The following is a 52908-nucleotide window of genomic DNA, read 5'->3' on the forward strand; positions in this document are numbered from 1 at the left end:
TACTTCTACTTTACTCACGTACAAGATCTGATTACTTGTCTACTTTCCTCAAGTACTAGATCTGAGTATTCTACTTTACTCAAGAACAAGATCTGAGTACTTCTAGTTTTACTCAAGGTACAAGATCTGATTACTTTACTCTTACTCAAGTACAAGATCTGAGTACTTCTACTTTACTCAAGTACAAGACCTGAGTACCTTCTACTTTACTCAAGTACAAGACCTGAGTACTTCTACTTTACTCAAGGTACAAGACCTGAGTACTTCTCCTTACTCAAAGTCCGAGACCTGAAGTACTTCTACGCTTTACAATCGGCACGTACAAGACCTGCGTACTTCTACTTTCTCAAGGTACAAAGAATACTGAGTACTTTACTTTACTCAAGAACAAGACCTGAGACTTCTACTTTACTCAAGTACAAGATCTGAGTACTTCTACTTTACTCAAGTACAAGATCTGAGTACTTTTACTTATACTCAAGTTCACCAGATCTGAAGTCCTTCTACTTTACTCAAGAACAAGACCTGAGTACTTCTACTTTACTCAAGTACAAGACCTGAGTACTTCTACTTTACTCAAGTACAAGATCTGAGTACTTCTCCTTTACTCAAGAACAAGACCTGAGTACTTCTACTTTACTCAAGTACAAGACCTGAGTACTTCTACTTTACTCAAGTACAAGATCTGACTACTTCTACCTTACTCAAGTACAAGACTGAGTACTTTCTACTCTACTCAAGTACAAGATCTGCTACTTCTACTTTACTCAAGAACAAGACCTGAGTACTTCTACCTTTACTCAGTACAAGACCTGAGTACTTCTACTTTACTCAAGAACAAGACCTGAGTACTTCTACTTTACTCAAAGTACAAGACCCTAGAGTACTTCTAACTTTACTCAAGTACAAGATCTGAGTACTTCTACTTTACTCAAGAACAAAGACCCTGAGTACTTCTACTTTACTCAAGTACAAGACCTGAGTACTTCTACTTTACTCAAGAACAAGACCTGAGTACTTCTACTTTACTCAAGTACAAGACCTGAGTACTTCTACTTTACTCAAGTACAAGACCTGAGTACTTCTACTTTACTCAAGTACAAGACCTGAGTACTTCTACTTTACCTCAAGTACAAGATCTGAGTACTTCTACTTTACTCAAGTACAAGACCTGAGTACTTCTACTTTACTCAAGTACAAGACCTGAGTACTTCTACTTTACTCAAGTACAAGATCTGAGTACTTCTACTTTACTCAAGTACAAGATCTGAGTACTTTTACTTTTACTCAAGTACAAGATCTGAGTACTTCTACTTTACTCAAGAACAAGACCTGAGTACTTCTACTTTACTCAAGTACAAGACCTGAGTACTTCTACTTTACTCAAGTACAAGATCTGAGTACTTCTACTTTACTCAAGAACAAGACCTGAGTACTTCTACTTTACTCAAGTACAAGACCTGAGTACTTCTACTTTACTCAAGTACAAGATCTGAGTACTTCTACTTTACTCAAGAACAAGATCTGAGTACTTCTACTTTACTCAAGTACAAGACCTGAGTACTTCTACTTTACTCAAGTACAAGACCTGAGTACTTCTACTTTACTCAAGTACAAGATCTGAGTACTTCTACTTTACTCAAGTACAAGACCTGAGTACTTCTACTTTACTCAAGTACAAGATCTGAGTACTTCTACTTTACTCAAGTACAAGATCTGAGTACTTTTACTTTTACTCAAGTACAAGATCTGAGTACTTCTACTTTACTCAAGAACAAGACCTGAGTACTTCTACTTTACTCAAGTACAAGACCTGAGTACTTCTACTTTACTCAAGTACAAGATCTGAGTACTTCTACTTTACTCAAGAACAAGACCTGAGTACTTCTACTTTACTCAAGTACAAGACCTGAGTACTTCTACTTTACTCAAGTACAAGATCTGACTACTTCTACTTTACTCAAGTACAAGACCTGAGTACTTCTACTTTACTCAAGTACAAGATCTGACTACTTCTACTTTACTCAAGAACAAGACCTGAGTACTTCTACTTTACTCAAGTACAAGACCTGAGTACTTCTACTTTACTCAAGAACAAGACCTGAGTACTTCTACTTTACTCAAGTACAAGACCTGAGTACTTCTACTTTACTCAAGTACAAGATCTGAGTACTTCTACTTTACTCAAGAACAAGACCTGAGTACTTCTACTTTACTCAAGTACAAGACCTGAGTACTTCTACTTTACTCAAGAACAAGACCTGAGTACTTCTACTTTACTCAAGTACAAGACCTGAGTACTTCTACTTTACTCAAGTACAAGACCTGAGTACTTCTACTTTACTCAAGTACAAGACCTGAGTACTTCTACTTTACTCAAGTACAAGATCTGAGTACTTCTACTTTACTCAAGTACAAGACCTGAGTACTTCTACTTTACTCAAGTACAAGACCTGAGTACTTCTACTTTACTCAAGTACAAGATCTGAGTACTTCTACTTTACTCAAGTACAAGATCTGAGTACTTTTACTTTTACTCAAGTACAAGATCTGAGTACTTCTACTTTACTCAAGAACAAGACCTGAGTACTTCTACTTTACTCAAGTACAAGACCTGAGTACTTCTACTTTACTCAAGTACAAGATCTGAGTACTTCTACTTTACTCAAGTACAAGACCTGAGTACTTCTACTTTACTCAAGTACAAGACCTGAGTACTTCTACTTTACTCAAGTACAAGACCTGAGTACTTCTGCTTTACTCAAGTACAAGACCTGAGTACTTCTACTTTACTCAAGTACAAGACCTGAGTACTTCTACTTTACTCAAGTACAAGATCTGAGTACTTCTACTTTACTCAAGTACAAGACCTGAGTACTTCTACTTTACTCAAGTACAAGACCTGAGTACTTCTACTTTACTCAAGTACAAGACCTGAGTACTTCTACTTTTACTCAAGTACAAGACCTGAGTACTTCTACTTTACTCAAGTACAAGACCTGAGTACTTCTACTTTACTCAAAATAAATGTGTTTATTCTTCCCTTTTTTCCTCGGGCCAGATCTTTGCAGCAGAACTTTATTCCCCTCGCTGCGACTGGACAAATCAAAGCTGCCTAATAAATAAGGACGTAATTATGAGCAGATTAGCGTGTGATTTTGTTTTGATATTAACTCTGATTTAAAAGCAGCGCCGCTCCCTGATAATTAAATCAAATCCTCTTCAAACATCTCAACCCTCGGCGTCGGATTGGGAGAAACTCATCGTGTTTTCAGAGCTTAACTTTCAATTAATTCAGAGAAACTTGAAGGAAAGTGCGTCAGGAAACAAACTGAGCCTCTAATCCGTCCATCACCGAGCAAAATCCCGCTTCTTTTACAGACCCTGAATGCAGCACGGCTCACAGCTTACCGACTCGTTGGCTCTGATTAAAAGTTTAGAAAGATATCTTCAGTTTCTCCTCAGGACCTCAGAGGAAACAGCTGTCCGACCGGGATCAGAGTGTAGAGCTCCGATATCTCTTGTTTAGCTCCTGAAACTCTGGGAGAAATGTTCAATATGTTGGGCTTTCAGTCGCAGAGGTTCAAGGGAAACTGTGAATTGCAAAAAAGCAAAGTACATTGGGACTCATGAGTCGTTTTAAAGCTCTTCTCTGCAGAAAGCAAAGCTGGCAGCAGACGGATCTACTTTCAGGAAATGATCCCAAGAACTATTTTCAGAAGAGTCTTTTCAGTGAGAAGGCTGAGCATATCAATATGTGTATCACATGCCAAGTAAAGCATCACATTCTCCCAATGCAGGAAACTGAGCCACCTTGAGTTTACATCTCCTGTAGTGTGTTCTATAGGTTTTAGTGCATGTAAATGGTCTCTAGAGGCCAGAATCCAGAGGGAGTTTCTCAAAATATCATTTCATGGTACAAGTTCAAATAAATAAGTAAGAACATGACCACACTGTACTACTTCCCAAATCTTTCAAAATGATTTCTTTTTTGAACAATTATTGAAGTGCAAACGTGATGAAACCCCCCACTTCTTCCTGCAGGTCTTTCATTTCAAACCGCTAAAGATTCAAGGCTTTATAATCACAGCAGCTACAGAGGAGTCAGTCCCAGGTTCCTCCAACAATGCAAATATAGAAACTCAAACAAATACAAACAGTGAAAGAAGTAACGGAATAAAAACAAAGAGAGAACTTTGCAAACTGAAAACACAAATAAATGAAAGTAGTGCAGGAAGAGTCTCTGCATAGGAAACATCACAGAGGACAGCAGATGGAGGCCCTTCACAGAGCTCAGGGGTTCAGTGGGAGGAACTGTCTCTGGATGGATGAGACTGAAGAGATGAGAACACTTGTATAAAGCAGCTCTTTATCTCTGATTGAGTGTTTATCTTACATGTGAAGCTGTTTGATTTAACTTCAGAGCGTCAGTCCATCAGCAGCTGGAGTTTACCGTGCAGAATGAAGAGTGGACACTTTTGTCCCCATCACTCTCCTGCTTACAGCCCGATGCATCCCTGCAGCACAGTGAGAGCGGGAGGAAGCAGAATCAAGATGAATGCAGAGCGCCGACGCTTCATCTTAACACGGTGTCTTATGATTTCTTATCATCAGTTTCCCTGACAGTGATGGAGCAGCCCCCCCCACCCCTGTATAAAAGTAACCTTCTTTCCATAATAATGGCCATTCGTCACTTCTTTAACTGTCACAGGAGCACAGAGGGATCCAACACGATCTGCTGACAGTACTGCCGTGATGCGTTCAGGGAGAGAGGGACCGCACGGGCCCTGTGGTGGTTAAATAAGAAGGGGAGGAAGACCTCCATTATCCTGCAGAGACACGACACGGAGGAGGAGAGTCTGCAGGTGCACAACTTTATTCTAAACTCTGGAGCCGTGGTGCGTTCACTGACCCTCTACTTTGACTTTCAGCTCTTTATTGGATGCAATCCTTTATAGTCGCACTTCTTTAAGGTTTTGAAAATAGTGAAAATGTCCAAAGCCTTTACCAGAGTCCAGATATCTTCACATATCTGACTTAATATCACGTGGGACAAAGAAAGCCTTACATGCTCACCGTGTAGAAGCTGAATGAAACATCATTTAAAGAACTAGATTAATGCTGATTATTTTCCTGTCGTTCAACTAATCGATTTGTTGTTAAAGTACATAACAATATATATATTATGTTTAGAAAATCCACTCTTCAAAGTGTTTCCCCTGCAGAATAAAACAAGACATTTAAAGACATTTGTTGGGAAGTTATTCGATAATTTCTGAATGTTTTTACACCGAAAGCTAAAAATGGAAATAATCTGCAGACTAAATTATGATTAGAATACCACATTTACACCGTCACTTATTTTCTTCTCATTAAAAGACATATTTTAAAGACTGAGGTCAACTGTGGGTCAAAGCAAAACACCTTTTAGTGATTATTGAGGTAAATAAAAACATACACAGAGACTCTTTAAAGCTCATAGCACTGTCTGCAGGAATGAGACGGACCAGCTTCATGTTCATTGTGTGTGTGTGTGTGTGTGTGTGTGTGTGTGTGTGTGTGTGTGTGTGTGTGTGTGTGTGTGTGTGTGTGTGTGTGTGTGTGTGTGTGTGTGTGTGTTTAATGAAGGCCTCTGTGTGGCTGACATTTGGTCGATACAGTATTGGCGTTCCAGTTAAGCCGACAAACGAGCAGATTATTGCGTGTCCTCCCGTCCGTGAATGCACCGTTTACAGTCGTCCATCTCTCTCTCACACACACACACACACACACACACACACACACACACACACACACACACACACACACACACACACACACACACACACACACACACACACACACACACACACACACACACACACACACACACACACACACACACACACACACACACACACACAAACCTAGTGGCTGACTGTGGTACTGCAACACAACTCTAACAGAAATAATCAACCCATTCTTCCAGACCCAAGTCCCAGACCTGGACCACCAAAAACACATTTAGAACACCGTTGACCTCCAGAGCAGGAAACAGGATGAGATGCTGAGTTTGGACTTTCCCTTCCATATTGCAATTTTGGGAAATTGTGCAACATTAATTGTGCTCGTTAATGAAAGAAGTGGTCACGGTTCACGGTAACATTTCTGAGACGGATGCGATCCACAAAGCTGTCTGCAGCCTCTCAGTGTCCTCTGTAACGCTGCGTCTCTGTCACCGATCAGACGCTTCCTGTCCCTCGGGTCTCGTGGGTGTTTGTGTCTCAGATAAAGACGGATGTTTCGGGTCGGACGTTGTGTCTGCAGCAGAACACAGTTCAATGAGAGCATCGCTCAGCAGGACGGGCGTGACGGGGGCCGGCCTCACACCTGAGCGCCGCCTCGTTCACCTGAGAGACATTTACACACCGAGAGCAGAGGAACGCTCGGGTTCAGGTTCTCAGAAATCAGGAGGTCGCTACAGACATTTACTCAGAGATCTGTGGAGTGTGAAATGAACTCTGAATGATCATCAGCAAACTGAATGTTGACGGGCCTGAAACATGACATTTAGCTGTGTGTTGTAAACATCCATCCTCTTCCTCAAACCCTGTCTTGACTCAACATTGAAAAAGGACAGCTGTTATGTTTTAGAGTGTGGTGTTAGGTTCTTTTATGTATGTTTTACTACAGTAGTTTTAGTAACACCTTAAAAAACAATACCATTTCAAGTTTCTGCAGAATAAAGAATATTTCCAGTGCTTTACTCTGCTGTCAAACTGCCTTTCTGTAAGGGATGAATAAAGCCTGCTCCCGCTGCGAATACCGGATTACTGTCACTGCTGTACCTTACCGTACTGTCAGATTTTGAGGGACGTAAAGGCTTCAACTTCTGGTTAATAAGCTGCAACATCAGTAACCAGAAGCTATTAGCAGGTCACTTAGTGGTTAGCACTTTGACAAATCACTTAGCAGGTTAGCATATAGCAAGTAGCAGGCAAATGAACGGGAGCTATGAAGGTGGATAAGCAGCATAGTTAACAGTGGGGTTAATTAGCAGTTAGCATGTCAGTTAGCAGCAGGAACGTTACTAAATTGATAGCATCCGTGTGAGCAGTTTGTGTATTGGGGTCATTAGCAGCTCATTTAGGGTCCCAGTTAGCAGGTTAATAAGCAGTTAGCAGGGGGCTCATTGGGTTAGTTAGTTGATTTAGCATCTCAGCAGGCCATTCAGGAACTCTGGTAGCAGGTTATTAAGCAGTTAGCAGGTCAGTTGTTTCCTTTCCTCAGTTGACTTTATTTTGAAGGTGAGTTGATGCTCTTCATCATCACTGCAGTTCTTCATCTTTTCTTCAAACATTTTTCCTTGTTTAAATTGTCGGACATTTTTTCTCCCTGCCTGCGAACTCTTAACGTTCAAAATGTGATTTAATTTGAGCTGAATAATGATTTCAGTGACGGAGGAGATTAATTCCTCCGCTGCTCCTTCATTAGTCTTCAGGACGTTTAACTTGAACTCGGAGGATTAACACTCGCTGTGATGGATGCTCGGGATTATCTTTATGAAGTACTTTGAGAGGAGGTATCTGGTGTCCTGTATGAGAGAGGCTAAATGTTCTGTTCATCCCTTCATCTGGACCCCTCGAAGCTTCACATACTACGAGTCATTCACCCCTCATTCATGCAGAGCAGCACCACTCACTCACACACATACTCACACACCGTTGGCCAACGGGAGCACCTCAGCGTTCAGTATCTGGCCCGAGGACACATCCACAGTCCCTCACAGAGACGACTGACTGCACCAGAGAGCGTAGCTGAAGATAAAGTCAGTATGCGTTAGCTGACCAACACTCAGAGAGGAATACAGAGAGTGCTTTACATCTGGGAGGATGTGTACACCTCTCATCACGTCACTCAAAGAAAAGCTCATGATAGGTTGAATTATGGACTGTATTCAAACACTAAAGGTGGCTCGATGCCCCTTTATGCATTCCTCCTGATTGATATTAAGGGACGAATGAAGGTATTCTGATCCAGATTTCTCAGGAAGGCATTAATCCTTGAATGTAAAAAACGTGACTTTTATTTTCCTACTAAGGATCATCTATACCGTGACTGTGTGTGTGTGTGTGTGTGTGTGTGTGTGTGTGTGTGTGTGTGTGTCTCCCATCCATCATGTTTTTAAGTTTAAACTTCCTCAAGGTCGCAGGATTTAATTACCTCTCAGCTCTTACACATTTAAAAAGCTTGATTGGATAATTCATTTTTTCTGTGACAGTGTCTAATCCTTAACGTCCTCTCAGATCTTTGTGGGGAAAAATAATTAATATCCGGCAAGAAATCTAAACAACAGAACGGCAATATTGACTCGTCATGTCGTCATGATTACGTCTCAGTTTTTCCAGACACAGTAACATGTCTGCTGGATGTTTAACTTCGCATTAGCGGGATAATTAATATACTGTGGTAATTAATTCCCCTGATTACAGCGCAGTGTTTGCAGAGGGAGATCAGAGAGCTGCAGGATTAAAGGACTAATCCACCAGAATCACCCAGAATACACCCCGTCCGTCTGTCTTCTTCTGAGGAAATATTTAAAGTTTGTCCTCGGTAAACACACCAAAGACAACATCAAACCTCACACACACACACACACACACACACACACACACACACACACACACACACACACACACACACACACACACACACACACACACACACACACACACACACACACACACACACACACAGAAATATTCAGAGGTATAAAGCTGCTTCCCTTACGCACAAAAAACCCAAACATCTGGCTTTGTCTGAAAAAAATAAAGGTGTATTTCCAGGAGAAGGTGTTGCATTATATTTGCAGCAGGTCTGTGTTACACAATGACACACACACACACACACACACACACACACACACACACACACACACACACACACACACACACATACACACACTTTGTAAATCTCCAAATTAAATCCACAAACAGATAATTACTCGAGTCAACGAGAACAATTAATAAGGAGCGGCCTCCGAGGACCGATCTGCATATTTAATGAGCTCATTAGCATAACAGAGAGCAGCCTGTATTAGTCAGCTAATACACACACACACACACACACACACACACACACACACACACACACACAATTAATCACACCTGTATATCTTGGCCATTTCTCAAGCACGTTCCCGTGTGTTTGAAGAGTCCTCTCCTGTTGAAACCAGAGCCCAGTCTGCCCTGATGGTTAGCTGTTGTGATTGGTCAACCTGCTCAGAGATGTCCCGCCCCCTTAGCCTATCACGTGCAATGTGTTGGAGCGCTAGCCAATAGAATCGCGAGTGTTTCATAGGCATGTCACAATGTTCCAGAAGTAAACAAAGGAGTCCAATGGAGGCGTTTGGAGACCATTTACCTGCACTACAGAACACACTAGAGGGGAGGAAGCACCCCAAACAGCGGAATAGGGCCCCTTTAAAGATAAAGACCCTCAGCTTTGTCAAATGACCCGGTGAGCTTCCATAAAGGAGGAGGCGGCTTCAGAGTGACAGACGGATGTCTGCTGACGTACCCCACCGGTCAGAGGTCATTACCCCGCTGACTGATGGGAAACAGGACGAAGGTTAAACTGATCTGTGGTCTGATTGTTTGCATGATGGGGAAGAACGACGAGGGGGGTTCAGGTGAAGCTGCGACTCCTCACTGCTCTCTAAATAAAAGCACTCGTGATTTTTTTGTCATCTGAACTTAACTCACACAGCTGAATAACACCAGAGTGAAACTCAGAAGCTGAAGCGATTCACAGAAACACGTGCCAACTATTTTGAGAAGTGTTCAAGTCATTTCTCCCGCAGCAATGACTAACATTATTACTATTAATAATACATTTGATTTGATTTGCACACTTTCAAAACAACGTCTTCTCAAGGTGCTTCACAAGTCAGCTGAAAATGATCTATGAAACACATGAAAAAAGCAGGACAAACAAAACCAGGGAGCTTAGTTTAAAAACAGAGCACACCATGTAGAAAAGGAAACCAGGACAGTGAATGAAACGCGGTGCCGATCAGGAGGGTCTTAAAGCTTTCCTTAAAAACCCAGACCGACGCAGAGCTGATCCCACAGACCCGGGGAGGGGAAAGCACGCTCTCCCAGTCCGGGGAACCGCAAGGAGACTGGACGTATACTTTTCAGACTGAATTTTCTCCACTGGTCACTTCACATGGAAATATTTCAGAGAATTACCAAATACATCTGAACCAGGTTTACAGAGGTCTTCAGACAGGGATGGAAAAAGTACCAGACCATTTGAACTCCAGTAACGGGAAAACTAGGCTACTGGTGTAAAGATGCACGACAGATAAAGTAGTAGGCCTAATGGTAACTGCCTTTGAGCAGGACTCTAAACCTAAGGAGGATATTTGTTTTCAACGCTATATCTTTTTGAATCTACACAGCGCTCCACTTTACATCCCAAAGCTGCACATGTTGAATGTCTAAACTATTTCTGCCATACGTTACTGTACTTTGTGTATTCCTCTATATTCTTCTTTAAATACATACTGGTCCGGTGGTTGTTCCTCTTCTTACAGTTTCATATATCTTACTGTGTTCATCCATAATCCTGTTTCTGAAATAATGAAACTGTTAACATCAAAAAGAGACAAACAAAACAAACAAAGCTCCAAAATAAGTTGAATTAACTTCTCACTGTGAACACAAACAAACCAACAACACACCCACGCTGCAGCGCGGGCACCGAGGCCTCCATCTGACCATCAAACACAACCAGCCTCCTCAGAGCAGATCACCGGTAAAACCCAAAACAGACCATAATACACACAAAACAGACCATAATACACACAATACAGACCATAATACACACGATACAGACCATAATACACACAATACAGACCATAACACACACAATACAGACCATAATACACACAATACAGACCATAATACACACGATACAGACCATAATACACACAATACAGACCATAACACACACAATACAGACCATAACACACACAACACAGACCATAATAAACACAGCAGGTGAAACAAGCATTTTAAAGCAACATAAATTCAATGTATCCACACTTCAATTCATCAGCAGAAAACGATGGACAGAACAGATGAAGAAACACACACACACACACACACACACACACACACACACACACACACACACACACACACACACACACACACACACACACACACACACACACACACACACACACACACTCCACAGTGTTATTGAACAGACCTGTGCGGACGAGCCTCGTGCACTGTGACGTCATCCTTCACGTAACTCCTGCAGCATAATGTCCCGCCCTCTCTGTACGTTCAGGGTGAGTGATCACGGACTGCAGGGAAAGCCAGGTTAGCATTAGCATGTTAGCCACACCCTGCACACACCTGTTGAGGTGGATTCATCAGGGGTGCGTTTGATTTCTCTCAATTTAGATGTTTATTGGAAACCAAGGATTTAGGGCAATATCGCCCCCTACTGGAGAGGAGTGTGAGGCACAGGCCTCGACTGCCATTCAGACTAAGTGACATTAAAATGATTAAAATATATATACATAAAATGTAAAATACAAAATAAACCAAGAATTAAATAATGAAAACAAAAAACTACAACAAATAAATGCATAAATAATTAACAAACAAAAACGTTTCTTATTAATAAACTCAAAGTTTAAATGTTTCCAGGTCAATAGATTCTTAGGATTCAAAACTCCAAGCCCACACTTCAGTATTTATTTAATTTAGATGGACAATGCACATTAGTTACCAAGAGCACTCGATCTTTAGAGGGGTGCGCTTGATTTGGGTAACTTTGCATTTTAGCAGAAGAAAAGGCTGAGGAGGAAGAATGACATTTGAATATTTTGCTACCATCTACTGGACTCACTAAGAAACGTCCCCACTTCATTAATGACATTTAGACCATTATTGTTACCATTACAACTTCAACCAAAACATGGTAGGAAATAACAGAAGGGAGGGCGGGACGAGTACAGGAAATCTGACGTTAATATTTCGCTGTCATCTACCGGTAAATGGAGACTACAGGTGTCACCAGGAAACTCCCCCACTTCATTTTTGACAACACAATTATTTTTACACTGCAAGTTCAGAAAATCTGAGAATGCTGACTTTTCTGAAAATTCACTTTCATTCTTAAAATCTGGATTTTCTTTCGGAAATCTTATAATTCTGACTTTTCCTGAAAATGTAGAATTTTTTTGCTACCTCAATTTTTCCCCCGAAAATCTCCTAATTCAGACTATTTTCTGAAATGTCTTCTTTTTTTCTTTTCTGAAAATCCAAAATTCTAACTTTTTCTGGATTTTTTTGAAAAAAAAAGAAAATCCAGAACATTTCATAATTTGGACTTCTCTGAAAATGTAAGAATTCTGATAACGTGTATTGTCATCTTTACCCCCCCCCCCCAGCAGAGGAACAGACGACAGACCTTTGTGTTTTAAATAAAGTTTTTATTACAGATGATCCAGCTCAGTAATAACAGCCAACTGAAAACAAACTCCTGTCAACTGAAGATAATAAAAAAAATACTGCAGGTACAGTGACTGGTCCACTCTGAGACACACACACACACACACACACACACACACACACACACACACACACACACACACACACACACACACACACACACACACACACTGTGACTGCTGTAATAAATTATATGTACAGTCCAGGTCCGTCTGCGGCTCCATCACACAGAGAGAGCTTCTGCAGAAAAAAGCAAACACAAAATGAAGGTTAACTTCCGGAAGAAACCGGCAGAGATGATGGCCGCGCTGCTATGACCGTACGCATCACAGAGTTACACCACGTTACCACGCCTGAGGCTCTAAAGACAGACTGAGATCTGAGGGGTTTGAGTCACTGACCATTTGTCGCTCTTGTTCTGCGTGGACTCGCTCTTCCCGTCACAGGCCACGATCTTCACCTTGTCCACCTTCACCAGGTCCGTCACCTCCCTGAACTCCACGTCGTTCAGAACAAACGTCCACACGTTGTCGCAGAACCGGTACGTGTTCAGAGAACCCTGAGGAGGAACACATATTTATTGAGTTCATTATAAGTGTGTCCGTATAGACTTCCTGCTGCAGGATCAGATCTGAGAGTCTGAGTGTCAGGGGTCACAGGAGGAGGACTCACCCTGAAGTTGACTCTGTTGCGGACGCGGTTGGCGAGCGCCGTGTTGATCGCTTTATCGAACTGAAGGAGGACCTGGAGAGCGAGCTGAGGGGTGATCTGCTGAGTCTACACACACACACACACACACATTACTGCATATATACACTCAACAACACTCATACATTCCCTCATAAACATATGAAACTAGTGAAGGCATCTGAAAAGGTGGAGACTATATTCTGAGTGCACTAGATTGAGTGTTTTGTTTGCAGGTATGGAAGGACACTGAGGCCCTTTCTCAATATGCGTTCTTGTCTGTACTCGTGTTCTCGTGTTCTTGTGAAGCGTCATCTCTTGCTGCCCAAGTACTGTCCCAAACCCAAGTTCACTTTCACCAAGAACGGATAAAGTTCCCGGATGTATTCCCGGAAATGTTCTCGGCACGTCCATTTTACCAAGGATGCATCGGATGCTAACTTGTGTTAACTCGGCAGCGAATATATCCCAGCATTCATTTCGGCATTCAAGCGAGGAGCGGAAAATTACTCGACGCCATTGAACAACGGTACGTTTTTACTATTTTCGTATGCTATTTCATCACTACAAATTCACTTTGAGGCGAGAAATCAAGGGTTTAGATTTCAAATATGAGCAGTTTTACGAAAATCGATGGCGAATTCAAAATCTGCTTAAATGTTTTCGGAGTTTAGAAGCTCCACAATTGTGTATTGCGCAATACCAGCAAGTACGCATCGTCTGAAACCGCCAACAGCTCTGTGTGCTCTCTTCTTCCAAGAAAACTCGCAACAACGTTCTTCCAAAGTACACAAGTCCGTTCTTTGCATTCTTGGTATTGAGAAACGCCCTGAATATTAAAGGATGACATTAATCAGTTCCTGTAAAGTGAAGCAGGTTAAGGCAGCAGCTGCTAATGAAACAAAGTGAAGCTTCGTTAAAACAAGGAGTTCTGTCTGCGAGACTCTGCTTCCTTATGTTGTGGTCTTCTCCAACTGAAGTTCAGTTAGTAAAAGTTCCTGTAGGGTCCAGACAACATGAAGTAAATATATTTAGTGTCTTTTCAGAAAAAAATCATTTTGTTTGTTGAAAATTTTAACTTTCTTAACTTTTCTGAAAATCTCAAAATGCTGACTTCTCTTGAAATTCCCAAATTCTGACTTTTTTCACAAAATCTCAAAGTTCAGACCTTTTGAAAATGACTCAATTCTGATTTTTTTTCTTGAAATCTGAACTTTTTTCTCGGAAATACAAAATACTGACTATTTTCAGAAAATTTCAGAAAATTCTAACTTTTTTTCTCAAAACCTCATAATCCGTGTCTGTGGCCCCTTTTATAATCTGAAGCAAACATCAGACCCTGAGCCAGTTCTCATACTGGTTTCTGTTTATAATACGTTCAATAACCTGAATCCTCATGACAACACCATCACATCTGCCTGATAGTACAGAGACCATCAGGAGGAGGGTGGTGAAGTGAAGCTGCTGCTGGTCAACTCATTACACAACTACTAAGAGCCTTCCAACTACATATTGGTATTTAACGTTGTTTCTTATTAGCTAAAGTAGAAACAACTGCAGTATTTTAACCACAAAGACTTAACTTGTGCAGGAGCAAATCAGTGCTGAAGCTAGCTATGCTAAGGCTAGCCCTCTACAAGCTTTATGGAACTATTCCAACACATCAGAAAAGGTGACAAGTGTTCACTCGGGAATTCAGGTGTTTAGAAATGTGTAAAATGATTGGGCTTCTTTAACTTTTGCACCTGTTATTTAATAGTTTGTAAAGTTCCTGTTATTGAGAAAAGCTGAACATACTGGGGACATTTTCAGAGAGCGAGCTTTGTGTTTAAATATGTCGCTAAATAATCAAATCATTCAAATTGAAGACCACATTTTACGTTATCATTCTTATGTACAGACCGACATGGTTTGCTCATTGTAGGTTAAACATATACTGGACAACATCCCAAAATATGTGCTAAACTAAGGGCAAGAAAATGGAAGTGTTGTAGTGTTTACACACCGGAGTTACCGGGAGCCTTTAAACTGAACCTGAGCCTCAAGACTTTAAACAGGGTTCTTTATCTTTTGGTGGAGCTGATGAAGAGTGGTGACTGGTTCTTATCTTTATTCTATAATTCATTTGAATATGTGTGGATGATATGTTTTCTTTTTAGCTGCGAAGCAAAGCTGAATGCATTTATCGTGATGCTAACTGAGGCTATCTGTGAGCTAACAGTCGCGCTAATAAATGAGGTTATCTTCACCTGAATGAGCTCGTCCAGACTCTCCTGAAGACTGTTTCCCAGAGTGGTGTTTCTGTACAGCTGGTACGCCATGATGGAGCTGATATATGACAAGAAATAACTTCAGTAAACTATCGCTCAAACACACAGAGCTAACGGAGCTAGCGGCGCTAACAGCTTCCCTCCACAACAAGCGAGCAGGGAGAAGACTTCCGGTTATTTCAAAATAAAAGCGAACCGAGTAATGGATGCTTATTCTGAGTCAGACTTTGTTGCATATAAAACTACTGCTAATAATAATGACGATAAAGATAAGAATACAATATTATTATTCTGTACATTTCAGTAAGTTAAAGCATACCTTTAATACACATTGCCAGGCGGTGGAGAGTAATGTATTCACTAAAATAGTGAACCTTTCAAGTTAAAATTGAAGGTACTTGTACTTAGGTCTAAATATTGTTTTAAATAAGCTTAGATCAAATGTACTGCTCCCAAATTTGGAAACAGTTTGGTTACAGCAGCTTTAAAAGAAATGTATGAAAAAGAAAAACAAGTACCCTAAATAGTGAAATTACAATTAAATAGTAAAAAACCCTCACCCTCTGTCTGAAACCAGAGCCCAGTCTGCTCTGAATGGTTAGCTGGCCGGCTCCGGTGTGATTGGTCAACCTTTGAGAGATGTCCCGCCCCTTAGCCTATCACGTACAATGTGTTGGAGCGCTAGCCAATAGGAGCGTGAGTGTCATTTACATGCACAAAAACCTTTACAACACACCACAGACATCCAGAAAGAGCCTCTTTAAATGTAGCTATTCTTCCTGAAGCTACGACTAGCATCAAATATTAAAGACACAAAGGATCAGCGTTTCACTTTATTATAACATCAGGATTCAACATCATGTATAAAAGAGTGCATCTTTAAAAACATTTGGATAACAACGATCAACCTTTACCGTTTCTGCTGGTAAACAACATGTAGAGAATATAAATAGAGAAGAAGAAGAGTTTAACATCTGGAAGAGTCAGTACTGGAGATATGGGTCTGGTAAAGTGTTCAAATATATATGATTGAGTGTGAAACTGTGTGTATATTTATGTGTAATTAAACATATACTTGTGTTTCAAAGAGACGAGAGGAAATGGCTTCTGTTTCCAAACACAAAAACAGGCCTGATATTTACAGGAACTATGTATAAATGTCTCTGGTATGATGAACAGGATCACTGCAGGAGTCAGAGATGAAGAGCAGGATGCACCGAGACCAAAATAAAGGACGCGTGTTGACAAAGGACGACCGGTCTTGGCGTTGCACTTGAACGCACCACGAGGACAGCAGTCTACAGCAGAGTGTTTCAGTGCCTTAAAGCAGCATAAAGACATTCAATAAATGGTCCATAAAACACTATAATGTAGATGTAAGTAGAGCTGCAACCAGTAGGAAATATACAGTTTAGCATTTTCACATTTGACTCATCGTTTGAAGTCATTTTCAGGAAAAAATGTCAGAAAAAGCTGTTTTTTATTGCTTAAATATTCACTTTAAAGTGATCTCTTTTGACATTTCAAGATGTGTTCAGTAATCTTAGACTCAATGAAGTCATTTAAAACACAATATCCTGATTTTGAGAGCCAAGGATGGACCTTTATCAATATTTTCTGACATTTTTAACGCACTTTTCGGACACATTTCATGATATTTTTCTCCGGTGAGTTGACTCAACGATTTTTCTATTAACCGAAAAATCTTTGGACATTTAAAGACCTGATCTTTTAGACTCTGTGATGCACATTTTTGCACTTGCATATTAATCTGATAAACGATAATCTGTCATTAGCTGCAGCTCCACCTGTTTGCAGATATAAAAACATCTGAAGTAAGGGTATGATTCTTCCAGGGAAGCACAGTCAGAAATACACGGAAATACTACAGTAGAGTATTATTTCATTATTCATTTTGGCAACCACTTGTTAGAAGTCTGTGTTCTATGATACAGGGATAACGTGAAGTACGATTACTCTTCAAACGGAGATTTATAATCCTTGTTGCACCGAAAAACTGAAGCGTTGACTTTAATTAAATGTATTATTTCAACAGCAACTTATTATTGCTTTAAGCTAAACTAATAGAGTAAGTGAAGGTCCCCTACGCAAAACCCTTCATCACCTGGATCTCCCCCTAAAGCATCACTGAGGTTTTTTACAAACCAATCAGCTCTCAGAGGGGCGTGGCCAGCAGCCTCTCATTAGCATTTAAAGCTACAGACACAGAATCAGCGCTTTAGGAACAGGGCTGAAACAGAGGGGGTTATGGGACAATGATCTGTTTGGTGTTTCAGCCAATCAGAGACAGGCTCTGTATTTGAGACCTGGAATATATTGGTGATATAGGAGGATGATAGGGGACCTTTAAAGTCAACGCTTCTGTTGATGTGAATAATCTCGGCTCGTTAACAGAAGTATTTATATGTTTATAACACTCTCCTCGGCTTCAAATATCATATTCAAAGGTCAAAGGTCACATCGTAGCTGCCCCCGAACGTGTGGATCATAAAAACAGGACATCTACAAAATACATTCAGAAGGAAGAAAAAGACACTTCTAGGAAATATATAGAAAGAGTATAAAAAAGAGAACAAGAAGTATTTCTGGATTCAGATACCACAAGAAAACGTCCCTCTGGCTAGGCTTCAGTGTGTCTCCTCTAGGGACTTCCTCCTCCTCCTCTTCCTCCTCCTCCCATCCTCTTCTTCCTCTTCGTCTTCCTCCCCTCCTCCTCTTCCTCTTGGTCTTCAGTCGAGGAAGCGTTGGCAGGCTTTCTTCCAGCGGCAGGCCGTGCACCACTGGTCTCTGTGCTCGATGCCGTACACTTTACGACATTTCTTCGCCTCGCCACGAATCCTCCTGACAGACAGAAACATCCAGGTGAGTAAACATCAGCAGGAGAGGACTCTTTAAAGTAGAGACTCTACATACTGATATACACCTGAATATCAGCAGGAGAGGACTCTTTAAAGTAGAGACTCTACATACTGATATACACCTGAACATCAGCAGGAGAGGACTCTTTAAAGTAGAGACTCTACATACTGATATACACCTGAACATCAGCAGGAGAGGACTCTTTAAAGTAGAGACTCTACATACTGATATACACCTGAACATCAACAGGAGAGGACTCTTTAAAGTAGAGACACTACATACTGATATACACCTGAACATCAGCAGGAGAGGACTCTTTAAAGTAGAGACACTACATACTGATATACACCTGAACATCAGCAGGAGAGGACTCTTTAAAGTAGAGACACTACATACTGATATACACCTGAGCATCAGCAGGAGAGGACTCTTTAAAGTAGAGACTCTACATACTGATATACACCTGAACATCAGCAGGAGAGGACTCTTTAAAGTAGAGACACTACATACTGATATACACCTGAACATCAGCAGGAGAGGACTCTTTAAAGTAGAGACACTACATACTGATATACACCTGAACATCAGCAGGAGAGGACTCTTTAAAGTAGAGACACTACATACTGATATACCCCTGAACATCAGCAGGAGAGGACTCTTTAAAGTAGAGACACTACATACTGATATACACCTGAACATCAGCAGGAGAGGACTCTTTAAAGTAGAGACACTACATACTGATATACACCTGAACATCAGCAGGAGAGGACTCTTTAAAGTAGAGACACTACATACTGATATACACCTGAACATCAGCAGGAGAGGACTCTTTAAAGTAGAGACTCTACATACTGATATACACCTGAACATCAGCAGGAGAGGACTCTTTAAAGTAGAGACTCTACATACTGATATACACCTGAACATCAGCAGGAGAGGACTCTTTAAAGTAGAGACACTACATACTGATATACACCTGAACATCAGCAGGAGAGGACTCTTTAAAGTAGAGACTCTACATACTGATATACACCTGAATATCAGCAGGAGAGGACTCTTTAAAATGGTTACCTGAGGATGTGACAGCTAATATGTAGTGTATAACACTGACCTGCAGGGGGCGCTCTGATGCTGCAGCCACTGCTCTCCAACACTCACCGAGCGCACCCTGAACGTCAAACCCTGAAGAAGAAAAATGTCATAAATCAACATTTAAATCAGTCCTCCTTATTCTGTGTTCTGCTGATTTTTAACATTTGATGTAGTTCCCAGTAACACACACACACACACACACACACACACACACACACACACACACACACACACACACACACACACACACACACACACATTCCTTCCTCTCTGTTAATGTCCTTTGGTGTAAAAACACCCTGCAGTTTCCTCTCTCAGCCTGCAGGGGGCCGCACTAAATTATGGAAAATGTGACCACAAGAGGGGATTTTCCTGCCACACACACACACACACACACACACACACACACACACACACACACACACACACACACACACACACACTTTCTCCACCCCTATCCTGTTTAAAACCAGTTTTAGCAGGCTTCACTGCGCTGCTGCAGGAAATAAACAAAAGGCTTCTGTGTGTGTGTGTGTGTGTGTGTGTGTGTGTGTGTGTGTGTGTGTGTGTGTGTGTGTGTGTGTGTGTGTGTGTGTGTGTGTGTGTGTGTTTAAGTCTTAAATCTAACTTTAAACTCTCAGGGGAAGTCCGAAAGAGTTGGATGTATTTTTGGATAGAGCCAGGTTCAAAATCCTCGGTTCATGTTGATGGAATATAAGAGTGGAAGGATCCTGCAGAAGGATATCTCTTCTCATACATCAGAAAATACTCTCGACTGCACACGAGAAATATAGTTTATTTTAAAATAATTCTGTCTAAATGTCTCTTGAGAGCAGAGAGACAAAAACTCATTTGGAGAACATTGGCGGTAAAGAAGTTGACAGGAAAAGTCTAATATTTACACACCAAAAACATGTCAGTATTTCAAGGAGGAAGGCAACAACATTTTCAAAAAAGTTCTGATATTTGATCAAAAATAGTCATTGAGATTCTGCCAAAATCAAACATTTCTGAGGAAAAATATTGCAATATTTCAGGAAAAAGTTGAAATATTTCAGGACACAAAACAACAGCTTAAACGTTTCGGGGGGGTTTACATTTTTATTTCAATTTAATTTATGTTTTTAATAAATTATAATATTAATATTGTTTTTAACTCTTTAAAGTCTCACCTGTCTGAGGCAGCTGGTGGGCGGGGCCGTCCAGCGACAGGTGGGCGTGGTCGGAGCGGCTGCTGAAGTCACATGACTGACAGGTGGAGCCTGAGAAAACCAATTCAAATATTTGATGAAGTTGCATTTTATTACTAAGTCTCAAAAACACCAAGGGTAAAGCAACAATTTCTATTTCTGTAGATAAACTGAACCGATAGTGACTGACATTAAAGGAGGGAAGAGCTCTATACATTTTAGGGGTTTGCATTATTTACGATGTGGAAATAAAAGTAAATAAAAACACAAAAATATTATTTCATTTCGTCTGGATTATTTCTGAACAATTGTTTTGATATTTTATTCGTTTAAAAACCTGGTAAATATAAAAAAATGTCAACATTTTCTGTGAAAAATACAAATGTTGATTGTTGTATGAAACAAACCATAAAACCGTTTTTATTCATTGGACGTCAATATCACTGTAAATACACAACATGTAAACCACATATTTGACTAAAAACTATAAATAAATAGCAATTAGAATATTATGAATATAGCAGCAAGCAGCGATGAGGGGGCCAAGCAGTCCAAAGGCCAGATAGCCATGGCAACTTGATGTTATCACGTCAAGGGCATGGCCGTAAGCACTCACAGCAAGTTTCACGTCAATTGATCGGAGGTTGGCTGAACATTGATTTGACTTCCTGTCTTGGCGGCTTTGGTGTTGAATTTCATAGGCTGTGACGGTCGAACGCTTACGAAAATATAAAAGCAAATGTGGTGTAAATTGGACAACATTTGTGGCCTGTGGAAAAATGTTAAGCCTTTCAATTAAATCCAATAAGGCGGGCGCATCAATTAGGCTGACATGACAAGTTGCAAAGCGTCGGCCTTAGGACCTCCCACAGTATAAACAGACATGTGATTTTTTGTTTTAAGGCAAACATATTAAGAGTTATCAGGCAGAACCTCTGTGCTTATTGCAGCGCCTCCAAGCGGTCAAATGATGCACACATGTTTGGAGTTACCAAGAACTGGGAGACCAGCTCATGTACCAAGTTTGGTTTTGATACATCAAAGCGCTGCTGAGAGATGAGCACACTTCCTGTTTGATTTTGATTGGCTGTGACGGGCAAACGCTTTCGCAAATCAAAACGCCCTATAGATAGATTTGTGAGGCTTGGTCTGAAGATCATCTGTGCCAATTTTCATGAACATTGCACAACATTTGTGGCCTGTGAAACGTTTTAAAGTTTCTGACAAAATCGCATATAGCGCAAAATCCACTATGGTGGAAAATGACGTCATAGGGTTCGTTGAACTCGTCTGGATCCAATGCATCCAGCCGTACCTCATCTTTGAAAATCAGGCATACGGTTCAAAAGTTACGTACAAAAATGCAACTACAACTTTGCCCCGTTGGTGGCGCTAGAGCGTCACTGACATGAAACCTGGTGAAAAGCATCATGGGACCGTCCCCAATCAGTGTGCCAAATTACATAACGTTTTACCATACGGTTCAAGGGGCTGTCATAGACACCCTAGCCAGAAGAAGAAGAAGAAGAACAAGAAGAAGAAGAACAAGAAGAACAAGAACAAGAACAAGAACAAGAAGAAGAAGAAGAAGAAGAAGAAGAAGAAGAAGAAGAAGAAGAAGAAGAAGAAGAAGAAGAAGAAGAAGAAGAAGAAGAAGAAGAAGAAGAAGAAGAAGAAGAAGAAGAAGAAGAAGAAGAAGAAGAAGAATTAATTGACAATTAAAATCCCGCTATGAGCCCCGCCCCCTACCTGGTAGGAGTGATCTGATTGGACCTGTATGAAGCCGCCGGAGGACGAGGGGGCGGAGCAGCTGAGGCTGCTGCAGGCTGGAGGAGGTGGGGGGGAAGGAGAGGGAGGGGGAGGGCTGGGGGGTGACGGGGGGGAGGAAGAGGTGGGGGAGGAGGGGTGAGGAGGAGACTCCCGCTCGGTCACCTCGGTGTAATAAAAGTCCTCCTCGCTGCGGGAGCATCGCTCGTGATCACTGCCACGGCTGGAGGGGTCAGAGGTCAGAAGTCAAGGGATATATTCAATCAGTTTTAAGAAGCTGTGGAGGAATCTCTTTGAGTAATCATTACGCTGATCAGATTCAATCTGGAAACTTTTCATGCCAGAGAAATAAACTCTTTCCTTATCGAACATTTCGATCGTTCTGTACTATAAACTCCAGGTGAGTCTTACCACAGGTGAGTGGTCCTGATGTGGCGTTTGATTCCCACCACGGACGTCAGCACCTTCCCACAGCTCGGCCACAGACACCGGTACGCCACCTTCACCGAGTTCTGCAGGAACAGAACAAACACACACGTCAACATTTAAAACAAACACACACGTCAACTTTTAAAAAGAGGATCATAAAGTGAGTGATCTCGTTGAACCCGCCCACCCTGCGTTTCCGCGGTGCCGGCTCCTCGAACAGCATCGTCTCCAGCTCCATGTCCAGGCCCTCGTCAGGGGGCGAGGCCTGGCTGGTGTCGGGCTCTGTGATCGGTGGAGAGGGGGTCGGGCTGCTGTTGGTGAGGCCGACGCTCCAGTAGCCGCTGCTGCCGCTGTCTGACAGGTCGCCGCAGTCCATGGCAGGAGCTGAGACACACAGATCACACAGAGGGGGTCCTGAAGAATGCTAATGCTAATGCTAACTAGCTCAACTCCCTGTGTCAATCATAACCACAGTTTAATTTTTCACTTTGCTTCCTAGTTGTTTGTTGTAGCCGCTGGTTATTGTTGTTGTTTTTATTGTGTTGTCGTAGTTCGTTGTTGAAGTTTGCTTGTGTTGTATTTTGAAGTTTCGGGCTGAAGTAGTTTGTGTTTGTTGTTATTCGTTTGCTGTGTGGTTTACTGTGTTGTGGTTTTACAGTTGTGTGTTGCTTTGGTTTGTGGTTTTTTGCTGAGGGTTGTTCTTGTTGTAGTTTTGGTGCATTCCTGTCGTTGGTGTATTTGTTGTTTGTTTGTGTTGTGGTTTTATTTGTTATAAGTTGTTCTTCGTTGTAGTTTGTTTTTGTTCTTGTTTTTGGTTGCAGTTTGTAGCTGTTGCCGTAGTTGTTTGTTGTGATTGTAGTTTGTTTTTTGCTTTAGTTGTTTGTATTTGTATTTGTTGTTGTTGTTGTTGCTGCAGTACCTGCAGGCTCGGGGGGGCTGTGCAGTCGGGGGCTGCAAGACAGGCTGCTGAGCACCATCGCTGCCATCAGCTCGTCCACGTCCACCTCCTTCGGACTCCTCTGACTGCAGACAGTGGGCGTTATTTATCAGTCAACAATAAGCAATAAACAAACAACAAATGCACAGAGGCGGAGGACGTGTCCGACCTTCTGGGCACGTCGATGCAGGAGGAGACGGATCTGCTGCAGGACGGAGGAACTGAGGAGGGACCAGAGGAGACGTCCAGAGGATCCACACCTGAGGACTCCCCTCCCCCACACTGGAAATACACCTGAGAGACAAACAACAACAACAACACGTGACTTCCTGTCCTTAATCTAAATAAACCTGTATCGACTGCTGGACTGGACAGGAAGACGTGTACACTTGTCTGAGTAGTGAAGACCCTGATAACAACGTGCAGGTGAAAAGTCAGGATTTTGACAAACGGTTCAAATTTTGAAGTTTCAGATTTCTGAGAATTCAAAAAAAAGAGTTTTGAGAAAAACATCAAAATTCTGAATGTTTTCAAAAAGTTACAATCCGAAGATCTTAAGAAAGAAAGTCTCATTTTTTATATTTTCAAAAAAGTCCGAATTTTGAGGAAAAAGTTTTTCCAAAAAATGAAAATGTTCTGAATTCTGAGATTTTGAGAAAACGTCAGAATGTGAAATGTTGTTATCTCCTCAAGGCTCTGCTCACACACTCACGGTGAGCAACGAGCGAATCGTGTTCATCACGTGAAAGCAGCTTGGAGGATGTTAGCATAGCCCCCTCCGTCTGACCAATCACAACCAAGAGTTAGAGCCAGCAAACTGAACATATTCTGTAGAGCTCTTACAGTTATGAATGCTTGGCATGAGTTGTTGCCAACATGAGGAAACAGGTTCCAGGTCACGCTTTAGAGACTTTGCAATCTCTGTTTTTCTTTCTAGTCTTGCCCAGAACTTGTGTTGATCGATAAACCCCACCCCAGCCTCTCTTGGTTCTCGGTTCTAGCCCAGGAAATAGTTGGTGCACCAGTTGAACCAGTTTCCCGGACCTAAAGCAAAGCGCTGCTGCAACAAGTGGTGTCTAATCGTGCACCGTCTAGGAACTGGCCGGTGGAAAGGTGATATTTTCAGCGCTTTTTAAAATGGGTCTTGATGTTCCTGAAAAGCTAGTCTCACCTTGAGCCCTGGGTGACCTTTGACCCTTCCGAAGGCCGGTTGCCCCGATGCCACGGTGACGCCGGGCTCACCTGTGGTGCAGGTTGCGTTCAGCAGTGCCCCGAGAGGAGAGCGCTTCCCCAGACGAGTCTTCGGTAACATGTCTGAATCTGAAGCAGAAAGGAGGGTTTAAACGTCATGTAAATAATACCCATAATGCAACAGGACCAGACTAAATGTTGGTATTACATTTAACCATGGCCTTTTTCTTTCATTTCTTCAGATCCATGAAATCAATTAAACTAAAGTTTTATGAATCAGTCCGGATGATAAAACCATTTCAATTCTATTTCATTGTTTTACTTTTTTTTACTTAAAGCTAAATACTTTTAGAGCAGAGGCTGCTGGGAAGAATTCCCTCTGGATTTAAAAGTCCAGTCAGATCAGCTTTAAGTCTGACAGACCAGAGTGAAATCATGTGGGGTGTGTGTGTGTTGTGTGTGTGTGTGTGTGTGTGTGTGTGTGTGTGTGTGTTGATTTATATGCAACAGATGGTTTCACTGTTAACGAATGTCTCTGTTAACGCCTATAATTATACCAACACCTTCGTACTAAACAGTCACACACACACACACACACACACACACACACACACACACACACACACACACACACACATTCATCCCTTCCTGTTAACCAGTGACACAGAGGGACTGAAATCATTGACAGTAAAATAAATGACTCATCCTCAGAGGTTTCATCAGTCCTGTGACCTCGCGGAGAAACGTCTGAGCAGCTGTTCCTCATGTTTATATTTCAGCTCCAGGTCTGATGTAAAACCGACACTTCATACATTCCTTTATTACTTCATTCATTTTCTTTTTTTGGTTGATTATATTATTAATTACATTACCTGTTTTAAAATATTGACATCATTTGATCCTTATTGTCAGCGAAACCGTCTCTCTGTCACGTCGACACGTTCCTTCAAATATTGCTCATCTTTATCTTTGGGTGAATTGAGGCTGCAACTTATCATGACTCCCATTAAATGTTTAAATGTCCAAAGATCTTCACTTCATTCATTTGAAAATAAAAATTACATCAATCCAGGGACCCTTTTGGAGGGCCGCCGCCCTGATGTTGGGAACCCCTGGATTAAAGTGATCACATGATTAAGGCCGAGCGGCGGAATCTCTGCAAGATATACTTTATATTTCCATTTAAATGGAGCTGCATACTATCTTAATCTAATTCACTCATTATTGTAAATCAACATTATTTACTAATGAGTGAAGATCCTGAATGCCTCTCCATATCTGATCCTGTGGATTATCAGCAGCGGTACACTGTCTCCACTTTTACTGTACATGTCTTTAATCAGTTAGACTTTTAGAAAACATTTAAAGACCTCTGAACGGATTAGTTTTGTGTAAGTCTAAATATCTTGAATCGTTTTTAAATGTAAAATGTTGTTTATTCCCAACAGTCATTTACAAACCGAACAGACAGAAGGCTCAGTGTGGACCAACTGCTGCCAGCTCTTCTTCCAACTTCTTAATTGTGAGAATGTTTGCTTCTTTTCATCATTATTATTTAATATGTGTGTTCAACCTTTACTGTCCAGCCCTTAAAACGTATTTGCAGTAATACTTGTTTTGTATTTATTTTAATCAGTTTATTAAATAACTTTCTGCAAAACGTCAGACATCTCAAACCCTCCGCGTTTTTAAACTGTTGTTAATATGTGCATCATCAGCATGTTTTAAACATGTGAATAACATATTTCAATATCACATGCATTTATATTTTTGTACCAAAAACATCACGTTTTTTTTGAAGCTCTACAGCTGACTCTTTGAGTTTGGATGAAGAACCGATGAGAGTTCAGATGATACACAAACCCACATGTTAAACACATGTAAGCATGCATGCACATTTACAGTTCACACACCCCTCTGTGTCTGTGCAGCTCAGCCAATCAGAGGCGCGCTCCACCCTCCACAATAAGAGTCCTCTGAGCAAAACAACTCCACTACCAAAGCACTGCTGAGCCTTTTAAACTCCAAACTGTCAAATCTGGATTATCTTTGTCCTTAAACTCTCTTCACACAGTTTATCCAGAAAACATCACGATATAACTCAGGGCACATGCAGAAAAACATCCTCAGTTTGTACTGCAGAAATGATAGAAATGCTGCTCCGGATTCAGAAACAGAGCAGCTGCAGACCAGAGGAGCGCGAGGACGGGAGGAGGGAAGAGTGCGCGCTCCCTTTGTGAACTTCAGCTCAGTGCTGCCTCTCTCCTTAAAGGCAGGACAACAGGAGGCAGTTTGCAAACAGAGAGGAAGAGAAAAATAATCATGCATCAGCTGTCACCTACCTGCAGAATCACAACAACAACAACAACAGACTTCAGGCAGAGTCCACTGCTTCCATGGGAGTGTGTGAGAGTGTGTGAGCGTGTGTTCATGCTGCTGCAGCCTCAACACCTTCTGAGGAGGGGGGTCAGAAAAACCTGGACTGGATCTCACTGGAGGGGGGGGGGGCAGACCTGAAGATCCCAGGATCAGACATTATAAATGAAATCCTCCCATCCGGAGTGTACCTGTTTGTCATTGGCTGAATCATGACAACAACAACATTATTCATTTTGGACTTTAAATGAATTGGGGAAAATAATTTACAGTTGAATTCCAAATGGATCAAATAAACACATCTTTTGAACATTTCATGTTTGTATTCATATACATATTTGTATTTCTTTAATTGTATTTCTTATGGCTGTTTTTGTACTTTATTATCTTGAATACATATTCTTATTGTGCTTTATGTATTTGTTAGAACAGTGTTGTTGAAACTCCTTTCGTCTTTTTCATTTTAAGGAAATATTTCTATTCGCAATTTAGTTTTATTTCATATTTTTATACTATTTTTATTTTATTGCACATTTATACTTGAATGACTTTGTTCGGATACATAGATTTTAAATATATGTTGTGTTTGATCATATTCTAAAAAAATATCCCCAGAATAATTAAGTTATTTGATTCTCTGACAATCCATTGGTCCGCACACACTGAAACGTCGTTCCCCATAATGCACCGGGAACATATGCAAGCAATATTTATTAACACACACACACACACACACACACACACACACACACACACACACACACACACACACACACACACACACACACACACACACACACACACACACACACACACACAAACACACACAAACACACACCAGTGTCAGCCTGTTCCTCTCTGCATGAATCCGCTCCGGGATTTCCCAGCAGCCCCTGCGGTGGCTCTCAGCTTCGTAGTAAACAAGCGGACCACGTGGGGCGGGGTCTGCACGCTGATTGGCGGAGGGCAGTGGAGCAGGAACACACCCCATTGAAGACTGTTGTTTACTGGCCGTGTGCACACACTGTACACACACTGAGAATAACACAGTATTTACACGTGTATTTATACACGTTCACTTCTGAAGCTGCAGGAGGAGGCACAAAGTACACACAGTTCTACTTAGAGTACTCTCGAGTTTATAAGTAGTACAGTTTGAGCAAATACTTCTGTAGTATTTTGAAGCGTGCATATCCTCACAAAGTATCTGTACGGACATGTTTGGTACACAAACATTATTTTCTATATCATTCTTTGTGATACTTATACACAAATACACACAGAACTACATATATTACCCTCTAGTGTGACAATACTACAGTCTTGTGAGTTCCTTTGTAGTATTTTGAAGCATGCACATTTTCTGCACAGCTCTCAAATCTTTGGTTACACATAAAGACAGATTCTGTAGTATCAAAATATAATATGGTACTTTACAAAATACATGCAGTACAAATAGTAATGACAGTACAGTTTCAGCAGATTACACGCTCCAATAGTACTTGATAGTATTTAAAGCATATCTTTACGCAGTATATGAAGTATTGGACAGTTCTGGTTCATGAGTATCTTTGACCCTGCTCAACTCTAGCCTCTCTTGATGACTGTAGTCACAGATTACTGTAGAGCTGGTAATGACACTTCATTAAACACACAGTACTACATTACATCAGACAGGCATGCCAGTAGTACAGTTTGAGCAAATATTTGGGAGTATTTCAAAGCTTGCACTTCCTCACACAGTATTTGTAGTTTCTGACATGTCTTTGGAAAAGATAGAAGATTATTTAAGAGGTCTTAATTACATATACATACTGATGTTTGATATTTCATAAATACATACGGTCCTGCAGCTGCAATATGTGGTCTTGAAATATATACACATCATATCATAGTTATGATCTTTATCCTGTTTGCAAAAGCATGAGTGTGCAGAACAGAAGCATGCCGCAGAGCTTCATGGATTATACCTTCTTTGACACAGACAGACTCCTGTACTATTCTATGATATGTGTTTATGATACTTCATTGCAGTGCACTTGATTTATTCATCATATTTATTTATGCAATATTATTTAACATTAATGCAGAAGCAGAACTGTGTCAGAAAATAACCCTGGATTATAGCAATACCACAGCATCAGAAGTAGCTGCTGGATGACGCACATGAGTACTTTTCAACAGTTTGCTGTCATGCAGCGAGTATTATCTCCCAGATCCATCAGTACGCTGTGTCTCAGTACTACTGCACGTAGAGTAAGTGTGTGTACTGTGTGTATTTGTACTGTGTAGTGCAGTACAGTGTGCAGTAGCTGTGTGTGATGGTGAAATGAGCAGCTTGCAGGCAGAGATCACTGATTACATAACCAGTCGGAGTCTGGTGTGTGTGTGTGTGTGTGTGTGTGTCTGTGCAGAGCAGCACGTAACACACACACACACACACACACTCCAGATCACACTCGTGAGCTACGTGCTGCAGACGAGCCTCTTTTATTTAAAGGGACATTACGTGTTTTTGTTTTAATACTCTGACCCACTTCCATTCTGAGGATACTGCAAATACACTGTGTACTTATACTCATACTACTTATGAGTTTAGTTAATAAAATATAATAATACACATTTTAGTCTATTTCCCGTCTGTGAGATATACACACATATACATACATACGGGCCATTCTACCGAATTGGTTCAAAGTCAGGTTGGGAAAATGTTTGAAATGTATGTTTTATTCCCAAAACTTTGACGATATATATATTATACCATATCTAAAGTACACATATTTAGTAAAACAACAGTCCATTTTTATATTGTACTTTCAGACTGTATTGGAATATCTTTCCTCTCCCAAAAATGGTCACTACCGAAACAAAGTGACACACTATAGTAAAACATCTGTTATTGATCCGTTAAGATTGTGTTTACTTCCCTCCTCTAAAGAGTATGTTAACAAATATTTCTTGAAGGTTTTCACAATTAAATTAATGAAAATGAATTTTTTACCAAATTTCAAAGTTCAATTTATACAAGTCATCCAAATCTAAAAGCAGTATTTCTTTGTAACATGCGTAATACTGATCATTTTGATTCCAGAGTTGATGAAACACTCTTGGGCAGATCTGGACATGCCTCTGTGTGACGTTTTCTGGTGGAGGGATTAAGGTGACGACCTTGTCCACTGTGTACCAGATCTTGTCCTCTAGTCGCGGCCAAAAAAAGCGTTTTTTTCGCCCAATGTTGTGCATGACTTTGACCTCACGGGCACCTGCACACAGATAACAGGTGAAATAAAAGGACATTGGGTGAGACATGATAAGTATTGCTTGTATTGCAATCTTATGAGACTATGAGATAAAGTTTGATTCAAAGGGAATGGGAATGTAAGAACGGAAAATGACCAAGAGAGAATAAACGGAAAGAGAGAAATATCATGCAATGTAATTTGGAAATGAAAAGATGTACAAATCCCCTTCTTCTATGTCTTCAATGATTCCAGGATATGGGTCATCGTCATATGTAATAACACACCATTTTCCAACTAGGTGTTCAGTGACGTCATCAACTGGACAGAGAGTCCCTTCACACTCAGATCTTGAGGTGGAACGGCTTCCATCTTCTGAGGCTGTTGTTTCAGATGTTCTTACATCTCTTCCAGGCTGTAAATGTGGTGCAATGTTGGAGGACGATGGGTGGAAACAGGGACAGAGGTTCTCTCTGTTGCAGAAGCAGCTGAGCACTCTATAATGGATCGTGCCAGGCGTAGTGCAGATTACTTGATGAATACTCAGTGTACCTTTGATGGTGGTCAGCTCATTTGGCAGGAGAGTGTTTACTCTGTTTATCTGGTCTTCCTCCACGTAGAGGAGCTTGACTTTGGTGAGAGGAAGGAGTGTATCATAGAGGACTTTGGCCGAGGGTATGTCAGTACCCCTGGCTACCTGTGAATCAGCGGTTCTCTTCATGGTGGCTCCAACGCCATCAGCAGGCCCTTTCCCGTGACCAGCTTCCAGGAAACTCCAGTTTACAGCGGTAAATCCCATCTGGAAAGGAATGGTGCTCAAGAGATAGAAGTTCTTCTTTCCTCTATATTGCATGGTCGGCCCATCACTGATGAAAAGAGCTTTTGGATCCTCGGATGGTTCTCCTTCAGAAACTGAAGAACTGGTTTAAGCTGAGCCCAAATGGCAGGAGGATCAGGCTTCATGGAAGGTGACAATGCACAGAATGTCAGTGTACAATCTGAGGTGTACACAACAGCATTGTGCAGTGTAGTCTGCCTGTGTGATGCTCCAAAATGGACTTGCTGCACCTCCTTTGCATATTTGCACTGCCAGTTTTCTGCATAGTCAATGAAGAAGCTATGAAGAATAGCTTCGCCTTCTTTCAGAGATCTGTGCAGGGATTGTAGCTGTGTGTGTTGGTGATGGATGTAGAGGTGCTTGCACACTTTGGCTTTCATTTCTCTCTCAAAATCTTCCAAAAGGAGTTGCGGGCTGCCCTCACATCTGTTTGACCGCCTCACATCTCTGTTTGACCGTGTTTGTCACAGTGGTCTTCTCTCTTTCTCCGTCCTTTTCTTTTTCATAATCTTCTTTTTTCGTGAGCCACTGGTACCACCATGTGGCTTCTGTTCCTGATGTCCCAGTACTTGTGGTGTGTGTGAGAGACTTGTTCTTACAAGAGAGACATTCCCTGTACATGCAAGTGTCATGGAATGAAGTCAACACGTAGACAGTGGGATGGATGGTTAAACCTTTTTATATGTTGTGATTTTTGGTGGTTGTTGTGCGCTATTTAGCGATGAACGTTTTTATGTATAACCCTATGCATGCTTTGTTTAACCTCCCTAACGAACTGTCACAACAAAGACACAGACACTGCAAATTGACACACCAGAAACCAGTGAAAATCAGCGATCCCATTCGCCAGTTGGCAAATCCACTCCCCCATAAATACGCCGATCACCTGTTGGACGGGGCGCTTTATTTCCTCCACAGTTACTGCCTCGGATCGCCGCAGATCGGACCGGACCGGATCGGATCCCTTAACTGCTGCTCGCAAAGGACGGACCCCCCGCAGTTCCTCTTCGCCACTGGACCAGACTGTCGTTCGACCCTTGCGATCCAACGCTTGCAGACTCCAGATTAAGGGAAGTAGCTATTTCTCCTGCTCTCGGCTGTTGGTCTGAGTAATCGGAGTTGTGTTGGTGTGTCCTGAGTCTCCCTCTTATTTGTGTGTCGAGGGCCCTGCGACCAGAGGCTGACGGACGGTGTGGCAGGCCGGCAAAGTGCAAACTCTGGCACTGGATTCACCGGACTTGAACAATGGAAGACACTTACTTCCGGCAGAAAGGAACCAGAGTGGAGTTCGGTATTAACCGGATTGGACTTTTTAGTATGGTTGAACCCCTTGTCTGAACTGCATGTTGTATTTGAGTAGTTTAGATCAATTGAACATCATTCTAACCATACCTCATTTAAATATCTATACATGGACTGTTTTAAACTAACTTCGAATTATAAATAAATCATGTACACACATTGGTGTCCTTCTCACTGTGTTGGTGTGGCCAGGAATCCGAACCTTTTAATATACATTTGATGTTAATAGGCCTTAGTAGGCCATTACACAAGCTTTAGCCTGAGTGGTACAGCACAACTCCTCAGCAACTTTGCTCAAGCTTGATGAGTTAATAATGCCAAGGTGCTTGAGCCTGTCTGCTTTCCTTTGGGCATGGTCATGCAATTTGCAGACACATGTCTCCCTGTTGTTGATGTTTGGGGCAACAATCCAAAAAGGTTTTAACCTGCAGAAAAGCGAATAGGACAGCTTCAAATGAGGCATCTCCAGCATCAACTTCGGATGCAAATTCAGCATTGAGTCAGAGAGGAACCTCTTTTGTTTCTTCTTTTTGAATCTTGTGATTGTTTCATTCCTCCCCGCTGATGCCCGACTATTGTCATCTCGACTTCAGAACATCTTGACTATGTCCATGGTCTTTTTATTTCCACTTCTCTGATAGTTGAACCTGGACTGTGGCTGGTCTACAGTCTTGTTGTAGACTTTGTTGGAGATGCCTACAGTTTTTCTGAGCAAATTTACAAGTTGTATTTTCTGAGAAACCTATCTGAGACAGCTCTTCTAAATGCATGCTTTTGTTTAAAGTTGACAGAATTTTGTCCATTTGGTGCATAAGTGTATTGTGAAAGAGTTTTTCTAATATGAGCAGGAACTCTGTGCTGCTTTAAATCGCTATTAGTTTTTGTTCTTGGGAAACAATATGACTTGTCTGATGTCAACCTCAGTTTTAACCTCTGACATCTTTTTTAAATGTTGCTTCTCTTCGCTGCACGTCTTTGACCTTCTGCTCTAGTTTCTGTCATTTTCTGTAGTTAGAGGTTTTTGCCCTTCTCCTTCTCTTGTCTGCAGGTCTAGGCTCTGGTGTCTGATCAGCCTCACTAGAAGTGCTTGGTGGTGTTGAAGCCCTGCAAAATGTCTCCGTCTCGCTCTGTCTTTTCGCCAACACCCTGTGCTTTTGCTGTCTTTTCCTCCATGATTTCCTGACCTTCCTTTGCTCCCTGTTTGACAAATCGCTGATACATTTCAACTTTCCCTCTTCTCTTCGTTTCCTATTTCTTTCTCTTTCCTTCCTTAAATATTCTTCGTGTTTCACTGGATCATCCCTCACTCTTTGCCTGTATTCTCTCAGCCTCTCTGCTCCACTTTTCTCATTTGTTTTGGCATTTTGGTTCTCCCCTGAACAATTTCGGATAGAAATCAGCATTATCTACATGTTTACCATTTAGTCCACACAACACATTTATTTGAAAATGATGGGATTGAACTACTTCTTACCATTCAATTTTGTCACTACCAAAATGATCATGTCACTACCGAAACTTTACCATATGTTTCGGTAGTGACAATTCTAGCTAACTTTGAGCATAACTAAAGAATGCTAGCAAGCACATGGCTAGCATACATGTCTTTGAAGAGGGGTGCACTCATAAAAACATATTTTGCATAAAACCCCAAAAAGTTCTCTTAGTTGAAGAGAATATGTGTTTGGTAGTGACAATTCTTACGGTTACACGCCGATTTTCAGACTTTGGAACACATTTATATAAAAAGTATGGGATTCTGCTACTGACCATTCAGCCATGAAGGTCTGAGATGCTGTACCACTTCCCAATCCAAAATGCAGGGGGTGTGGCTAAAAACCAGACTCAGCCAATGGACTAAAACTCTTGTGTTTCGGTAGTGACATGAAAACTGGGGACATGATTTTTTGAGTATAGTTTTTTAATTTAAAGATTAAACTCACAATAATTCTAAATATTTCAACTTCTGTTTAAACGTAATCCTAAAGATATTTGTAATCACACCACTGAAGAAAATCTTCAAATGGTTTTAAGTGTTATTTACAGAAATGGAAATTTAGAGGTCAGGGTTGGGGACAGCAACCTCCCAATATAAAGTACCCTATAAATGGTGATTGTATATATTTAGCTTATCACTATCTCATTTAATGCCTTGGGATTAATATACCATAACATGTTCTTAGTACATATCTTTGTCTGAAGACTTAATTGTTTTGTTAAATTATTTTTCTTGTTGAGGGACTTCGGTAGAATGGCCCATATACCCCCCAAAACCCCCCAAAACCTACTCTAACTGCAGTTCCAAACGAATCACACGAACGTCTCTGTTTTGATTCTGACATGTAAACTTGAAACTAGTTTTCACACTTCCTCCAGTCTTTCGGCCTGTCCTCTCAGAGTGTGAGGGCCTCTTTCTGCACAGTTCCTTCCTCTTAAACCTCCCTCCTGTGCTCTGAAGCACTGCAGACGGCTGGCAGTTGAACTCCGTCCTTCTCTCGCACCACAGATATGGCGTCCTCCTGGTTAAGCTCCTTTATTCTGAAAGATAAATGTCAGATATCAGCTGCAGTGCTGGACGGCCGGCCAGGTGTGACTTGTGAATTATAACAAATCTTGTCTGAAAATCTGAAAATCTGAGAAAACTGAACTTTTTTCTCAGATCATTTAAAAAATGTTGACTTCTTTCTGAAAATCTAAGAATTCTGTCTTTTTTCTACAAAAGTCTGACTTTGTCTTAAAATCTCAAGATCCTGTATTTTCTGGAAATCTCAAATTTCAGAACTTCTCTCAACATTTCAGAAATCTCAGAAACCTGAAGTTTTTTTTAAAAGACTGTTTTTAAAATCCCAGAATTGTAACTTTCAGAAAAGAAATCATAACAGTCTCTAAATGATTTAACAAGACGCCTCCACGCTCCACTATGTGGAACAGGATTAGGGCCACATGAAAATGTTTTTGGGGAAGTCAGAATTCTGACTCTGACTGCCATAACCAATCGCTAACGTTTGGTCGTGACGTACAGTGGGGCAAGAAAGTATTTAGTCAGCCACCAATTGTGCAAGTTCTCCCATTTGAAAAGATGAGAGGCCTGTAATTTTATCATAGGTACACTTCAACTATGAGAGACAGAATGGGGGAAACAATCCAGGAAATCACATTGTCTGATTCTTAATGAATTCATTGTAAATTCCTCGGTAAAATAAGTATTGGGTCACCTACAAACAAGCAAGATTTCTGGCTCTCACAGACCTGTAAGTCCTTCTTTAAGAGGCTCCTCTGTCCTCCACTCGTTACCTGTATTAATGGCACCTTTTTGAACTCGTTATCAGTATAAAAGACACCTGTCCACAACCTCAAACAGTCATACTCCAAACTCCACTATGGCCAAGACCAAAGAGCTGTCAAAGGAGACCAGAGACTAAATGGTAGACCTGCACCAGGCTGGGAAAACTGAATCTGCAATAGGTAAGCAGCTTGGTGTGAAGAAATCAACTGTGGGAGCAATTATTAGAAAATGGAAGACATACAAGACCACTGCTAATCTCCCTCGATCTGGGGCTCCACGCAAGGTCTCACCCCGTGGGGTCAAAATGATCACAAGAACGGTGAGCAAAAATCCCAGAACCACACGGGGGGACCTAGTGAATGACCTGCAGAGAGCTGGGACCAAAGTAACAGAGGCTACCATCAGTAACACACTACGCCGCCAGGGACTTACATCCTGCAGTTCCAGACGTGTCCCCCTGCTTAAGCCAGTACATGTCCAGGCCCGTCTGAAGTTTGCTAGAGGGCATTTGGATGATCCAGAAGAGGATTGGGAGAATGTCATATGGTCAGATGAAACCAAAATAGAACTTTTTGGTAAAAACTCAACTGGTCGTGTTTGGAGGAGAAAGAATGCAGAGTTGCCTCCAAAGAACACCATACCTACTGTGAAGCATGGGGGGGGAAACATCATGCTTTGGGGCTGTTCTTCTGCAAAGGGACCAGGACGACTGATCCGTGTAAAGGAAAGAATGAATGGGGCCATGTATCGTGAGATTTTGAGTGAAAACCTCCTTCCATCAGCAAGGGCACTGAAGATGAAGCGTGGCTGGGTCTTTCAGCATGACAGTGATCCCAAACACACCGCCAGGGCAACGAAGGAGTGGCTCCGTAAGAAGCATTTCAAGGTCCTGGAGTGGCCTAGCCAGTCTCCAGATCTCAACCCCATAGAAAATCTTTGGAGGGAGTTGAAAGTCCGTGTTGCCCAGCGACAGCCCCAACACATCACTGCTTTAGAGGAGATCTGCATGGAGGAATGGGCCAAAATACCAGCAACAGTGTGAAACCTTGTGAAGACTTACAGAAAACGTTTGACCTCTGTCATTGCCAACAAAGGGTATATAACAAAGTATTGAGAGGAACTTTTGTTATTGACCAAATACTTATTTTCCACAATCATTTGAAATAAATTCTTTAAAATCCTACAATGTGATTTCCTGGATTTTTTCCCCCATTCTGTCTCTCATAGTTGAAGTGTACCTATGATGAAAATTACAGGCCTCTCTCATCTTTTTAAATGGGAGAACTTGCACAATTGGTGGCTGACTAAATACTTTTTTGCCCCACTGTACGTCATGTGCCGGAAGGCTTCGCTCACATCCCTCTCCGCCCCATCGATGAACTACAATTGAAACTCGCGCAAAACCTCAACGTCATCGTTTTCAGCCACTCCCTCTGTTCGCTGATTGGACCGGTAGAGATTGGCAGGAGAAAAACTGTGAATATACCGAAAACCCAGACAGAGAACTGAAGGGATTGGAAAATTGAGCGGAAGTACGTAGGAGGGCGGAACCAGGCTAGTAATGTCTGGTGTTCTGCTATATATCATGCAGAGGCAGAGCCCCATCCCTGAGTGAGAGAGAGAGTGTGAGAGAGAGTGTGAGAGAGAGTGTGAGAGAGAGTGTGAGTGTGTGAGTGGGTGGGTGAGTGGCTTGGCGCTGCATGTGTGCATGGTAGAGCGAGCGAGGGTGTATGTGGAGAAGTGAGCGGAACAGCAACAACAAAAGCAGATGTGTAACAGGTTTAAATAAATACAACGGCCTCCAAAAGAAGAGCTTGCCTGTCCACCTTATTTGGACAAAGTGGGTTATTGAACCCGAAGCCGGAAGGGGAAAATAAAATATCCTGCATTTTGAATGTCCGATAGTCCACCATGAACACTTCAGTCCCGTCTCCTCTCGTCAACGAAAACAAAATGTAGATTTCGTCATAGTTTTTATTATCAAAAATCTATTTTTAGCTCGTCATCGTCTTAGTCACGTAAAAAAGGTCGTTGACGAATCTTTTTCGTCATAGTTTTTGTTGACGAAATTAACCCTGAGCAATAACTACATTTGATTCCGTGGTGAAACCTCAATGAATAACCTTCACACGGTACGACCTCTCACCTTTCTGTGTGTCTCCACTTCCTGTTCTGGAGTCACCTGAGAGGAGAAGGTGAGAGAATAATGATGATCATAGAACATGAAGAGAAACAGACAAAGTGATGGAGAGAGAAAAACCAGAGAGTAGTTTTCCTCTGAGGACATGCTCCATGAAAGGGTTCAATATCTGGATGATGGAGGATCTGGTTTCAGGACTCACAGCTCTTCTGGATCTTGGCTGTGATCGTCTCGCCTGTGATCCTGTAGGGATGAACAGAGCCCAACAGTTTAGATCCAGTTTAAAATCAGTGTTAGTTCTTTGAGTCAGCTTCAGAGTCCTGACTGATCTTTACATCCCATAATATCTTCTCTGCAAACACTATGATGACTGCCTCAGCTCTCAGCTGCATTACAGGAGATTAAAGACTAGAAACATCCCATAAAAACATTAACATTCAAATAAAACCAGAACACCTTTTCCACTCTTCTGTAAACCCCATATGTCTGTTAGAGAGTCGATCACTAACTAAATGTGGCTTTGCATTCAGCTGGCCTTCTATAGTTTGAGGAGGAATGAGAGAGCCTGCAGTCAGTGGTACCACCACTGATCTGCTGGGAAGGACATTTACTACTTTATGGATGAAAGTTATTATGAACATAAATCAGGTTCAATTACAAACTGAACATGAGATCTGCAGCAGGAACAGAGAGTCAGAGAACTGACCTGAGAGTCTGCAGTCTGCAGAGTGGACTCTCCAGAAGATCTCTCAGCAGCTCCACTCCTGAATCCTTCAGAGCGTTGAAACTCAGGTCCAGCTCTCTCAGATGGGAGGGGTTGGACTTCAGAGCTGAGGCCAGAGCAGCACAGCTGATCTTTGACAGACTGCAGTCCTTCAGTCTGAATAAAGAAAACATGAAGAGGATGAAATCAGTTCATAATCCAGTCAGATGTGTTCCTCAATAGAATCTGTCTCCTTCAGAGAGTAAACTTGACCTCACACTAATATTAGTTCAGACGACCTTTATTCAGACGCTATCGTTTACTGAATATTAAAGACAGAGATTTACTTTGTACAACTATAACATCCATCACAGCTCCTTTAAGAACAGTCAGCATGTATGTCTGCAGCTCTTCATTTACTACGTGAGATGAAAATATGAAGGAAAGGACATTTACTACTTTATGGATGAAAGTTATTAATGAACATAAATCAGGTTCAATTACAAACTGAACATGAGATCTGCAGCAGGAACAGAGAGTCAGAGAACTGACCTGAGAGTCTGCAGTCTGCAGAGTGGACTCTCCAGAAGATCTCTCAGCAGCTCCACTCCTGAATCCTTCAGAGCGTTGTGACTCAGGTCCAGCTCTCTCAGATGGGAGGGGTTGGACTTCAGAGCTGAGAGCAGAGCAGCACAGCTGATCTCTGAAAGCCTGCAGCCCTTCAGTCTGAATAAAGAAAACATGAAGAGGATGAAATCAGTTCATAATCCAGTCAGATGTGTTCCTCAATCAGCTTCCTATTATTTCAAACCCATCACCCGACTCCGGCCTTCTCTCTCCCGACTCTGTGGCAGAAACACACGCCTTCTTCACGTCCCGATTAGACTACTGCAATGGGAGCCTCTCTGGGGTTCCCAGCAAAACCCCGGAGAGGCTCCAGCATGTCCAGAACTCTGCCGCCAGAGTTCTCACCCGCACCAAACCATGGCAGCACATCACCCCCACCCTCATCCACCTTCACTGGCCCCTGATCAAGTCCCGGATCACTTTCAAAACCCTCCTCCTCACCTACAAGTCTCTCCATGGCCTCGCTCCACAGTACCTATCAGACCTCCTCCATCCGTACAGCCCTTCACGAAGTCTGCGGTCCTCCGACACAGGCCTTCTCTCTATTCCCCGCACTCTCCTCCGCACCGTTGGTGACAGGGCGTTCAGTGTTGCGACCCCCACCCTCTGGAACGCTCTTCGTGCAGAGATCCACAACGCTGCCTCCCTGGACATCTTCAAATCCTCACTAAAAACTCACCTCTTCACCGTAACCTCTGACCCCTAACTCATCTCACTCCCCCGTTCTTCTTCCACAGCTGCGATCTCTGTTCTCTGTTTTATTTACTCTATCTCTCTATTCTTTTATTTGCTCTACTTTTTTGTTTGTTTATTTGTTTTCGGTCTGTCCTCACAACATAGAAAGCGGCCTTGGGTTCCTAGAAAGGCCGCTTTATAAATTCGAACTATTATTAATATTATTATCAGATGTGTTCCTCAATAGAATCTGTCTCCTTCAGAGAGTAAACTTGACCTCACACTAATATTAGTTCAGACGACCTTTATTCAGACGCTATCGTTTACTGAATATTAAAGACAGAGATTTACTTTGTACAACTATAACATCCATCACAGCTCCTTTAAGAACAGTCAGCATGTACAGTGGGGCAAAAAAGTATTTAGTCAGCCACCAATTGTGCAAGTTCTCCCATTTAAAAAGATGAGAGAGGCCTGTAATTTTTATCATAGGTATACCTCAACTATGAGAGACAGAATGAGAAAAACAAATCCAGGAAATCACATTGTAGGATTTTTAAAGAATTTATTTCAAATGATTGTGGAAAATAAGTATTTGGTCAATAACAAAAGTTCCTCTCAATACTTTGTTATATACCCTTTGTTGGCAATGACAGAGGTCAAACGTTTTCTGTAAGTCTTCACAAGGTTTCCACACTGTTGCTGGTATTTTGGCCCATTCCTCCATGCAGATCTCCTCTAAAGCAGTGATGTTTTGGGGCTGTCGCTGGGCAACACGGACTTTCAACTCCCTCCAAAGATTTTCTATGGGGTTGAGATCTGGAGACTGGCTAGGCCACTCCAGGACCTTGAAATGCTTCTTACGAAGCCACTCCTTCGTTGCCCTGGCGGTGTGTTTGGGATCATGGTCATGCTGAAAGACCCAGCCACGCTTCATCTTCAGTGCCCTTGCTGATGGAAGGAGGTTTTCACTCAAAATCTCACGATACATGGCCCCATTCATTCTTTCCTTTACACGGATCAGTCGTCCTGGTCCCTTTGCAGAAGAACAGCCCCAAAGCTTGATGTTTCCACCCCCATGCTTCACAGTAGGTATGGTGTTCTTTGGAGGCAACTCTGCATTCTTTCTCCTCCAAACACGACCAGTTGAGTTTTTACCAAAAAGTTCTATTTTGGTTTCTTCTGACCATATGACATTCTCCCAATCCTCTTCTGGATCATCCAAATGCCCTCTAGCAAACTTCAGACGGGCCTGGACATGTACTGGCTTAAGCAGGGGGACACGTCTGGAACTGCAGGATTTAAGTCCCTGGCGGCGTAGTGTGTTACTGATGGTAGCCTCTGTTACTTTGGTCCCAGCTCTCTGCAGGTAATTCACTAGGTCCCCCCGTGTGGTTCTGGGATTTTTGCTCACCGTTCTTGTGATCATTTTGACCCCACGGGGTGAGACCTTGCGTGGAGCCCCAGATCGAGGGAGATTAGCAGTGGTCTTGTATGTCTTCCATTTTCTAATAATTGCTCCCACAGTTGATTTCTTCACACCAAGCTGCTTACCTATTGCACATTCAGTTTTCCCAGCCTGGTGCAGGTCTACCATTTAGTCTCTGGTCTCCTTTGACAGCTCTTTGGTCTTGGCCATAGTGGAGTTTGGAGTATGACTGTTTGAGGTTGTGGACAGGTGTCTTTTATACTGATAACAAGTTCAAAAAGGTGCCATTAATACAGGTAACGAGTGGAGGACAGAGGAGCCTCTTAAAGAAGAAGTTACAGGTCTGTGAGAGCCAGAACTCTTGCTTGTTTGTAGGTGACCCAATACTTATTTTACCGAGGAATTTCCTGGATTTTATTTCTCATTCTGTCTCTCATAGTTGAGGTATACCTATGATAAAAATTACAGGCCTCTCTCATCTTTTTAAATGGGAGAACTTGCACAATTGGTTGCTGACTAAATACTTTTTTGCCCCACTGTATGTCTGCAGCTCTTCATTCACTACGTGAGATGCAAATATGAAGGAAAGGACATTTACTACTTTATGGATGAAAGTTATTAATGAACATAAATCAGGTTCAATTACAAACTGAACATGAGATCTGCAGCAGGAACAGAGAGTCAGAGAACTGACCTGAGAGTCTGCAGTCTGCAGAGAGGACTCTCCAGAAGACCTCTCAGCAGCTCCACTCCTGAATCCTGCAGATTGTTCTGACTCAGGTCCAGCTCTCTCAGATGGGAGGGGTTGGACTTCAGAGCTGAGAGCAGAGCAGCACAGCTGATCTCTGACAGACTGCCGAACTCCAGACTGAATAAAAGAAAACATGATGTGAGTTCAGAAACAAAGTTCCTGTTTGAAATAACTCCAGGGTTAATAATCAGATCAGAGTGAAACAGGTTTAATGTCAGAGATGATGTAGAAACAGTCCATTGATAATGTGGAACTTTAACTTTGATCAGATGTTGAACAGCTCCTTCCTCTCCCTCACACAGCTCATCAGTACTGACAGCATGTTCAGCGACTCATGGAGCACAGAGTGAGTCTGAGGAAGCTCAAACCTTCTCCGTCACACATTCAGCTTCTCTGTTATTCTGATGAATATTCAGTCAATACAAACAGATCTGTATGAAGTACAGTCAGTGAACTGACCTGAGAGCCTCCAGTCTGCAGTTTGGACTCTTTAGTCCAGAACTCAGCAGCTCCACTCCTGAATCCTGCAGATTAACGTTGTAACTCAGGTCCAGCTCTCTCAGATGGGAGGGGTCAGACTTCAGAGCTGAGGCCACCACCTCACAGTGAGTCTCTGAGAGACCACAGGCAGTAAGTCTATAATAAAACATATTACAACATGTGTTAAGAAGAGGGAACATTAGATTAACCTCAAGCATCTGATGGAAAAAGACCCATGTTCTGTTGGTCCTTTAATATAATATCTAATAATATATAACAGAGTGTAAAGTGAGGTCAGTGGGATCTGATCACAGGTGTTGCTCCTGCTGTCAGACTGTTACCAAAAGAGACAGACATTAAATAAATCACTGACAATATTAGAGATGAACATATTCAAATGTTATTCATATTTGATGTGAATGAAACACAATTCACAAACCAATACAGAGCTATCATTTAAACTGGAAACCATCAGATGTTCCCAGTATATCAGCATTCAGACATAACTCTGTTGTTGGTGGGAAAGGATGTGGATCTGATTCTAAACTCTAACACACTGTGATTAAACGTGTGTGTTTAATGATCAAGAAACTAGAAAGTAATAACTGAATCCTGCTGAGTGATCACATGCTGCTGTGAGGAACCTCTGAAGGCCTTCATGAGTTCCACATGTCGCCTGCATCACTCAGAGGAGGAGGAAGAGAGAGACGTTCAGTTCAACCATAATTATAAATGAAGAAGAACAGTGTGGGTTTATTTTGCTCTCAGTTTGTAAACAGCAGAAATGTTATCGTGTTTATTAGAATAATTAAACTTCTGATCCACATCAGTTTATGAAGCTCATCACATCTGGACTTACACAGCCTTCCTGCAGTTCCTCACAGCTGGAATCAGTTTCAGTCGTCCCTCCTTTGATGCGTTGTACTTCTTCAGGTCCAACTCATCCAGAACCTCCTCTGACATCTGCAGCATGTAGGCCAGAGCTGAGCAGTGGATCTCAGAGAGCTCCTTCTCTGATCTGTTCCCTGACTTCAGGAACTCTGTGATCTCCTGATGTGCTGAGTGGTCCTTCATCTCTGTCAGACAGTGGAAGATGTTGATGCTCCTGTCAGGAGAGATATCATAACCGCTCCTCTTCTTCAGGTTGCTGATGGCTCTCTGGATGATTTCTGGACGGTTGTCTTTGCGACCCAGTAGGCCTCCTAAGAGTCTCTGGTTGGATTCCAGAGAGAGGCCGTGGAGAAAGCGGACAAACAGGTCCAGGTGGCCATTTTCACTTCTGAGGGATTTCTTCATGGCTCTCTGCAGAAAGACATCCAGGGATGGGTAATCCTGATCACTGCTATACCTGCTGTTATAGTCTCCCTGCAGGAAGTCCTTCAGTACCGCTGTGTCTCTGTTGGTGTAGCAGTGCAGCATGTAGACTGCAGCCAGGAACTCCTGGACGCTCAGATGAACAAAGCAGTAGACTGTTTTCTGGAAGATCACACTCTCTCTTTTGAAGATCTCTGTACAGACTCCTGAGTGCACCAAGGCCTCGGTGACATCAAGACCACAGCGCTGCAGGTCTTCTTGGTAGAACATGATGTCTCCTGTCTCCAGATGTTCAAAGGCCAGCCTCCCCAGCTTCAGAAGAACCTCCCTGTCAGCCTCCGTCAGCTGCTGTGGACTCGTCTCATGTCCCTCATGGTACTCCTGCTTCTTCCTCTTTGTCTGGACCAGCAGGAAGTGTGAGTACATGTCAGTGAGGGTCTTGGGCAGCTCTCCTCTCTGGTCTGTAGTCAACATGTGGTCCAGAACTGCAGCAGTGATCCAGCAGAAGACTGGGATCTGACACATGATGTGGAGGCTCCTGGAGCTCTTGATGTGAGATATGATTCTGCTGGACTGTTCTTCATCCCTGGATCTCCTCCTGAAGTACTCCTCCTTCTGGGCGTCAGTGAAGCCTCGTACTTCTGTCACCCTGTCCACACACTCAGGAGGGATCTGATTGGCCGTTGCAGGTCTGGAAGTGATCCAGACGAGAGCCGAGGGAAGCAGCTTCCCCCTGATGAGGTTTGTCAGCAGCACGTTGACTGAGGACTGCTGTGAGACATCAGACACAACCTCACTGTTTCTGAACTCCAGAGAGAGTCTGCTTTCATCCAGGCCGTCAAAGATGAACAGCACTTTACAGACAGCCAGCTGCTCTGCTGTGACCTTCTGTAAGGCTGGATGGAAAACATGGAGCAGCCTGAGAAGACTGTACTGCTCAGCTTTGATCAGGTTCAGCTCCCTGAAGGATAGCGGGATCACCAGACTGACCTCCTGGTTCTCCAAACCCTCGGCCCAGTCCAGAGTGAATTTCTGCACTGAGAAGGTTTTTCCAACGCCAGCGATGCCGATGGTCAGGACTGCTCTGATGTGGGTCTGCTGGTCAGGTAAGGCTTTAAAGATGTCCTGGCACTTGATTGGAGTGTCATGGAGGGTCTTCTTCTTGGAAGCTGTCTCCAGCTGCCTCACCTCATGTTGAGTATTAACCTCTTCACTCCGTCCTTGTGTGATGTAGAGCTCAGTGTAGATCCTGTTGAGGAGGGTTTCCCTTCCATCAGTTCCTTCACTCACACGTTCACATCTCCTCCTCAGACTCGTCCTGTGCTCCTCTAAGACCTCCTGCAGACCATCTGTTGAAAGAGAAGAACCATGAGAGGATCAGGAGAATGCTTCTGAGGATCTAACAATAACTAAAGACAGAGTTTAACTTGTTTATAAAACAGCTGACTGTCTACGCTCTGCAACAGCTAATCAAGAGCAGATAAACCAGGAAGAATCCTGCTCCACTTCCTTCTGTGAAGGTTCTTTGCTAACGCTCCCCTTCAGATCTGTCCAGTGTCTCTACTGAGGGAAACACTGCTCTCTGTTTTAACACACTTCAAAAACAAAGCCTGGAAGAAGATCAGGTGACCCTCTGAGCCAATGAGAGCTCCTCTGAGAGTAGAGACCCAGCGCCCCGCCGGCCTAAAGATGCTGCATGACTTCGGCCTCTTACTTCCTACAGAGCTGGTCTGACTGGCTGTCTGCAGTCCAGCTCTGGTTCTGGAACTTTTTCCACACTGGGGACAGGAGGGGTCTCCTGATGGAGGTCGCTGCTCCCAGTATGAGGTGATGCACTGTCTGCAGAACCAGTGTCCACAGCGGGTAGAGACTGGATCCTTCAGGACGTCCTGACACAGAGCACAGCTGGACAGCTGCTCCTCCACAGGAACAGGACTCTTCCTCCTGTGGAGAGGAACACATCCTTTACAGCACTTGACTTTAGTGGAGCTGATTCTCACCAAGGGTTCAACAACATTTAAAGAGGTCTCTATATAATACATCTTTGTGATCAGGTAGATAGTTTACTCATTATAGAGCATCCTGTCTGGATTCATGACATCACCCAGAGCAGCACATGCTCCCTGTCTGCACTGAGACACACAGCTGTGTGAACCTGCTGCTCTGTAGCTTTACACACAATTCACATAGAGTTTGCTGTGAATTAATATCAGTAGACACTTGGAAAGGAAGGAGCAATAACATCATGATAGTGGTTGGAGTTAGCCATAAGGACAGCAGAGACTCTAGTGCCACAGACAGCCTCTGGTTCATACAGGTACATGAATAACCTGATTCAATATGAGGTTCTGTAGAGCTCTGTTCTCCTTCTGATTTCAGACCGTCGGAGCCTACAGGAGCAGAATCTCAACACTGACAGGTTTCTGTAACCTCACAAACTTTACATTCAAGACGAAATGTTTCTCTCTGCAGGAATACGCAGGAGACCTGAATTTCACTTCTTCTCTTCAGTCTGTTGGAGGGATGGAGGGATGTGAAATAACACCATCTAAATATTCCCTCTCAGGTTTCAGATATGAAGAACTCATCTGCAAAATGAACAAATGCCTGTTTGAGACTCCGGAGTGCACACAGAAACAGACCTGTGAGAAGTAAATGAATACGGATATGTTATTGAACCCCCCCTCCAAGAGGTTCTCAACATGTATTGAAAGGTGTCCTCAGAAATGATGAGTCAACAGAAAGACAGAGCTACGTTTAACCTGACCCCGTCTTGGTCACGATGCATGGTTTGACTACACACAGTCCATGTTGGAAACGTGTTTGAGCTGTTCAGCATTTTAGACCTTTGTTTATTTCCTCTAACTGGTTGGTAGAGTTGCTGCTGGGGGGTGAGACCCACAGTGGAGGCGCTGCACAGCTGATGGGCAGCGGAACACAAACCACCAGATAAACAGAAAGCTCTTTGTAAAGTCCAGCTGTTTGAACATGTGCACACAGCTGGACTGTTGTTGGTGTAATATCATTTCTAAAAAGGAAAGAAGAGTCCTCACATCTGAGAGCCAGACGCACAGGTGTAACCCCCCTCCCCCCAGTCATGACTCCGGAGGGATTCCTCGATCATTTCTGACAGCTTCTTATTCAGGGGGGGCGTCCCTGTCCCCGTCCCCGGCACACACACCCTGCCTGTGTGAGGCTGTGTGTATTCTAACTTTTAGGTTCTGCATATTTATTTATGTTGGTGACGATCCCGCTTTCTGAGGCCGTCCACAGAGAGCTCCACGTGCTGCAGCTCTCTGCTCTCTTCAAACTGCGTCCACCAAACAATCTGAGGAACTGCACCCCCCCAACAAGAACCAAAACCTGACTCGGAGTGAAATGGGTTTTTAGCGGTTCTGTCTGCATTTCCGGCCCGTCATCAGGCAGTCTGTCTGAATGAATATTCATACGGGGCGTTTCTTTGACTATTTATAGGAACATCTGGGCGATACGTGAAGTCCGCAAAAGCTGCGCCACACTTCGAGCTGACTCTGTTTTATAAGAGGGAATGTGACGGGGTTCTCTCTTAACTCTCCACAAACATTGGCGTAGTCGAAAAGTTGAGCTCAGCTGCTTTATTTACAAAGTCAAAATGTTGACAAATCATTAAACCGAGATGTCCATAACCTGGAGCTGTTGCCTTCTCTGCAACCAAAACCAGACTCCCCTTCAGTCCCAAGACAGTCCTTTATATACACACATAGCCCCTCCCAGTAGGCTTGTCACTCAATTAGTCAATCATTTCACCAGAATAGGGCATTATCTATTTGTTGACTTTCTTTTGGAACATAAAATACACCCTATATTTTCATATTGTAACCTCCGAAATAAACAGGTTGATTATCACTGAGATTCAAATCAAACATCATCATTAAACTTTAAAAAAAAGGATAATTGCATGCATCGTTAAATCATACACAACGGAAGTGATGCGCCTCCGTGTTTTCAACATACTCGTGTAAGTATGGACTCATAGTGTGGATGTATGTTTATATCAGTGTAGACGAACAAGTCTCATGGTCTCGCTACAGAAACGGGAGGAATAACGGGATGTTTAGTGGAGTTGCAGCCATGATTTACTTACTAGATAGAGTGGAAGGATGAAACCCTCTTTATTTGTCAAATCCCTGCACACAGCAGAGCACACACAGAGCAATGGGGAGGGGGGATTGGAGGTGTCCGGCGCTTTGCTCAAGGGCAACACAGCAGGGCCTAAGAGGTGAACTGGGACCTCTCCAAGTAGCAGTCCACCTTCCATATTTCATGTCTGTTATGTCTGACTTGAACCGGTGACCCTACGATTCCCAGTCCAAGTCCCTACTGACTGAGCCACTGCTGGACTAACGAACGGGAGCAGGAAATGTTTGGTGTGTGTGTGTGTGTGTGTGTGTGTGTGTGTATGTGTGTGTGTGTGTGTGTGTGTGTGTGTGTGTGTGTGTGTGTGTGTGTGTGTGTGTGTGTGTGTGTGTGTGTGTGTGTGTGTGTGTGTGTGCCGCCTGCTGTCAGTGGCAGAGTCAGTCACTCTGTGATCCACCCTGCCACAGGGAAACCGGCGTTTTGTAAAGCGGAATATTTGTGTGCGTATGTACTTGCTTTGTCCTACGCACGCTACCTTCCCAGGTGAATCCTACGCAAAGCTTTATAAATGAGGCCCCAGGTGATTAGAGTCGTGTGTGGAACAGGAAAAGCAGCCCGTTTTGGACCGTGTGGTATCGAGGCAATGTCGGACCGTGAGTTTAAATGTATCAGAGCGAGACTGGCATGCATATCTCGTTCGCTGATTGGTAACAGACGAGCAATGTGGACATATTCCTCACTGTAAATATATGGAACTGTGAATAAATGGATCCAGAGATTCAAAGATAAAGACTCATTGGACATTGTTTGTTAGACTGGAACACACGTGCCTTAAAGTTCAGATCGTGCTTAAAAGGCACTAAAGTTACTGATTAATATTTTGGGATTTAAAACCATGTAATGCCACTGATACTGATGATGTAATTGCATGTGGAAATATCCTTCAAGTACTCTGCTGCACACATCACATCCTGAAGGAACAGTTTAAATGATCAGGTTTCATAGAAACTGGATCCTCTTCAGGTTCCAGGAGAAAGTCTTACTCTGTGTCTGAGGGTCCGGGTTCAGTACTGAAGTATATAGGTTGATCTTTAGACCGGTCACCCTTCAGAGACAGACAGCTGGGGACTGGAGACTCTGCTCTCCGTCTGTGGAAACAACACATGTTTTAAACTTCACGAGTTCATTAAAGAGCAGCTTTGGACTCCTCTCTGTTCACCCGAGTAAAGATGTGAGAGTTGTTAAGCTTGTGGGTTTCTGCTGTTACAGTTCATTTGAGAGGGAACGTTTACATGTTAGTATTTTATTTGCTGAACTCAAAGTCCAACGTAGATAGAGAAGATTTCACTGGAAGATTATTTACTGTCTCTGAGGACGCCAAGGAGCAAGAGTTCCATTACACTGTTACTGTACTGAGTGTCTTTACTGCCATCATTAAAGAACAGTTTAGATGATCAGAGAACATAGAAACTGGTTCCTCTTCAGGGTCCAGGAGAAAGTCTTACTTCCTGTCTGAGGGTCCGGGTTCATCACTGAAGTGTATAGGTTCAGACATAGACCGGTCACTCTTCAGAGACAGACAGCTGGGGACTGGAGATGTGTCCTCTTCCTCATCTTTTAAGCCACTCATCTTCTCCAGCCTAAGACACACACACACACACACACACACACACACACACACACACACACACACACACACACACACACACACACACACACACACACACACACACTTCAATCTAGAGCAGGGATGCCAGGGTTCCAGTCCGCGGGCCGGACCTGATCAGTGGAGATTTTTTTTAAAATTATTATTATTTTTTATTATAATTTCATTTTCGGTGGAATCCTGAAAGATGAGACCTTCCTCTTTTTTGACAACATCTTGATAGCGATGCCACACTGACAGCGCGACTCCAGTCCACCTCCAGATTGTCCAGGGCCCCGACAAGACTAACAAACACGTTGTTAGCTGTGGTGGTGTCCGTCATTGGCACGACTGACACAAACTCCTCTGTGACATTCAGGGAGCACTACCGGCGCAGCTGCAGCGGAGGTGAGCAGCAGCAACAGACCAACTGACGGATAAATGGAAAGAAAATCATTTCTTTTGGGGAGTAGGAGGCAAACCCGTGTGTCTTATTTGTTCTCAACAAGTGGCTGTACCAAAGGAGTATAACATCAAACGACACTATGAAACCCACGCCGAGAAATACTGCGAGTACACAGGGCGACTTCGGACTCAAAAGCTAAACGAACTAGCATCATCGCTACAGAGACAGCAAGCCGTATTCTCCAAATGTCGAGATACACACGAAGGTTCGTTTCGTTTGTATACATATATTCTTCAACACTCATAATTATTTGTGATTTTGACTGCACCGTTTCTGAAAGAGGAGTGGCTCAACTTCGTTAAACTTATACATTTCCTTTCGTTTCAAGGGGCAGTGAAGGCAAGCTACATCATCGCCTGGGAAATTGCTAAGGCATCCAAGCCTTTCTCAGAGGGTGCATTTGTCAAGACCTGCATGCTAAAGGCAGCCGAGCTAGTGTGTCCAGACAAGCGACAAGCTCTAGCTAACATAAGCTTATCGAGGCCTACAGTGACGGAGAGAGCTGAAGAACCTTCTGGTGATTTGAAGAGTCAACTTAAAGACAATGTTAAGTCCTTCGTCGCATTCTCTATTAGTGTCGACGAGAGCACTGACGTGACGTGACTGATGTAGCCCATTTATCGATATGTCTTCGCGGAGTGGATGCTTCCCTGAATGTCACAGAGGAGTTTGTGTCAGTCGTGCCAATGACGGACACCACCACAGCTAACAACGTGTTTGTTAGTCTTGTCGGGGCCCTGGACAATCTGGAGGTGGACTGGAGTCGCGCTGTCAGTGTGGCTACCGACGGTGCGCCTTCTATGATAGGAAGAAAGGCAGGAGTAGTTGTGAAGTTGAGAGAAAAGGTAAATCCAGCTAATCCAGAGCAAGTATTCTGGAACTTTCACTGTATACTCCACCAAGAGGCGTTGTGCATGTAAATCAATGATATCATCAGTCCTTGATCCTGGACCCTGCAGATTAGCTGCTTTCCAGCTGAGCCTCAGCCTACATGTTGAGACTCTCTGAAAACTCTGTGATTCCAGTTCATATACTTTGTTGATTCTCTGCCAGTCAACACGTTCCTGCATTTCTGTTTCTCACTCAGCGTATCCCGCCTGTAGAGGGCTTCAATGGGGATGTGTGATTTGATGCAAAACATTTATTCAAAACCAGGAAAGATGAGCAGGTTAGGAAACCAAATAAGTCATGTGTTGTGTCTATCTAGTTCGCTGCGCTTCCCCCCCCCCCCCCCCCCCCCCCCCAGCCCGACACAGTGCATCAATAGGTGAAACAAACAATCCTCAGAGGTTAAAGTGAGGGTTGGAGTCCTCCTAATCCCATCGGCGCACTGGGGCCGGGTACAGGAGGGGGAATATGAGTGAAACTGTAAAGTGTCAGTGGTTCAACCGAGCTGAAGCACTATCTGGAGCAGTCACGTGGTACTGACGGGCAGCGAGGCTTCGTTTGTCATCGATGACGTCATGGCCTCAAACGATGCAAGCCTCGATACGCTTCACAAAAATCTTCCTGCATTACTCGACACACGCTCCGAACCCTCGACGCAGTACGTAACATCACTAGTGTTATGTTGCTCTGAAGAATCAGCAAACAGGAAATGGAAAAAAGTTCACAACATCTGCAGAGGTCTCATTGGACTCCAGGACGCTGATGTTCTGACACCAGTCTATCTGTGAATAATGAGTGTGTTTAAAGCAGAGGCTGGAGTAACACTCACCCTGTCCTACTCCTCTGTCCAGCTGAGAAATGGCGCCTGGCAGTCTGACTTTCACCTTCACTTTCACTTTCCCCCTGTCTGCAGCTCCTCCTCCAGCCTACAGAGCAATGTGGACGCAAACATGTTCAACTGCATTCACAGTGAGGCAGTTCCAAAAACACACATAAGAACCACTGAAATCTGGAGGAGAGACTGTAGAGCAGTCACAGTAACGTAGTAGTAAGTAGAGTAACGTTCATTCACACACTAACACTTCTCAAAACTGCTGACTGGCCACTGTCCCACTTCACTGCTTCTCTTAAAACTCTCCTCCCTCCCCGGCACTCCTCAAAACACACCCACCCGCACAACTCCAAATCCCACAAACCCCTTGCAGCTTCCTTCCTTAAAGGAGCAGGCCAGACCTGCATCACACACACAGCCCCTGCTGCTCTACTCCTGCGCTCTGCTCCTGCTGCTGCTCCTGCTCTGCTCCTGCTCTGCTCATGCTCTGCTGCTGCTCCTGCTGCTGCTGCTGCTCTGCTCCTGCTGCTGCTCTGCTCCTGCTGTATGGTCTGCAACAGAAAGAAATAGAGTACAGTCAAGTTATAATCAAACATTACAAATGACAACACATCTCCTGTAGCTTACAACCACTGACCAGCAAACTAAAGGCAGCCAACATACAGAGAAGAGCACAGCTAAATAACGCTATCATTAGCTTTAGTAGCTTAGCACGCTATCACAATGACTACTGACTGACTGACTGACTGGTGACTGACTGACTGACTGACTGACTGACTGACTGACTGACTGACTGACTGACTGACTGACTGACTGACTGACTGACTGACTCACTCACTG

General features: G+C 42.8%; 4 protein-coding genes across 5 annotated transcripts; all 4 read right to left on the bottom strand.

Annotated features, from left to right (window-relative positions):
- Positions 1-12475: 12475 nt before the first annotated feature.
- Positions 12476-15666, bottom strand: gtf2a2 (general transcription factor IIA, 2). Its single transcript, XM_063882299.1, has 4 exons — positions 15452-15666; positions 13188-13292; positions 12917-13074; positions 12476-12755 (listed from the first exon to the last, which is right to left on the bottom strand). Coding segments are annotated over exons 1-4 (336 nt in total). The 5' UTR covers positions 15524-15666; the 3' UTR covers positions 12476-12754.
- Positions 15667-16292: 626 nt separating this feature from the next.
- znf395a (zinc finger protein 395a) lies at positions 16293-27451 on the bottom strand. The gene is made up of 10 exons (XM_063882258.1): positions 27301-27451; positions 24939-25087; positions 23937-24061; positions 23750-23853; positions 23018-23214; positions 22813-22913; positions 22384-22624; positions 20617-20706; positions 19464-19534; positions 16293-18334 (listed from the first exon to the last, which is right to left on the bottom strand). Exons 2-10 carry the CDS (start codon positions 25077-25079, stop codon positions 18223-18225), a joined length of 1182 nt encoding a protein of 393 aa, XP_063738328.1. The 5' UTR covers positions 25080-25087; positions 27301-27451; the 3' UTR covers positions 16293-18222.
- Positions 27452-34129: 6678 nt separating this feature from the next.
- Positions 34130-42634, bottom strand: LOC134862858 (ribonuclease inhibitor-like). Its single transcript, XM_063880959.1, is given in 6 exon segments — positions 34130-35254; positions 38849-39022; positions 39398-39571; positions 42271-42353; positions 42355-42444; positions 42626-42634. Coding segments are annotated over 6 exon segments (636 nt in total). The 3' UTR covers positions 34130-35148.
- A 139-nt stretch (positions 42635-42773) lies between these two features.
- Positions 42774-52346, bottom strand: LOC134863611 (protein NLRC3-like). Of its 2 annotated transcripts, XM_063882224.1 has the most exons (6): positions 52066-52346; positions 49743-49877; positions 49281-49385; positions 45836-46065; positions 43667-45470; positions 42774-42963 (listed from the first exon to the last, which is right to left on the bottom strand). In XM_063882224.1, exons 2-6 carry the CDS (start codon positions 49865-49867, stop codon positions 42774-42776), a joined length of 2454 nt encoding a protein of 817 aa, XP_063738294.1. In that variant the 5' UTR covers positions 49868-49877; positions 52066-52346. The 2 variants fall into 2 exon arrangements, with proteins under 2 accessions (XP_063738294.1, XP_063738295.1); XM_063882225.1 differs by lacking the exon at positions 42774-42963 and having other exon boundaries at positions 43663-45470.
- Positions 52347-52908: the final 562 nt, after the last annotated feature.

This window comes from Eleginops maclovinus, chromosome 4 (assembly GCF_036324505.1).
Source record: "Eleginops maclovinus isolate JMC-PN-2008 ecotype Puerto Natales chromosome 4, JC_Emac_rtc_rv5, whole genome shotgun sequence".
Lineage (NCBI taxonomy): Eukaryota > Metazoa > Chordata > Actinopteri > Perciformes > Eleginopidae > Eleginops > Eleginops maclovinus.

Excerpts from the sequence above, each read along its gene's own strand:
- gtf2a2 (XM_063882299.1), bottom strand. The coding sequence starts at position 15,523 with ATGGCGTACCAGCTGTACAGAAACACCACTCTGGGAAACAGTCTTCAG. Across the intron at positions 13,293-15,451 it reads GTCTGGACGAGCTCATTCAG|ACTCAGCAGATCACCCCTCA; the intron begins GTGAAGATAACC and ends GTGTGTGTGTAG. Across the intron at positions 13,075-13,187 it reads GCAACAGAGTCAACTTCAGG|GGTTCTCTGAACACGTACCG; the intron begins GTGAGTCCTCCT and ends GTTCCTCCTCAG.
- znf395a (XM_063882258.1), bottom strand. The coding sequence starts at position 25,079 with ATGTTACCGAAGACTCGTCTGGGGAAGCGCTCTCCTCTCGGGGCACTG. Across the intron at positions 23,215-23,749 it reads CAGCCCCCCCGAGCCTGCAG|CTCCTGCCATGGACTGCGGC; the intron begins GTACTGCAGCAA and ends TGTGTGTCTCAG. Across the intron at positions 22,625-22,812 it reads ATCAGGACCACTCACCTGTG|CCGTGGCAGTGATCACGAGC; the intron begins GTAAGACTCACC and ends TGACCCCTCCAG.
- LOC134863611 (XM_063882224.1), bottom strand. The coding sequence starts at position 49,867 with ATGAGTGGCTTAAAAGATGAGGAAGAGGACACATCTCCAGTCCCCAGC. Across the intron at positions 49,386-49,742 it reads CCCGGACCCTCAGACAGGAA|ACGGAGAGCAGAGTCTCCAG; the intron begins GTAAGACTTTCT and ends TTGTTTCCACAG. Across the intron at positions 42,964-43,666 it reads AGGAACTGCAGGAAGGCTGT|ACTTACTGCCTGTGGTCTCT; the intron begins GTAAGTCCAGAT and ends GTTTTATTATAG.